At 40.2% G+C, this 72089-nt stretch overlaps 2 protein-coding genes across 2 annotated transcripts in view; both read left to right on the top strand.

Annotated features, from left to right (window-relative positions):
• Positions 1 to 5325, top strand: part of LOC139700720 (nose resistant to fluoxetine protein 6-like) — an 8726-nt gene extending 3401 nt beyond the window's left edge. Inside the window, exons 2-4 of the mRNA XM_071599169.1 lie at positions 1109 to 1278; positions 2831 to 3072; positions 5095 to 5325. Of these exons, the coding sequence (XP_071455270.1) occupies positions 1109 to 1278; positions 2831 to 3072; positions 5095 to 5325 (643 nt within the window). The remainder of the gene's footprint in view (positions 1 to 1108; positions 1279 to 2830; positions 3073 to 5094) is intronic.
• A 20728-nt stretch (positions 5326 to 26053) lies between these two features.
• On the top strand, positions 26054 to 66644 carry LOC139700710 (nose resistant to fluoxetine protein 6-like). Its single transcript, XM_071599144.1, has 8 exons — positions 26054 to 26139; positions 28671 to 28839; positions 37032 to 37225; positions 41546 to 41687; positions 51788 to 51977; positions 59226 to 59368; positions 60589 to 60698; positions 64074 to 66644. The coding sequence occupies exons 1-8, from the start codon at positions 26075 to 26077 to the stop codon at positions 64153 to 64155; spliced, it is 1095 nt and encodes a 364-aa protein (XP_071455245.1). The 5' UTR covers positions 26054 to 26074; the 3' UTR covers positions 64156 to 66644.
• The last annotated feature ends 5445 nt before the right edge of the window (positions 66645 to 72089 follow it).

Here is a 72089-nt window from a genome sequence, read left to right as displayed (position 1 = left end):
TATTAACCCCTGTATAATTCTATAGTGAATGCATACATTTCATTATTTAGAAAAAATTAAATAATTCAAGTAATTAAAAGCTTTGATTTAATTATTATTTCTCGTCATCACTACCCAAGGTATTATCCTTTGATATTTTGTGGTAATTTTCACATTCGTACATTTTGGTGGGCTGAAAGTTGCACATGGCAAAAAATTGACACTTAAGCAATTAACTGAATAGGGACAATTGAAGAAGATAGATAAGAAAAGTGGGAATAAGAATAATACTGGAAAAGAGAATAATTTAGCATGAGAATTTATTCTGTAAATATGGAGGTTGGTCATTAATACATTTTAACTAATAATTGAGAACAAACTTTCAAAAACAATTTAGGCGAAATTATGCGTGTGGAAAACGATATGGCAATTAAAATCTATTGATGATTTTTATCAAATAATCTAGGTTTACTTCTGTAACTCAAATAAAAACTATTTCGTATTTATCACACTGAAAAAACTTCCTAGTGTACGGTCGTCACGGCTGTAGTCAATGTGACCGAATCTTCCTAAAATTACTCGGCTGGATTTGCTTGGGCCTTGCTTGCACAAGACTTCGTACCCCCCACCTCCCTCACCCTAAATTGCACTTATTCCTTTGTTTTCCTTTCTGTCCACTTCACCTTCTCCATCCTTCTCCTCACCCACATTTCAAGAGCTTCCAATCTACGTCTATCATTCTGCTTCAGTGATCATGTTACCGCACCGTACATAAATACGCTCCATATCAAAGTTCTCTCTCGTATTTGTTACCACATTGCTCAACATTTCAATTATTGATACACTGGTTCTTGTGATGGCTTCCTTGAGTAATGCAATTATTTTTCTAATTTATTATAAATTTTAAAATTAATTAAATTACGAATTTGGCCATCTAGTTTTCTAGTTTTTTTCCTGCAGATTTAAGTTTTAGCGTAGCCTTCCACTTTCTCAAAAACCACAAGGCCTTTCTTTGCATGCATAGATTTTTATCCCATAAATATTGCAATAGATTTCTAATGCTCACAGAAATGCTTGCAACCCCTAACTGACTTTATAAACTCTTAATCGACTTTCATTCCTGTCACAGGTTTAGCCAGTTCTCTTTAGCCATTACCTCCGCACATTTGTTGAAAATTGCGAAAGATAAAGGACACCACTTTCTAACACCTTCTCCTGGCAGTGCCCATCCTGACCCTCCATCCAACATTCGCACCTCAGCAGTGTTTGGAAGTAAAATGCCTTCAACAAGCCGACATTGTAAGACTGATTTTAGATACCAGTATAGTAACTGTCGACACAGTCTTCAGCTGTAATAACTTGTACAAAAGATACGAGGGTCATCCGGAAAGTAGTACCCGTTCGTGCCGCATGAAGTGCTGACGACGCGAGTAGCCGCTGGACGAGGTCAGATAGCTTCAGTGGCTTGTCTGCCTTCTCTGAGCCAAGTTGCGTGACGCTAGCATTGCCTGTGTTGTTTCTGTGATTGTTTACAATGTTTAAAAAAATTGAGAACGCCGCCAGTTGTGAAGTGAGGGTAGTGATTAAATTCCTCAATGCAAGAAACGTTCGCCCATGTGATATTCATCGCCAATTAAAGGAGGTGTATGGAGACAATGTAATGGACGAGTCGTCTGTTCGGCGGTGGTGTCGCAACTTCAACATGGGGAGGGGGAACACACACGACGATGAGCGTTCGGAGAGACCGTCTGTCATTACAGACCAACTGGTGAGCTCAGTTGACGAATTCGTGAGGAACGATCGGCGCGTCACAATTGATGACATCTGTGAGCATTTTCCCAATGTTTCTCGAACAATTGTTCATGAAATTGTTAAACACCATCTGCATTATGCAAAAATTTGTGCAAGATGGGTCCCTCGCGTATCTCAATGAGCTGGCGGCGAAGGACTATGCAGCAGGAATACAGAAACTTGTCACACGTTATGACAAATGCCTTAATTTGCTTGGAGATTATGTTGAGAAGTAGTTTAAAGTATACTCTTTCAAATAAAATTTTTTATGTTTGTTAATATTTACTTTTGTGTCTTTATTTCACGAACGGGTACTACTTTCCGGATGACCCTCGTACATTTTTTTTCGTTCGAAAAAAATCCTTAAATTTTAGAATATTTGTAATTAAATCGAGACGGTGTTTTTAATGTTGGAGTTCAAATGTTTTTCTTTCGGCTAAATATAAAGGTATCACGAAGAGGATTGCTAATGATTTAGGTCGAGATTAGAAATATAGATTTTAGAGTACGTTTTCATTTATGTCGAAAAAATCTAAAAATTAAAACGCAATTTCCAGTAATTGAGATAAATGTAAATAGTCTCGGCATTTTTTAAATATGCTTGTAAGTTCGTTTTTCCTAAATAACCTTTTTTTTAATTAAAATTTGCTCTATTTTTTTAAATGCTGGTGAATGGGAATTATTTTACATCCCTTTTGGTATGCATACGCAGTTTACATTCCACTAGACCTAGAGAGGTAACAATATCTGCATTATAGAATAATTGTATTAATTTTTCTGGTTAAATTTTAAACAAAAAACCATAATGAAATATGGAGTAGATTTTAGAAAGATGAGGAATCAAACTGATTTGAGCCAAATCATATGAGTCATGGCTCAACTTACAAGATGAAATGAGTATAATCGAGTAATTCACGTGCTTTTACTCTCTAGGTCACCTCATTCGTACTGTGATATATACTATGAAGAGTAAAGTGCCTTTCGATTGGCTGACGGTCAAACCCGTAGAGTAAGCGAGAGAAGTGGATTGCTCATTGAAGTACTCGTGTTTATATTCTAGTGTTCGACGCGACGGCCAAGTTTCCCAGGGGCATCGTCTCGGGCAACGTGTACAACATGGGGGACTTCGACGAGTGCCTGGCGGTGGCGGGGCCGATGGGCATCCGGGGGCAGTACTGTCTCGCCAGGGTGGACCTGGAGGAGTTTGGGAGCCTCAAGGAGGAGCGGCAGAGTGTGCACGGGACCGTCAACCCCTTCACCCTGCACTACAGTCCCATGACCTCTGCGTGGGAGAAGATTGAGGTGAGGGCCCGCGGTCGGGCGAGAACAAGCACGCCCCTGGTCCCGCAGCAAGGGATCTCCATGGACAGAAAAAAAAACAAAAATTGTGACACGCTCGCTACAAAATCCTTTAACAGTTTTTAAAATCAGAGTTAACAATTTCAAATCAGATTTTTTAAATTTTTCTCGTGGATTTACCTTAGGAAAAAAACTTCAAATCGATATTTCAGTGATCTGTTAAAATCTTTGAGTATAATGAGCCTTGGTCAATTTTCTGACTCAAATCCTCAGTTTATCATATTCCGATCTGGGCCAAATATTTCGTCCCGCTTCGCCCTTTCTTTCTCTACTGTGCTAATTGGCATTGCCTTGATATGCCGTTTAATGCTCCCATAGTTCCACGATAAAGAAGCTTTTCTAGATTCAAAATTAGCATCAGAATTTGGGAAATTCGGCACTAAACCGCTAACCTTTAATTTCTTTCGATTCCTTCATTCCAGAATTTTATTAGAAATTCGTGAAGGAAATCGATGCTTCTCGCCCCCCTGGTTTGCCCGTTTTCCTGCTTCTTCCGCCTTCCCTGTTTCCTCGTCACAAATGCCGTGAATCGTTGTTGGTAATTTTGTCACCAGGGTTCGTGCGAGGGCTGACAACATAAGTATGGACGTTTCGCCTTAGCTTGGCGGTGGAGAGAGAGGCAGCAGAAAGGATAGGTTTACGATGCATGTTTTTTCCGAAAACAATTGGAGACAGTAACTACTGCTAATCAAATCAACTAGTGAGTAAATAGAACAGTAATTACGTATATACGATGCCTGACCATAAAGTAACTTACGTTTCGGCCTAGCGTGGCGGTGGCCTGAACTAGAGTCACCATCTTTGTGTCTAAGCGTCCTTAAAATCAGTACGCATCATGCTGTGGTAGTGTGTAGACTGTGGTTCTTCTTCTTTGCTCACTCTGCGAACTGTTAAAACGGGCACTGCCACAGAAAATTCCACAATTCGTGAAGTGCTATGAAAAGATTTTTACAGGCAAAAAACCACAATCCAATTGAAATTCATGCGCAACTTTGTGAATTGTGCGGAGACGAAGTAATTAATGAGGCAGTGATGAATTTAGTTTGGCCGTACCAATGTTCGCGACGAGGACCTCAGTGATCGGCCTAGCCTAGTGATAGATGAACAGACCGTGAAAATCAACGAAAAAATTCGTGAAAATCGCCTATTTACTATTGCAAATCATTAGCTAGACGTGGATTGCCAAAAAGCGCTTTTCCAGTGACGTAGACTTGCATGTTAGTGTAAAACAAGTGGTTAAAATGTAAGGTGGCAGATTTCTCCAGAGACGGATTTGAAAATCATCGAGTATCGTGATAATAAATGCCTCTATTCGAATGGAGACTATGTAGAAAATTTGTTTAAGAACATGCTTTTTAAATGTATAATACAACCTTGTGTTTTTACTTGGTTTATATTTTTTTACTTCAAAATGAAATTTACTTTCTGAACAGCGTACGTATCGGAACAATTTTACACGTCTTCGCTGGAGCGCGACAACAGAGACTATAGAAACAAAAGTTTGCTAACTTTTCCATTACCAAGCTGTTTCGCCTGAAGTTAGTCATCAAATGATTGTTTTCTATCGGAGTTACAGTTTGGGATTCTTATCCAGCGTGTCGATTGCAGCAATTTAGTGCATTCATTTTTCTCTCAAATTTGGCAAAAGGTTTTATTATTCCTCTCCTGCATGAACTCCGTTGCCAATGGCTGTGATTTTGATGACCATTTTCCACCGCCTATCGACAATTAAACCAACCCAACGCCCGAACCAATTTAACCCTTTCGCCCAGTGACTTCTCCCCCATTTGTGCCTGAGACCCATCTTTCTAGTGCTCTGTGTTGCCATGCGTGTTTGTGCACAGAGATAAGTGCCAGTGGTTTGTTCAGCCGAAGTAATCCGACGCCAGCGTACACAGTTACAACAACCCCCACCCTACCACATTCCTTCCATGCGCCAATAATATTTTTCTCTTCATTTCGCAGCACAAGGGCGACCGGTCCAAGCACCGTAGGGATCAGATCTTCTGGGCCATTTGCAGCCCCTCGTCCTGCTCCACGGAGGACGTGAGGGCCGCGCTGGGGGCCGTCGTGGGTCCTTTGGCCAACGCTACGGGGGCCACCGCGCGGATCACCGTGGACGAGAAGATGTGCGAGGGGCCGCAGCTGCCCCAGGGCCTTCGAGAGTGGACGGCCGGTGACTATGTCTTCATGTGAGCTTCATGCATGCGTGGTCGCGATAAATACCATGACGCCCTACGCGTTTCTGCCCGCGTCGATGAAAAACAATGAGATTCCCGAGTGGAAGTGCAGTCAATTGCAATACTTGGTGCATGCATCAACACGTGAATTCCTACTAATGCTAGCCGAAGGGCACAGTCACATCGAGGGAGAAAAATTATTTTTCCCTGAATGAAAGCAACGCAATAGTTTAAAAACATTCAATTGCAAGGGATGCGAAAAATCCGAAGGAAAACTATCACAACAAGTATGTTGGGCTTCATTTACCGTTTTTCTCGCCAGTGAAATTGACCAACGTATTTTTTTCTGCATCGAATGAATACTCTGGTTGCGAAACTTCGCAAAAGCCTCGGGAGCATATTCAGCGCACATATTTCTTCATTCTTTTATAGTGTAATTGGAATTATGGGTGTTGAGTGAAATGGAAAATAGTGGGGGTCACCGTGTGGTAACTGTTTTTATGTCGAGGGCATGTCCAAGCATCGCATATTGAGGGTAGAACGCTGAGAATTATTTCTCATATGGTCTCGCAAATCGTCGAGTCGTCCGAAAGGAGAAAAGGCGGGACAAAGGCGAGCCCTCCGCTCCGCTCTAGGGAAACCAAAACCCGCAGCCCTTCAGGAATCCACCTCCGTCCCGTTGATCATTCCTCCCTTTCGAGAGGCAACGACTGAGTAGGGTGTTTCATTCCTTCCCCAGCGATTTCTCACCTTCCCCCCCAACCCTGCAGGGCACTGTGATGCAGGGTCAGCCAATGATTGCCGACTAATATATAGCACCAATATGAACCAACACTGCTTCGAGCAGTGTTGGTCCATTTCGAGAATAGGCAGTTAGGCTTCAAAAAGCCCAACTGCCTAGGATTAAAGATCAAGGGTGCTTTAAATAGTGGAGAGGAAGATGGAATAAGTGCATAGTAACGAATGAAGAGTACTTTGAAGGGGACAGAATTGAGGCGGACTAAATTTTACAAATAAAGTTTTTATGGACTTAGTTCGCGTATTTATTGAACGGACCTCGTACACTCACCAAAATTTTCTGGAAGCGTGCCCTTAGCAATGAGATGAACTCCTCCGTTTAGTCTTTACAGTTATTTATCGGCAACTCATTTGACCCAGTCGACTTTTCTCTAAGTCAGACTTTTCTCCGGCTGCAAGGCCGAGAGGAGGGTCGGGAAGGGAAGGGAAGGCAGAGGGTCGACCGAACCCTCGCACGCCTCCCCCAAGGATTCTCACCCGCGCGTTTCCGCCCCACCACCTCCAGGCCCTCCTCCACGCCCACGGTGCCAGCCGCCCCTCTGAAGGCCATCCTGCGCAAGGCTAATCCTTGCTAAATGCTTCTGCGCGAATCAATTCGCGAACTATATTTAGTGATGACCCAATAGGTTCTCTGTTATTGTGGATGATTTCAGCGATCGAGGGATTATTACACGATGAATGATTGTAACGATTTTCTCCGCTGAAAGATTGCCCAATGGCATGAATTTGCAATAGGTGCCGCTGTAAAACATCTACAGCCAGACAATACCCCACAAGCCGCCGCAATGGCGTGTGGCGGGGGGTATTAGGACACCACTCGCACACAGTAGTATCAACTTAATTGCACATTCATTCATTCGACATTTACAGCGCAGCTGTTTTACACAAAAGGGAGGTTGTGCTTAATATCGCCACCATTCCCTTTCCGATTAAAACAGTCCCAAAGTGTTCCTTTTAAAATATTTTAGGTAACTTGTTCCCTTTTATTAATTGCCTCCAATGCTCACTCTCCTGCCCTCGCACATTTATTGCGTGACCATAAGTTCACGCACGATCCTCTATTTTTGTGACCCCTTCGAGGGAGAGTCAAGCGGAATCCGCGAGAGTGCGCTGAAATTTCAAAATGGTGCCTCACTGTCTTGTAGTAGTGGTAGTATTTAGGGGAGGCGACCGACAGCTGAGGTCATCTGCGTTCTTAGGGGATGGACAGGAAAGGATGAAGGGTGGAGAGAGACCTGGCGTCGGCATTAGCCTGCTCTTTACGAAAGGCGCCAAGCCGTCTTGTTTGTCGGCAATAGTTATAGCAATGGTTGGAAGAGTGTCCCACAGGTAGCAGCACGATGTCAGAGATCTACCATATGGTGTAACAATACTGTAAATATGGCAGCTGCAATTGCAACATGTACCAGAGGAGAACATTCATTTGTTTAGCAATTAAGAGGAGAAACATTAAAATTGATAAATGAATAAAAGTTTATGATTTATCTCTGTCACTGCAACAATTTTACATGTAAATAAGCATTTCCTAAACAGCATTATGACTTCTCTAATAGATTCCCCTTGACCAGGTCAGGCACACCGAGTATTGACACACTGGCCTTAATAACAGTTTCTAGCGTTTTTCTAGCGTTATCGTGAACTTTTAAATTTCTGGAATATTTTTGTTGCGCACCATTGAGAGTATTTACGGAAATGATTTCACTGAGAATTTTTTTGAATTCCAGGAATGACGAGATTAAATTTATATGAATTTCAAAATTTCATTTGACTCTCCCTATTGCAATATTCCCTTTTTTGATCTTATAACATCCTTTAACCGAATTGATCTCTGTTTTTCATTTTTCACTATACCTATTCGATTGGTGATTCTGCTCGCACAAATTCTCTCTCGACATGACGAAGCCTTTGAATGAGCACTGTTATTTCAAATTCATTCGTCCTTGCACCGGTCTCTTACAATCCTCATTCTTGTTCATGAGACACCATAGGTCCTCATCCAATGACAGCTCGACACTAGCATATCTCTTCTTTTATCTCTAGCACTTGACCAAACTCAAATGCCCACTCTACCTTAAAGGCATTTAGGCGACACTTATACTCATCCCGACAAACCCCGATTTAAAAAAATATGTGAATATTTCCGAGCTCATGCGCGCTGGCTTCCGATTAATAGGCTCTCTCTCAGAGAAACCAAGTATTCAGATCTGATTCAAGTTCATACCGTTGACATAAAACTTTAAACAGAACATGAATACTTGTTTCCAAAGGGTAAATATAGCTGGATTCCAAGAGAAGCACACTGCATTATCTTAACCAGTGTTTCCCAATCCTTTTGGAGCCACCGCACCCTTAGCCTATCCATTAACCTATACTACACGCCCCCCAATCGGTAGCTTTATATTTATAATAAAACAAAATAACCAAACGAGGGACATTGAAAAAATTAATTAAAAACAATGACTGATCAAAGGTTTTTTAGAATCAAATAGCTTTACAGTTTTGGTAACACAGTTTTGCAATAAACTTAATACACAATAAAAGGAACTAATGTGAGAATATATTTTTACATAAAAATAAATTATCAAAACAAACAATTTAATAAAGCTTTTTTTTTAGAAGTTTGCTTATCATTTTTTTACTTATATTTAGCAATTATATAACATGAACATTTTCAGATTGTGAAAGTAAAATAACCAATCATGTTTGGTTAAAATTAGTTAAACAATTAAATGACTATTGATTATAGTTTTTCATGGTCTAGAAGTCATTTTAGAAGATTCTATTGCATAATTTAATAACATATTTCATTCAAATAAAATATTAATTGGATGAATGAGCTTAATGAACTGATACTAGTTTTCCAACGTTCGGTTTAATGTCACTCAGCAGGAGTCTAAAATCACAGCATTCACAAACCTGAAGTTTGTTTCTCTGCTTGAGAATAAGCTTAATGGCTGCACTAAAATCATGTTCCACCAAATATGAAGTGGGGAATGCAGAAAGGAGTTTTTAACCACCATCTATAATGCGGGATAACGATCGGAAACCTCCTTCTGTAACCAACACTCTTGATAATTTAACTTAAACTTTGTTAAAATAAAATTTAATATATATTAGCTAAGTAGAATATACGTATGAGTTAATGATAAGTCTTGGATTCAATATTTAAGTTCCTGCTTTTTAAAATAAAAATACTTATAACCATTTGAAAAAATTTAAACAAAATATATATTTGCTTGCAGCAAAGTTTCACTCATGCATAAGCAAAGCGAAGTAAACTATATGTAGTTGTTCTGCATACCTGGTAAAAAACAGGATTTATATACACGCTATATTGCTCTGGAATGGTAGTAATTTCACTTCTTGTAAAGTGAAAATATTAATACTGCTTATTTATGTTATATAAATATTGTACATTTCATATACAAATGCAATATATTTGTCTTGCGAGCGCGGATCCGAAAGTGGTGCGTAGGGAGTTTGTACCAGAGGTCTGCACATGCACCTTAGCCGTCTTTCATAGAGAAACCAAACACTTGGCCGCAAAGTAAGCTCCTCTCGAATTCGATTTATAATACTGGTTTAGTCTGTTGAGGGTGAAATAATATTTCTTTGGCTCCTATTCTGTCCTTATGATCATATTAGTCCATGCAAATCCATAAATTGGACTCATAAGAAAGGCAGTTCAAGGGATTGTTGCGGTGAAATTGTCTTTGCATCAATTTTTGGATACTTGTTTGTGCGATGGTTCAACTAACGTTTATTGCGTAGCAAGACCACCTTTTCATTTGATGGTATATTAATTAAAAGAATTTTGTGAAGAAGTACAAATACTTGTATGTGTACTACTCTATTTACGTGAATGCAAAACATTTCCTAAGTTTTCCTTTCATTCAAAATATTAGTGTGAATATAACCCATTGTTTGTTAATAAAATCTGTGCTTCAAGTGAATTCATAAATAGCAGCGAAACCGTGACTAACATTAGTTCACCGAGAATTCATTTAATTGATATACAGCCGGCAAAGGGAAATTTCAATCATATAAATACGAAGTATGAGAGAAAAGGCCCTATTTTTGAAATGTACCATTTCATAAAAACATAAATACTGGCCGTTTATTTTCGTAATTTACTTCGCCATCATAAAATAATAGTAGTAGTAGTAGTTTTGAGGGGAGGCGACCTACAGCTGAGGTCATTTGCACCATAGGGGATGGAGAGGAAAGGATGAAGGGTGGAGGGAAACCCGGCGTCGGCATTAGCCTACTGCTTTGTGCCCTCCACAAAGCACCTCAAGTAGGGATCGAGATACCACTGAAAAATATTCAACACCGCCGGGATTTTAACCCGGCCCTCTGGGTGGGAAAGCCAGTACGATTGTCACCGCAGCATCTCGATTTACCACCGCACCCTCATTTATCCAACCAGAGTTTTGGCCAATGTGAATTCCATCATTGAGAATAGGCGATTGTAAATCACAAACGTTTTGCACTAATTTTACAAAGAAATGGGGCATTTTGGTCATTAACTGGCATAAATTAGTTTTCAGTGATTCCATTGCTCTTATAAGCGATTATTATGATTTAAAATTTTTCCTGCGTTATTTACTGTTAAGGAGCGCGCTAAGTATTTGCTGGACCTATGAGCGAGACCAGATCCATTTGTGTGAAGATTAAACAGCAAGTCTTTCCTCGTAGAACATTTTAATTATGACATTATCACTTAAATCACTGACCTTATTTAAAAAATGTTAAACATGACGGTTGAAATGTGATAAATAATTCGCACATGGGCACATAATATATTAATTCCCACCAATAGTTCTTTTTGCATGCATAATACTATGAAGTGACAACTCTCTCCCGGGTATCTATTACAGAATTATCGATTAATTGCTGGTGAAATGGAGCCAAGTTTTGTCGCATTTTCACAGCTAACATTTAGTCTACTCTTCGATCCAAGGGTTACATCAGCATTGGTCGTTCAATCTAAAGATTGGTTGACTGCAGCCCTCCATCCTACCCTATCTAATACTAATTGTCTTACTTCCTGGTGTTTTTTCGCTATGTACTTTCTTCTTTAGTTGTCCCATGTATTCATCCCTTGGCCTTCCCCTTGGGACTTTTTCCCTCTATTTTTCCTTCTATTATATTCTTCACGAATCCATTGTGCCTCAGGGTGTGGTGCCAATCCATCTGGTTCTTCTTTTCTCAATGGTGTTCTATAAGGTCCGTTCTTCGTCTATTCTTCCGTATACTTCTTCGTTTCTTATTTTATCCGTCCATTTGATCTTAAGCATCCTCCTCCAAGCTCCAGGTTTCGAAGGCTTCTAGTCTTCCGAGGGTTAAACGTTGCCTAATTTGGTATCAACAGGTGCGTCTGGCTGAGAATACGCAATGACGACGGACTGCTCTCTAATTACAGACTTACGAATTTTCCATCTTCAGTTCCTCTCGAGGCTCCTTTCCCCCCCCTCCCCTTGCCACACCCTCGGTGGCCTGGCTCCCCACTTTTTTGATATCGCTCCCATCTCTCTCCTCCCAGATTGCCAGGTATGCCGCCCGAGGTGATCGAGTTTGCCGAAAGTGCTCAAAGGCGAAATCGACGTCACGGGTCCTTCAATCGTGAGATCGCAAATTGCGGCCTTCCGAGGTTGTAACACTTGCGCAACATCTGATATACCTTGGCTGTAAGATCACTTCTCGCATTTTGACATGCCCTTTCCTTTTCCGGGAATCTCCGGTGACGCGACGGGGCGAAAGTGAAGCCTGTGCTGGCCCAGGGTCGCTCTGTGGTCCCCCGGGGGCAGGAAGTATTCCCGCCACCCCCACCGCTCCGTATGTATCGGGGACGAAAAGTGCCCGAATTAAATTACGCAAAAGGAAGGTGGGACACGCTCGCTCCTTTCTTGACCTTGACTTATCCGACCGCACTTTGACCATTTCCTGCCCTTTTCATGAGGCCTGTTTTGGGCAATTTATGCAAGTTTTTTTTACTATTTATGCAGGGTTTTTGCTAATTATGCTGGTTTTCTTCTAATTATGCAGGGTTTTTTGCTAATCATGCAGGTTTTTTGCTGATTATGCAAGGTATTTTTGCTAATTATGCAGGTTTTCTTCTAATTATGCAGGTTTTTTGCTAATCATGCAGGTTTTTTGCTAATTAGGCAGGGTTTATTGCTAATTATGTGCTTCGACGAAGGGGGGGGGGAGTTTTGAAGGTCACCGTGAACAAAGAGTACTCTCATTAAATTCATTTTCCACGGCGGAGGCGATAACCAATTGGAGTGATGTGCCGATTATGTCTTCAAACGGATCGTTCATATAATATATAGCATTCAGTCGAGTGCATCAAGCAGCATGCCCATTCCTTTGACATCGACAGCCATTTTGATCGCTTTGTGATTCCAGGTTGTTTTAATCACAGACATGAACTTTCTTTTAAAAAGTTAAAAGCAAATGATACTGACCTATATTATCATAGTTAACCATTGTAAAGACAGAAATATGGTCTCGAATATGGTTAATGATAGATTTTTGGCAGTGCAAGTTTAATGCCAAGCATATGTACCAAGTATTAAAGACGACATCAATTGAGGTAATGTCCATACGCTAATTAATACAGGAAATTGTGCTCTTGCATTTATTCACATCCGATCTGACTCTCGACCCTCGAGTCCCAGGAGGTGAGATCAACCTATCGGTTTGATCGATGTCGACTTTAATTTCAATTGAATAAAAGCTGAGTACAACGGCTACGGTAGGAATATTTTGAGAATAGTAAGCACTGCTTTAATAAATTCCTCGAAAGGAATCAAGATTAAGGACCCTCTTAATCTGAGGACTAAAATAATTTAAGATGGTACTCAGTAGATATTTAATTCTCATGCATCAATCCATATCGGCCATCGAGAAAAAATAATATCCTCGAGTGAGTTTATCTTTTATGTGAGATACATGTTTTTTATTTACTTATGTAGCTTAAGCCTTTTTCTTCATATATATAAAACGGGCATAGATAGATCTACTTGTGTGTACGTGTATACTTTTAAATATATGTATATACTCAAATGTCATCTTTGAATCACGAGTTCGCTTTTCCAACCTCTCCCTTAAATGATTATTTTTTAATTTTCAGATCCATCGCAGCCCTCTCGGTTCTATGGTCTGTGTCGGCGACGGCATTCGACTTAAAGCGGAGTCTTGCAAAGGAGCAGAAGCCAGGTGAGAATCCGATCGGTGCAATTCGACGCCCGATTCCCTCTTACAATCGAGCAACAAACAGGCTGCGCCGCAGGGAAACCTCGGTCACATCAAAATTTATTTTTTATGAGGAGTTACAAAGTTTTACTTTTACATTATTCATCATGGAGTTATGTCACAAATTTACGCCGGAAACGATTAACTATAGAAAGTTAAAATTGATCATTCTATTACAAAATGATACCACCATCATCAAGTCTTTTCAAGATAGTATTACCCGTCTATAAAAATGCTATGAGATGACACTAAACTACTTCCGCGCGCTAATTAAAGCTTGTATCAAAAAAGTGATAGCAGAGCACATTTCATTCCCATCCGTCACTCAAACTATCAGGAACGATCAGCGATTATCAATTCATTTATTGGCGTAAAATCCGAATGTTCATCTACATAATCCGATTTCAATCATAAACTATTCCAAGGGATACATTAAACTAATTATTGTCCTTCTAACAGACCACAAAAGAAAATATTCAATTCATTTATCTTAATCTCTTGCATAAATTGGAAGAATATCTCTTTAGCAAGGATGTTGAATACGAATCCCCATCGTATCCCCTTGGTAGGAGAGATCACAGAAATAAAATTAGAGGGATTAAGTGTAGAACAGATGCCATTTTTCCCACAAATTATAGGGGATCATAATAACATTGATCGACCGCGGTAGGGTCATGTTGGGGTAAAATTATTCTAGTATGCATTTACCCCCTGCCACACACCCTAGTGGTGGCTTGTTTGGTGCCATGTGTGTATATGTAAAATGTTTCAACGTCTCCGTCTCAGGTCTTCGATAATTTGATCTTCCCCATACAGACGATTTTCATATATTGATTATAACAGAGACGATTATAACAGAGTCGCACGCCAATGGGCAGGGTGCCCGGTAACTGGCCCCATGCCATGGTTGTTTATTTGGGTCTGTGAATTCTAATTCCCGGAAAATGTACGGAATGTGTCATGACGATGTAATGTGGACGGAATGAAAGAAAGAAGGAAATGAGTCATTCTCAAATCCTCCGCGGTGCGGCGTCCTCCACCACTGCCCTCGGGATGACAGCCGCCCCTCGCCAAGGCAAACGACTGACCACAATTTGTGACTGCTCTGTATTGGCAAAAGTCGGAAAAAATGATAATCTGCTTATAGGCTTAGCTTGGAAGAATAATCCTACCATAAATATGCGTAGATATCATCATCATAAGTATTTAAATCTCATGATTGGTTTAAAATATTGAAATAACTATGTATGGTGTAATCGTTAATCCTTTGATGCCACATATATATATATATAGAAAATAGCCACCGAGTTGCGAATTTATGTAGTAGTTTTTTGCTTTAAGATGTAAATTATTTAAAAAACGCTAGTGGTCCGTCATTGATAATGATGATTCTTCAAGGTAAAATTTCCCTGCGACTTCAAAATCCAATTATATATATTTAGTGGGGCATGGTAGTCAAAGGGTTGAGAGTTAAACCACTGACCGGAAGGCCCGGGTTAGATTCGCGGGCGCGCCTCTCAAGGCACTCTCAGGTTCGCAAAAGCTGTGCAATTTTTCAGGCAACATAACACCCTGGGAACCATAGACGACCCGGGGAAAGACGCTGGCCCTCCCACCCCATCCTGATGTGTGAATTTCACACGCCGTTGGGCATAATACTGGGTGAGCTCGACCGACGCTTGGATTATCAAAGCAACCTTTGGGTTAACAACTGTGTTTATGGTTTATATATTGGGTACAAGTGCGTCACTAAGGCGTGGGCGATGACATAATATTGGGGGCCTAGTTTTTGAGTATTTTTGAAAGCAGGGCATGTCCCGTCGTGGCTTGCTCTCGAGAGCCAGGGTGCTCTCGCCGCCTTTATCAATCACCACCCTTTCCATCTCCGCAGCTAAAGACGCCTTCCCCACATCCCTCTTCCTATGCTTCTCCATGAGACGGACATTCATCAAGCTGCCGCACCTCACATCGAACGCGGACGGACTCAAAGTCATCTTCGGCCTCAAAGTGCTCTCCATGTTCGCGGTCATCCTGGGACACAAGTACGGAGTGACCATCGGGGGACCCACCACCAACGTTGGCACCATCGAGGAGGTGAGTGCCTCCCAAATGCGTGACATGACCAGGCACACAACAGCGCTTGCGATGTGACTGAAAGAGGTGAAATCATACTTCCGACCCAGGGTCATCCAAGATGTTGCGGTTGTCGTGTGCAAAAAAGCGATATTCATCTGACTACGCATTGCAGAAGTTCCAATTTTCAATTCACCGTTTTAAATTGCATTTACTGATTTTAAAATCAAATTACATCTCATTCATGACCAGCTCTAAGTCATGCTTCTGGGGTGTTAGGATACCAGCATTTCAGATTTAATTGCCGTTAAATATGTTTTTTTCAAACAGTGTTACAGATGATAAAATGTATTCCTTTTCAATCGTTACATTGTTTAACCATGGTTTTTTCCAGTCAAATTCTGCGTGAGAGATGTAAGTTTATTCATATATATCAGGGTCTGACGTATCGTTTTTACCTGTGGTCTAATAGATAATGTCATTGTAAAGAAGTAGGAACGCTAAGAAAAACGTTAAATTTGTTGGGAATTATATAAAGCAGATATAACAGGTTCACTATTTATGAATTTTTTAGAAGGTGGCCAAAGTAGCAACCAGGGGCAGCGCATGAAAAGCTTCTTCCTATTAAGAAGCTTTTACAAAAAGGAGGGAGTTGACGAAATGATCAATCAGTATATAGTATATGGAGAGAATCATGGAGTATAGTGTTACACGGCTCAGGTAGTCGTTCAGGACGGAGGAGCGCGGACGTATATGCGCGGCTTTTTAAGGATGAGTGTACAGGAGGGTGGATTACGAGAAATAGATAAGTCGAAAAAAATAAAGAGGTTCCAGCCAAATCATTGGAGTAGACAAAGTGATTAGTGGAAATTCAAGGTAAATTGGAAAAAACTGATGCAGTGTATAATGAAGTAGGTATGGTTAACTTAGAATGCTTCTAGCTCGTTTACAATTAAGTCTCCCTCCAGTTTACGTTATTTCATTGTAAATTACGAATATATTTCCTTATCTTCTCCTATAACCTCCCTTATCACTCACCTTTCCCACCTTGTGCTTGCACCCCCTGGTTGCAAATACCCCGCGATCCACCGAGAAGGTGGATCGCGGGGCATTTTTGTTGAGGTTGATATTTATTGCAATGCAGGGATTTAAAGAGTGCATTTTGTGCTTCAGTGTTTAAAAGCACTCGCACTCGACTATATATATATGAATATATATATATATATATATATATATATAAAATATCTTCGAAATGGAACGCTCTTCGGCGACACACAAATATATAAAAACATAGATGTAGATTTTTAGAATATAGAGACACAAAGAAAGGACACTCACAATTTGTTATTTTACGTTTCGACAGCACGGCTGTCGTCTTCAGAATGATTCTGTGTCTGTGTTTATATATATATATATACATATATATATATATATATATATATATATATATATATATATATATATATATATATATATATATCCCTCCCCGGACTACAACCTTGACGTGGTGGAAGGGCTTGTGCGTTCCGATGACCCCTAGAGCTGTGCTGGCGGGAGTAATAAAAATTGCTCCTGGTAGGGTCACCCATGCCAGATAGGTCGAAGGTTAGGAGCGAGACGAAAGGTAGTCCACGCAGCGTCTGTTCCTCAGTGAGGCGGCTGCAATGGCGTCTGACCCCAGTGGGGCGGCCAGTAAGTGATGGTGTCACGTTAAAAACACTATTGAGGAAGGCAACGGGAAACCACCTCAATTATCATTCCCTAGAAAAATATGATGGACAATAGAGATATTTTGAGTCCTGGCAACCACGGGGCTCGGCCCAATCGGCCGTGTGTCGTGCCCGGCAGCGGGGGAGGCAAGGCTTCCGCGGTCGTCATCCCACGAAACCCTTGCAAGGGAAAACCAGCAGCAGCAGGACAGAAGACGCAGGAGAAGAAGACAAAATTAGTTAGAATAGGAACGTGGAATGTTAGGACAATGATGAGGACAAGGAAATTGGAGAATGTTAAGCGAGAAATGGAATGGGGAAATATAGTATAGATATTTTAGGTCTATGCGAGGTGAGATGGAAGGATAGCGGGGATTACTGGAGTGATAAGTATAGAATAATATACAGCGGTGGGGACGAGAGCCAACGAGGGGTTGCCATAGTATTAAATGAAGAGGTAGGAAGAAGCGTAGTCAACATAGAGCAGGTAACGGATAGAATACTATTAGTGGAGATAAAAGCAGAACCGACGAACTTAGTTATTATTCAGGTATACATGCCACCGAGCAACCATAAGGAAGAAGAGTTCGATAGGATATACGATCAGTTAGAGGACATGATCGCGTGTGTTCCTGCAGGGAAACATTTGATAGTGATGGGGGATTGGAATGCGACGGTAGGTGAAGGAAGAGATGGTGATGAGGTGGGGGACTACGGTTTAGGCACGAGGAATGACCGTGGGGAGAAAGCAGTTGAGTTCTGCAGGAGACAGGGGTTAGTCATCACCAACACTTGGTTTAGACACCACAAAAGACGCAGGTTTACATGGAAAATGCCAGGTGACTCAGGAAGATATCAGCTAGATTATATCCTGGTTAGACACAGGTTTAGGAATAGTGTGATAAATTCCCACAGCTTCCCGGGAGCGGATGCGGACTCAGACCACAATTTAGTTGTTATGAAATGTAGCGTACGTTTCAAAAAGATAAGGCAGGGGCGGCGAGTTAAAAAATGGAATGTAGAAGCATTAAATGGGTTGAAAAGGAAGGAATACAAACAGGCGGTAGAGGAAATCATGGAGGATGGTAAAGAGCTTAGTACTATCGAAGAAAAATGGGAAAGTTTCAAGAAAGGGTTGTCTAAAGCCGCAAAAGACACTATTGGAACCGTTAACGCTAAAAGGACTAGGAAACCATGGATCACGGATGAGATGATTACAAAGATGGATGAGCGGCGAAAATGGAAGAATGTAAATACAGAATTAGGCAAAATGAAGTACAAAGAATTGAACAATAAATTTAGGCGGGCAACAAATAAAGCAAAAGAAGCATGGTGGAAGACGCAGTGCGAGGATATGGAAAGTCTGCAGAGGAAGGGTGAAATTGGTGCGCAGTACAGCAAAGTTAAATCGTTATCGGGAAGTAAGAAAGGAAGATCCATGCTAACCATTAGAGATAAGGCGGGTAAGATAATAGTTGAAGCAGGGAAGATCCAAGAGAGATGGAAGGAATATGTAGAAGAACTTGATAGTAAAGAGCTTGGACCAACAAAGTTAGACATAGAAAAGGAACATGACGTAGATGAAGATAGCTTAGGTCCAGGCATACTAGACAATGAGATAGAAAGGGCAATTCTAGAGATGAAACTAAATAAGGCCGTGGGGGTGAATAAAATTCCTGCAGAACTACAGAAATGTGTAGGAAAATGTGGGAGGAAGAGGCTATATGGGCTGATTTGTAGTATCTATGAGGAAGGAATCTGGCCGGAAGACTGTGAAATCAGTGTTAGTTCCTATTCTGAAAAAGGTAAAGGCCACGTCATGTGAGGACTATAGGACAATTAGTTTGATATCCCACGCAGCTAAAGTTGTTCTCAGGATCATAAACAAAAGGATAGAGAGTAGGGCAAATGATTACTTAGGGGAAGATCAGTTTGGGTTTAGGAAGGGGAGAGGTACGCGTGATGCCATTGCAGTAATGAGATTATTAATCGAGAGGAATATAGAACACAACCAGGAGGTATTTGCCTGTTTCGTAGATTTCGAAAAAGCGTTTGATAGAGTGAATTGGGAAAAACTATAATGAGTATTCTGCAGAAAATAGGAATAGATTGGAGGGAAAGGAGGCTAATCCGCAACCTGTGCATGTCTCAGACTGCTCAGGTGCGAGTGGGAAACGGGGAGTCCGGTTGGGCAGTGTTAGGAAGGGGTGTAAGGCAGGGTTGCCCATTATCACCATTGCTGTTCAACCTGTATGTAGAGAAAATGATCAAAGAGGCATGGGAAGGACTCGAGGTAGGAATGAAAGTGGGCGGGGAATCCGTAAAATCAGTTAGGTTTGCTGATGACCAAGCTTTAGTTTGTCAGTCAGCCAAGGGGCTGCAAGCATTGCTGAGTAAATTGGAAATTCAGTGCGACAGGAATGGGATGAGAATCAATATTAATAAAACAAATGTTATGCGATTTTCTAGAAAGAAAAAGGCCAAGCTTAACATTAAAATAGGAGGGCAAAATCTAGAGCAGGTAGAACAGTTTACGTATCTCGGTAGTGTTTTGGACCAACACGGTCAAAGTAGTAGGGACGTAAGGAGAAGAATTGCGCTAGGCAAAGAGGCTTCACAAGGAGGAGGGAGTTGATGACGGGGACTTTGAGTAAGGATGTTAAGAAAAGACTCGTAAAAACTTTGATATGGAGCGTAGCTATGTACGGCGCGGAAACGTGGTCATTGAAGCAGGAGGATAGACGTAGATTGGAGGCTTTTGAAATGTGGGTGTGGAGAAGATTGGATAAGGTGAAATGGACAGAGAAGAAAACAAATGAGGAAGTACTTGGTATGGTGGGCGAAGAGAGGGGTTTGTTGGGAGCAATCCTATGGAGGCAGAAAAAGTGGATGAAGGGGGTTTTGACCGGCAGTAAGATGTTGAAGACGGTGATAGAGGGTAGAATGTTGGGCAAAAGAGGAAAGGGAAGGAACAGGATAGGGATGTTGGACGGGATGAAGGGAGGAAGAAAGTACACAGAGATGAAGAGGGACCTGATATAGAGTAGGATGATGGATTTTTTTGTTTTGTTAGGAATAATAAAATGCCTGTTTGGTAGTTGTGTCCATCCAAAAACCTACCTTAACCGGTAGATTACCTTAAAAAAAATATATATATATATATATATATGTGGGTCGCAGTTAGGGGGTAGAGCTTTGGATTACTAACCGGAGGGCCCAGGATCGATTCCCGGGCAAGTGGCACCTGCAACTCCACCCCAGCTATGTAATTTTTCGGGTACCAGGTCTTCCTGGGGAACCATAACCGGCACAGGGAAGATATTGGCCCCCTACCCTGATGTGTGAATTTCACACACCTTCGGGCTTAGTACTGAGTGAACTCCACCATCACCTACCAAACCGACCTTCGGTTGATTACTGTGTTTATGGTTTTTTATGGTTATATATGTATGAGTATAGAACCATTATTTAATGGTAACGCCACCTTTTTCAAGAAAGAGGACAAAACTAGGGAAAAGAAAGGGCTGGAAACGGTGGGAGGAAGTGGAAGGTGGGGAAAGGTTTATGAGGGCAGGACTTTGGAGGGGGAATTTCAGAAGTGCGGGGATAATATGAAAGGTGTTGAGAGCGGAGGGGGGATGAAAATATTTGAGGAACAGGGTAAGTAATTTATAATATTAATATCAGGGCAATTCCAGGAATCTAGGAGTCAGATGAACCCCTGCTCCATTGATCTGAGTTTCAATGGTGGTTCAGAGCCTGGGGGGGATGCTAGGATGGATACACTATAGCATTTATCGAAGGGAGTGTGGTGTTCGGTGGCGTGTTTGAGGACGGGCAGCATACCAATCAAGGAAGAATTCCTGCATGAGGCCCGGTGGTTATTAATTCTAATATTGAGGGGTGAGGTACACTGTCCAATATAAAAGGCACGGTAATGTTGGCTCTTCAGAAGGTAAACTCCATTGCTGGAGGTGCATGAGGGGTAGGGAATTGGTGAGAAAGCGTTAAAAAGCGGGTGGAAGAGGGATGGTAATATATTGGACTACTGTCGGCCCGGATTACATTCCCTGGCAATCGTCTAAAGGCACCTAGAGCTCCACCGTCACTGTGTGAATTATCGGGTACCAGATCTTCCTGGGAAATCATAAGCGGTACAGGGAAAGGAAATGACCCCGCCACCCTGATGTGTGAATTTCACAAGTCTTATAGGGCTTAGTGCTGAGTGAACTCTACCGTCACCAACCATACCGACCATCGCTTTGATTACCGTTTTTAATTAGAATTAGCAGTTTAGCCCAATTTTCGATAGCATCGAGGCTGTATGTTTTCCTTTTATAGTATGACAACAGCATAGTCATAAACATGCAGATGATTACCAACATTGTCACTGCGACCATTTAATTTAGAAACGGGTTTCATGTTATGTAAAGAAGAAATGGCGTAATTAGGTGTTTGAAGACTAATGCGACACGCCGCAATGAGCTTCGACAGCTTTTATCATGGCGATTCTAAGTGGGTTACGAGGTCCCGGTTATGTGTGATAAAAGGATATGATGCAAAAGCGAGAACATTTTTAAAGAAGTCATAATAAACAGTGACCATTGATGCTAAGCCACTCCTACACTGCCGGCTATGGAAGGAGTGATAAGTCGGAAATGAAGTTGACAAAATTTACTCCTCACCGAGAATTCTGAAATATCTCTTCGAACCTTGGTATGAGGGAGAAGAGGATAAGTTTCCCATAGTACCGCATCTATATCCACGCCGTATCCAGGGGTCAACAAGGAGGCGAGTGAGTTATTGAAGGGGGGGGTGCATGTGTGCGTCCTATTCTGCAAGATATTAGGTCAGGCGTTACACATTCCGTCGTCAACTAACAGGTCTTAGTTATTTCTCAAAATTTTATCATGTCGGTAAACAAGTAGCCCGAGGTTTTGCATTCAAGGAATATATTCGCAAATTTAAATTACGAAAAATGTTTACAATTTGAATTCACTTTTGATGCAACGTTTTTATTTCAATCTAAAAAAGTGTTGCCGCGTGAATTAGGAGCAATATCTATTTTGAGGGCTTCATGCTCGCCTCGTCTTTAGTTTGAATCGAGTTTGTCCAAATTATTATCCTTGGATGAAAAGTTGTCAATGGATGGATAGTTTTGGGAATATTTGTATTTAAATCTCTCTCAATAGATAGGGCATACATATTTTGTTGATTTAACCAATATTTTCAATAACGTTTAGTTTAATGTGCTAAAATATGTCGTTTTTAGGATTCTTGAGGTATAATTAATTTCCCTTGAAGATCGTAAACTCAAAGAAAACAAACAGTGAAGCCTTTGGACGACGAATGATTTTGGCTCGTGTCCAAACTACTCTTTGTTTTCACTAGTGCTCTTTCGTTTTCAAAACCCATAAAGATAGAATAACTACAATAAAAAATATACCGTACATTGCAATAAATTTCCGTTATGAAAAAAATAATATTGTTTGATATAAAAGGAATTACTTTTCTGAAATAAAACTCTTATGTTTACACTTCACGTCACATGCTTAAGAGGTCGAGAGCGACGCCAAGTGTTAAAACCGGCTTTATCCTGAATAAAGGTTTTCCCTCTGAGCACTATAATTAAAATACTAAAATTTTTTTTAGCAATGGAAGTCTGGAAACTTGTCACAGGACATCTTTTCTGTAACCCAAAAATAAATGGCCAATAATCGCGTCTAATCCGAAATCTCGTGATCTAGTGGGACGACTTCCTCGCAGTATGGGACGCTCGACTGACTTCTGGCCGATGCAGCTGAGGAGAATCAGCATTCCAGCAGAAGGCCTTCGCCGACGGGTTTGGAGGGGAATAAAACTGGAAATCAAGGGAGAGGTCTTGTTTCTCAATCTGGCGAATAAATTTCAAGAATGGGTTTCTTTTCTGAGTAATGCCTTCGAGGAGGAAGGAAGTGCCGCATGTTAATTGGGAGACGAAGATGGGAACACTTTGGATGAGGGACACGGCACTCGAGTTCACTCCTGAATAGATCGTAGTTTATTGAAGCTCTCATTGTGCCGATCGAAGTACTCTACATCATTATCATTACCACCTATGCCGATTACTGGGAGGGTTTGGACCCACCCGGACAGCCATTATTGCAGATCTTCGTGGATATCTGATTATTGTTTTGCAGGCTTAAACCTTCTTTGACCAATAATGTCCTGCTACACTTCTTCTACATCTACATCAAATCAATCCCCGAAAGCCGCCGCAAGGGTGTGTGGCGGGGGGTTTTAGGACGCCACCCGTAAAGCAAAATGCAACCGCATGCAAAACAAGGAAGAGGCGAATATGTACATGCAAAACTCATTTTATCTAAAACACATGCAAATACATATACTAGCGACTAACAGACTCAAGCGTATATACCTACGATTGTACTAGATGTCTACGCAGTGTTTCGTGTCCTCGATTGTAATTCGGGTGCCTTTACTATATATATTACGATTTTGGTTCATACTATTATAATTCCTGATTTTCCGAGGAAAGAACAAATATTTACATCTTTCTGTAATGGAGTCTATCTCCCTTATCATGTCATTGTGGCCTAACCTACCCATATAGTGTGACATAATATTTCCCTTTGTGTATTAGTTAAAATTGTGTGTTATGAGCCTTACTAAAAGTCCTAAGTCTCGCTTTTTCTCTTCGCATATCAAGCAGATCCCAGCCTCTTTCCACTAAAAGGCCTGTCACACTCGTCATCTTATGGAAAAAATGTTTGGCGAATCTGGTGTATTTTCTTTGTACTTTATCTAATTCTTTTATCAACGCTGTCACCCAAGGATCCCAAACACTTGAGAAGTATTTCAAATGTGGCCTAAAACGAAATAACACTTCGCCTTAACTTTAGTATTGCATTTCCCCATAACACGTTTAATGAAACCGAGTTGCCGTATGGCGCATCCACATATTCTTCAGATTTGAGTACTCCATGAAAGGCGTTGCCTTTCAGGACGACCCCCGAATATATTACTTGATCTAACGTAGTTGGAACTATTAGTCCGCAATCTGTAGAAACCCTTAGTAGTCACATCTCAAAAGCCACTTACGCTAATATAGTTGCCTCTGAGACCCAAGTTTCGGAATCATATAATCTGAAACACATGGCTTATATGTAATTCTGCACTAGATTTTCTCTTTACACCTTTACCCAGTTTCCTGTCATTAATTTCCTTCTTCTTATTTAATTTTCTCTCACCAAAGAGATTTCGTTCCTAATTTCGTACAATTTCTATTGCTTTCGTGCAAACACTGCCCAAATATGTAATCTGTTCCATCTGCTCAGACGTATTCCCTCCTATTCTAACGCTTTCCTAACCCTCTGGCTTCGCTAATATCTTATTATTTTCATTTTCCGGTTTTTTATCTTTTAACTCAAATGTTAGTCATATTATTCCCAATGATTTAGCTGATGTCGCCCAGATTAACTAAGATAAACAGACTCGAGCGCCAACGGATTTAAATATTTTTCCGACCCTAACACAATTCAGTCCACAAAAAACAAAGGTCAAGTGAACTAATAACCTTATTTAAAGGTCCGGTTTTCCTCCGCCATATCTTCTGTGGACACTTCGTTATTATCCACAGTCAATTCACTACATTCACTAAATCACGTGATGACTCGTGGCCACGATGTAGACGCGCAGTAAGGGAAAGAAAAATGATATAATTAGAATGAAACGTACAGATGAAGATGGAAAATGAGACAATATAGCATTCCCCTGAAAGAATCCATTTCCGTGATAAAACCGAGTTTTTTTTCTTAGTGATATCCCTTCCCTTGTGCAAAACTTTTCCAATCAGGTGTAATGCCCTGTCTCATCCCACATTCGCATTCTCTCCCGGCGGTCCTCTGGCATATCCACTCAGGGGTGCAATTTCCGTCGGGCTGAGCGGATGACCTTGGTTTCCACACCTTTCACGGCACCGATTCCCTCCCCACGCTCCTCATCTGGCCCCTAGAGGCAATCCAAGTCTGGGTCTTGGTTCACTGAATGCTACTAATTTACTCCGTTCAGACCAGAAGAAAAATTATTTACTCAATACTAGAAAGTCAATCATCATCATATTTCTACGCATGCTGAAAAGACGTGAGCGTTACGACTAACTTTGCCGCATTATGGATTCATGAAAGCGCCTTTTCCTCATCGTCCTTTATCAGTGCGAATTGTAAGACTTACCGTTATTTACACTCAATTATTAACTAAAATATTTAACTAGTTGTTCGCAGAGTTTTGGTTTTGGATTATCTTTTCAAGAATAAGAAAGCTTTAAAAAATCAAGATATTTGATGAAGTTTTCTCGGGTCTTCCACCGGGTCAGGGGTTCCATGTTGGGCATCGAAACGTCGGGAATACAAAAAAACTCTTGGAAGAGAGAGAAGCTGAAGGCGGATGTCACAGTTTGAGGAGTGAACCTTAAGCTGTGGGATTCTTCATTTATCTGGGATTTTCTGACCAAAGCGATCTGCTTAACTTCTCTCTCATATGTACGCTTCAATATCCTTGCAGCCTCTTGAACTCTGAAATTTCGGGGGCTTTAAATGAACATCGAGTCCAGGTCAAGGCGAATGATTTTTACACCCTGTTAAATTGTTGCATTGGAATGCACATTAGCGGATGATTCCGTTAAAATTTACTGTTGCGGCATCTCCCGCAGTTTCTTTGGATCCTTGCGGCCGTTTATTTTCCAAACTCCCAGGTGTTTCTTAACTCCCAGTTTTTTCCCATCCGACTTCTCATGTCCTCTCTCTCTATCTATCGATCTGATCCTGACCAAAGGCCAACCGCGTGGTGCTGCACATGCTGACGATGCACGCGGACCTCGTGGTGGACACCTTCTTCTGCCTCGGAGCCTTCCTGCTCGCATACGCCACCATGCGGCACAGCGAGCAGTACGGGAACCCTCCAGTGTCCATCATGGTGTTCTTCCGATACATCAGGTAAGGCCCCAGTTCTTAAGGCACATCTCCATCAACTGTTAGATACTGAGTATCGAGGTGATCGCTGCTGTCCTCTCGTCATTGCGAGCATGAGAGGGAAGGGAACCGGTAGCACGTTAGGAAGAGGGCTGGGGTACTCACAAGGGAGAGTTCATTCTAGGTGACACCTCTGGGCACCCTGGCCTTCGCCCGAACTGTGCGGTTTTTCACGAACTTGTTCTTCCCGGTAGCCACTCTTGGCATATGGAAAGGAACTGGCCTGAATGGTGGATTTCACAATCGCCGTTCGTCTACATATTCGATGAGACTTCTCCCCTCACCAATCAAACCAACCTCCATGTACATTATTATCCACATTAACATTAATACCCCACGATCCACCAAGATAATGTGTGGCAGGGGGCACCAGGTGGGAAGGGTGAGTAATAAGGGAAGATATGGGCGAGGAAGGGAAAAAATATTCAGTGAAAAATTATCAAATAACGTGCAAATGTGTATGCATGCTGGAGGAAGACTTGATTCAAACCAAGGGTTAATTCAAAACATAATAAATTAGTTATTAGATGTGCAAATAAAGGGAATACAATTGAAACAAAGCCATTTATACGAAGGGCCTCCACCATTACAAGACAGGCCATGCAGAACTGAATATTAAAAGGGGGAAATCCACCATTACATGGACATGCAACTCATGGCATCGCCCGTAAAAGACAGAAGTAGTACTATCAGCTATTGTTTACTGATACCTATGGGGTATTTTTATGTGGCGCCGCTGCGAAATCAGGACCGCCATTATTTTGAATCTAGATCTCGAGTGCGTGCGTATTGTTTCAACCCCGGTTTGTTTGTTGAGTTGCTGAATAAGGCAGAGGGAATTCCCCTTTACGAATCAGTCAGAATCTTGTTCTCAATATACTAGACTAAGGAAACACGTGCGATATCTATATTTCTAAAATAGTTATTGTGATTGATCCTCGGAACAAACCGAGGGCGCATGAAGAGCCGAGCGAGCGAGTCCACTGTACTCTCCCACCGACAGGCTACGTATAATCACTTCGGGTAAAAAATAACTTTTTAGAAATCAAAAAATGAATCAAATGAAAAAACCGCGTGTCGCTATGAAAAAAATTTTTCTAGTGTTACCAACTACTAAACTAAACTACGTAAAAATATTTGTTTAAATAGAAGTACCGATCAGCATTGGACTTTGAAAAATATTTTGTAATGCCTTTGTCCTTTAAAAATTATTGTTTAATATTTAGAAGGAAATTTATCACATATTTAGATACACACTGAATACCTCATGAACCCCAAGTACAAGTAATACTTGTAATTTCCCTCTTCCTTATCCTGTCCTACCCTGCATGTAGTTTATCCTACTTCCTCGTTTGTTCCCTTCCTATCCAATTGCATTTTTTAATCCACCTGGACTCCTACGCGTCAAACGCACCAATCTACACTTATCCTCCAGCGTCAGCTACGGAGTTTCGGAACAACGTAATACCACCCTCCGCTTAAGTCTACTCTAACCTATCCTCCTTTCACTTTCATAAGAAGTTCAATGCTTTAAATCCTATAACCTATCAATTTATCTAGCACATCTGTGAGTGACTCAAAGAGTAATTTTCGTCGCGCACTTTACATTGATAGCCACTGGGATTGTTATTGCTCGTTCAAAATAAAGTTGTTCCGCCGTCCTTGAGAACATTTAAAGCTTACAGTGGCTATAAACATGGGTTGTATTCAAATTATCGGGAAAATTTCTGGGAAAATATTTCTATTCCAAATATTACTTCCATACCTCAAAATTCTTCATAGCACATCCCTTGAACGTCGACATACTCTTGCTAGAGACTTTTCCTCGACTCAAAGGCTCCCTGGTAGGTGGATTCCGGAAGATCCTAAAGGGTGCGCGTGCAAGCTTCTTTGATGGAACTTGGGGCCCATGGTGGTGTCTTTAGAGGAAGGATTTCACCTTTGGGAAAAGGGAATAGTCTACTGGTGCCAAGTCGGGACTGTAAGGGAGTTGGGGAATCGTTGCGACGCCATTGCAGGTCTTCGCAAGCAGTCACTCAACTCTACTTTTGGTCGTCCTTTAAGACCTTCGGGACGAGCTTAGCACAGATCTTTCGCATTCCCAAATTTTCATTGATAATGGTGTCCACCGTCATCTTATCAATGCCCATTTGATTTGCGAGCATGCGCACACTTAATCTACGGTCTGAATTCAGCGATTCACGCACACCTCAGGAAAAAATTCTGACGGATACTTTTTATACAAACCTTGCACTCGCATAGATATTCCATCTACAGGAGCAAACACTTATGGCACAGCGGAGCGATCAACGAACTTCGTCCGCCCACAAAGAACTCTTCGATGTCAATGTTTAACATATTATTCATACGGGTGCGTAATTTAAAATAAATTTTGCTTGAAAGCTACTTTTGGTAATCATCGCGATGCCTAAGATATGTTTAAGCTTTGCGATATTTCCCTGAGGAGACTATTAATAGTTTGCTCACCCTTCTAGGTTGACGCCGGCATACACTCTAGTGATCTTTTTCTACGCGTGCATCCTGAACAAAATGGGAACGGGACCCCTGTGGAACTCCACCGTCGCCCTGGACACCGAAGCGTGCATCAACAACTGGTGGACCAACATCCTCTACGTCAGCAACTATGTTAATACGAATGCAATGGTAGGACTTCTTTTACTTTTTTTCATTTTGGTCAAGATTATCTGATGCACACGCAAACTAATCATATCAAACAAGTCATAAAGTTGCATTATTATGGAAGTATTAAAGTAAGTATTTTCCAGTCAGATTGTATCGCAAAGTTTTCAAAATATATTTTTTGAAGTTGACGCTCTCTGATACATATTTTTTCAGCATATACGATGGGTAATATCAATCCACAAAAGTTACCTAAGGCAATAGATCACATCTTCGATTTCTTGTACGGCTACTTTGGCTAACACGATTGGTTGATGGGCAACAGTTTTCCTCCTACCAAGCATCTTCAGGTCATAGATACCTTCTAACACATTGTCTTGGCCAGGAGAAGTCTTTGGGTCATATAAGATGTAATCATATATGACAGGTAATTCCAATCTTAAGACACCTCCTGGGACAGAGTAGTAACTACTGTTTGTCTAAGCTGACCAAAACAGATGCACCCAAATAGAAGATGTTACTTTCTGGTCTATACATTTAAGATTGGAAGTAATTCACCGTTAAAGACAGCAGTCAGTACCTTGCAATACAGGATGTTCTCATATTACAAAATGCTTTTTGTATTATTAACATGATTGCACATTTCCTTTTTTAGACAATTACAGACAATCTTTATGATATATAATAGTGATATGATCTTCATAATGTACCATAGTAGTATACATTAAAACTTTATAAATGGAATACTCATTCTGCTCCTGGTAGGCCAATCTAGGCTAATCTGCTAGGCCATGCTTGACAGCAGGTGCTACATAAACAAAAATGAGAGCTTAAAGTGTTGCAATTATAAAGCTACATATATTGTGTCACATTTTGTTCCAAGCCCAAATCCATGCTGTATAATAGCCAGGCTTTATTCTCCCTTTCACAGCATTTACTGGCTGTAATATTCTTAAATCTTTAGGCATTTCATTAAAAATTTGAGGTACAGTAACCCCAAATTTATTTCTACCTTGACTAGTTTGAAATTTTTTCGTTATATACTTAATCTTGTTTCTTAATGGTAACTTCATTTTACTTAAATTTGGTATTTTTTATTTGTCTTAAAAATAGCTTTCAGTTATGATGACTTCTCTATAAAGCCTGTCTACAGGCAGAATTCCTAATTTTTGAAAGATTTCCTTTCATCTAGAATGTTTGTATTTTTTTATCTAGCCTCAGACATTTTTTCAAGGATTTTTTCTGTTTATTTTTTAATATATTAATTTTTGTAGAACCAGTGGATCCCCAATAAACCACTGCGAAATACACTTTCTTCATGACATTCAAACTTACAAAACTAGTAATGCAGTGAACTTGTCAGAGGATGTGCTTTTATTTGTTATTTATTTTTGAAATATGTTCGCCAAAGTTAATATTTTATTCAATGATTACCCTCAAGTAATGACATTTATTCACTTGTTCCAGCATGGGGTGATTACAGTTATTGGCGGGGTTATGTAGGCTGTAATACAAATTAATCTGTACTTGAATATCTAGAATGTCAGAGGTTTTGTGTTTCACAAACAGTACTTTGGATTTTTTTCTCATTCATAGCAAGATTATTATTATGTGCTGATTTACTGATAGTATTTAAGTCAAGTGGCATGCCCTGAATAGCTGCTTTTAGTCCCCATGCTTTGATATGAGTACTGCATGATAAGCATTCAATATCAACTCGCAGAAATGACAGCACTTGAATATATAATTTACGTATGCTATAAATATAAAAGGTCCAAAAGTAGATCCTTGTGACACATCAGATTCTATCTCATATTCTTCACTACATACATCATTTACTTTGGTGACCAATTTTCGATCTCATGATTAATTAGAAAACCAAAGGTGGCTGTATCCACAAACTCCAATACTACAGTATATTTTTTGACGATATATTGTGATCTACTGTCTCAAAAACGTTTCTAAGATCTATAAATGTTATTACCGTGTTAACCCGTCTATCAATCCCATCTCTGGTACTTTTCACGGCTAGTTCAATGACTTATGTGGTTCCTTTATTTCTTTGGAAGCCAAATTGAAATTTTGGTATCATTTCATTCTTATCCAGGAAATTCAGCAATAAGTCTGCCATAAACCTTTCTATTGTATTTTAATGGCTTGTAGTATTGACATAAAGCAACAATTATTCAAGTCTTTATGAGCCCCTCCTTTGTAAATAGGTCTTTTGACAAGTTTTTTTAAACCATTAGGGATTGTTGCACTGCATATTGAATAATTTATAATATCCTTTAATCTTGGTATTATATTAGGGAACCTGTTCAGGCCCATTATTCTAATGCCATCATGACCCATTGGTTTCATATCCATTTTGCGAATAATCTTATGAATGTCATTCTCTGTTGCTAAATATATACAATGCTATTTACTAGGTTCTTTGTATTTACCAAAATCAGTGGAATTTTACAATTATCTTTCAGGAAAATTATTTTTTGGTGAAATGTTTAGAGAATCTGGAAGTGATCTTTTTAACAGAATTTATCTGACCAAAATATCTAATTAGGTCTTTATCTGTATTGGGCTTGATTTTTCTCCAGCTAAACTGTTTATAGTACTCCATATTTTCCTCATACTGCCCTTATTTTCATTAATTTGATCTGTATAAAATTTATTTTTAGCTTTCCTTATTTCATTGTTGACCTAGTACCTATATTTCTGGTAGTTCATTCCATGTATATTTTATTGGAACGTGAGTTTTTTAATTTTTTAAACAATTTATCCCTAAAGAAGAAAGGGGAAGAAAACTCCAATGGCCGTAAGGATTAGTTGCCAATCTCTCGTCAGACCAAATGTTGTGTTGGTGTGACGGGAATCACGTCAGGGACCAACCACAACCTCTCGACCAGAATACCCTCTGTGGTGGTTTACGGGAGATTAATCCGCGTCAGGGACCAACACACAGCCACACGCACACTATCCTGCCTGAAATCCTTCACGAGGCTGTGAGACCCTGTTAAAGAATTTCAGATGGAGATGGAATCCTTCACGAGGCTTCACAGCCAAAAAATAGTCCCTTGGAGGATTTAATAGCCCACATAGAAAGATCTCTGTATCCATTTGACTTTCCCACAAAAGATTTTTTACGGAAAGCCTGCGAAAATCAGATTAAAAATAACCTCAACCACCCAGTCTTCCAACGCAAGCTTGAATCACAGAATTTAAATTAAATTGTTACCTCTTTAAAAAGGAAAAATTGTTTCTATATGAAAGCAGACAAAGGTAACATCTGTGTCATTTTGAATAAATTAGACTACTTCGATAAAGTGAGCAACCTAATATCATCTGGGCCATATATTGAAGTGAAAAAGAATCCCCTTAATAAACTTATAACTCAAGTTAAAAACGTGCTAAACGACTGCCCATCCCTCATTGATAAAAAAACTAAATTCAGACTTTCAGTGTCAAATCCAATTTTACCTAGATTATACTGCTTACCTAAAGTCCACAAAGTTGGTCTCCCCATGAGACCCATTGTTTCAGGAATAGATTCTCCCACATATCTTATATCCAAGTGGTTGGTTTGTGAGTTTAATAAATTGGTTTTCCCGAGCCCCCATTCTCTTAAAAATTCCTTAGATTTCGTATCCAAAACCAAAAGTCATAATTTCAGTCAAGGAGAAGTCATGGTATCGTTTGATGTTTCAAACCTTTTTCCAAGCGTACCAGTAGAAATTGCAATCAACGCACTAAAAGTTTGGTTAACATCATTACATCTAGATCCCAATTTAATTGATGAATACATCAGACTAACTAACCTAGTCATGAATCAAAATTTCTTTCAATTCCAAGGAAAGTTTTATAAACAAGAATTTGGAACGGCGATGGGAAACCCTCTATCCCCATTCATAGCTAATGTATTTATGACTCACTTTGAGAAGGAGTTCAAAAAGAAATTCAGTTATTTCCCTTCTCTTTTTGTTAGATATGTGGACGATATCTTTGCTATTTTTGACACAACTACATATAACATAGATCAGTTTATTAACGACTTAAACAGTTTATTCCCCTCGGTTAAATTCACATACGAATTAGAAAAGAATAACCAACTTCCATTCCTTGATCTACTATTAACAAGAAATACTAAAATATCATACGACGTGTATCGCAAACCAACACACACCAACAATTACATACATCATGATTCCTTCACACACAACAGTCACAAACTGGGCACCTTCCATGCCCTTGTACACAGACTAATAAATATTCCATTAAATAGAAACAACTATTACAAAGAATTAAAAAACATCAAACTTATAGCTTTTAAAAATGGCTTCAAAGAGTCAATAATTGACAATCTAGTGAAAAAGCACAAACATAAAAAACTAGTTCAAAACACGACCACCCTCACACAACATAAAACCCCGCGGTATATCAAACTGCCGTTCCACCCACATTTAACAAAAGGGCTAGGAAAGATTTTTAAAACCGTTGACACTAATATATCATTTAGCAGCACCAACAAACTAAAACATCTATTAGGCAACACTAAGGACAAAATCGACGCCTCAAACAAGTCCGGCATTTACAAAATAAACTGCTCCTCCTGCGATTCAACTTACATCGGCCAGACGCGGAGGAATATTAAAACTAGATTCAAAGAACATATGGCCCATTACAGATACAACAGATCAGATAAATCGAGCATTGCCCTACACTTACTCAAGGAAGACCATAAAACATCAGAAAAGGAATTGAAGTTGATCAAACAGACCCCCAACCACCTTTTAGACGCATACGAAAGCATTTTCATACACAAATTTAGAAATGTGGTTGTCAACAACGATAAAGGGCCGATTCCATTCTCCCCACTTTATTCCCTTTTGAAATGACTTCTCTAGTTTTGAAACATATTTCCGTTGGACTATGGTCCAACGGAAATATGTTTAAACCCCCCCCCCCCAATTCCCCTTCATAATCCGTTACTCGGATACCTTTCACTTTTACCCAACCCCCCCCCCCCTCTTCCCCCCCCCTTCTCCTTCAATAATTACTCCTTCCCGTTCCACTCAGACCCTTGGTATCTGTTTTTCCTCCTCCCCCCCCCCTCCTTCCTCTTCACCAATACGTTTAAAGTACCCCTCCCCTTTCCATCTTCCACCTATTTCGATTGGTCCCCCCAACTCCCACAGTCTCTATATAAATATGACGTTTGTCTACGGTTGTTTACTTTCAACCTTGTGTTGGAGGTGTTTTCCCTTCGGTTCGCTGAAGAGGGCCACTTTGTGGCCGAAACACGCGTGTTCGACGCACTTCCTAGTTGCTTTTTACCTGTGTCCAGATTCTCCCAGAAGTTGGGCCCTTTTGAGTGTGTGTGCGTTTCTCGAGTGCTTGTGTGTGTGTTTGGTCTGTGCCATCCACAGAGTGTGTGCTTGAGAATATCCTGGAATCTTTAACGGGGTCTACTCTACAGCCTCGTGAAGGATTCCATCTCCATCTGAAATTCTTTAACAGGGTCTCACAGCCTCGTGAAGGATTTCAGACAGGATAGTGTGCGTGTGGCTGTGTGTTGGTCCCTGACGCGGATTAATCTCCCGTAAACCGCCACAGAGTGTGTGCTTGAGAATATCCTGGAATCTTTAACGGGGTCTACTCTACAGCCTCGTGAAGGATTCCATCTCCATCTGAAATTCTTTAACAGGGTCTCACAGCCTCGTGAAGGATTTCAGGCAGGATAGTGTGCGTGTGGCTGTGTGTTGGTCCCTGACGCGGATTAATCTCCCGTAAACCACCACAGAGGGTATTCTGGTCGAGAGGTTGTGGTTGGTCCCTGACGTGATTCCCGTCACACCAACACAACATTTGGTCTGACGAGAGATTGGCAACTAATCCTTACGGCCATTGGAGTTTTCTTCCCCTTTCTTCTTTATTGAGAGGCCGTAGAGCTCATTATTTCTTGCTAATTTATCCCTATGCGTTATAATTGCTAGCAGATTATTTGTCATCAACTCCCTCTGCATATGCATACTTCTCATTTTAGTATTTTATTTAAATTTAATATATACATGTATCCTGCATTACCTTATCAATAGTCTCATAGAGTGAGTCAGGCTCTGAGTTCAATATCAATTCACCCCAATTATACTGAGATAGTAACCTAGTAACAGATTTAACACTTATTACTTCTTTGATCCCGTTATCATGTTTTGCATTACAGTATTTAGTTTTGCAAGCTTTAAATCCTCCAGCTACTATAAAGTGATCCGAAATATTTGTCTTAAAAATCATACCTTTCAGTACCTCAATAATAAATTTGATCTAGGATGCTTTGGCAAAGATAATCTTCCCCAAACGATCCCCAGTTTATCCAGTTATGACCTCGTAGAACCCTTTAGTGGTCATCTCTAAAACTAATCGCATAATTATTATTTTTATTCATAAGATTGATATTTAAGTCTCCCATGAAAAATTCCTTCAGACCTTCATTATCAACAAAGGAGTTTACAAATTCTATGAAATCTTTTATGCTTAAATACGGTGGTCTATATATACTCATTAAAGAAAAAAAAATATTGCCCAATACCAGGTTACCATACAATAGCTCAAATGCCGGAGAAGGTAATTTTTTTTTCATTGAGAGTAACTTTGTTGTTTACAAATAATATAATACCAATACCTCTTGTTTTGGTTCTCAATTTTTGTTATTTTTTATATTCTCTCAGTAGATAAAAGTAATTTTCTGTTTCGCTTATATTCACCTCAGTAAGAATCACTGTATCAAACTAGAGATATACTTGCAAATGGTTAGGAATTATATTTAATTTGCACCAATTTTTTTCTTAGGTGAATTAAAGAAAATTAAAATTTTGAGTGTAAGAAGAATGTCATATGAAGCACAATGAATATTTGGATTTTTAACTGTTCAAAACCAATCCATTAATAGTTAAGATTTCACAAAATAATGTCTTAGAACCGTCCAAGATCCTCCTCTGACTTTTCATGACCTTTCTGATTTTCAACATTAATAAATACAATATTTGTTATATTTTCAATAAATACATGCCGCTAGTATCACTATTTTTCTAATTTTGAACATTCTGAGAATGAAATTAATTCATAGCTAAAATATTAGTTAATTGATGGTTTTATCCGAAAGTTCTTAAAAAGCCACAAGATTATGTACTCAGTAAATAAGACATACTTCCACTGAATTCTTTTACAGAAACGTGGGTAAGGTTGTGTCATCTTTATAAGAAGTCACAAGCGCGAGGTGATTACGAGCGCAGTATAAAGAATAGAAACACACATACAAGAATATTAACTCATTTCTTCAAATTTTTTTACGCACCACTTAAAAGCAGAAGAACCTTTCAGAAGCAATACCACCTCTGAAGAAGATGGTATTGCTTCTGAAAATTTCCAATTAATAGTGTTGCCTTTCCTTTCTTTTTGTTAATGTTTCACGCAAATTTTTAAGGAATAAAGCTGTATGTGCGTCTTTGTATAAATAAAAAAGGAACGTACATTTTGAACCCTAGCCCAAAGGGTCCGCAACAACACCGATGAAGAATTAATTTTCAACTCGCTCGGCAAGAGTAAAATAAATTACTGGTGAAAATTTTAATAATAATTCATAATACCACATATGGTTCAAAGTGAAATCAGTTAAGAGCCTCTTAATTTTTATGTGTTAAATAAATAACACAGTATCAGGTGTAACATGGTGGAAATCCTTCATGATGGAAGAAGATACTTAGCTTTTTTTCCACATAGAGTATTTTTATTACAACCTAGATTTCGTTACATCGTAACATCTTCATCTCCCGAAAATGTTACGCTGTAACGAAACCTAGGTCGTAATAAAAATACTCTATGTGGAAAAAAGCAGTGTCTTCTTCCACCATTTTAAGTGCCATTATGCACCTGGAGTTATAATTTTCGTTATGGCCTCTGAGAAGAAGGCACACTTTGAAACCCTATTCATGCATTATTAATCATTTTGATGGTGGACGCGTTTTTAGTTTAATTTGGATTTACTGGTCGTTTTGCGGAGTGGCAGGTCCTGATATTCGTTTCAGAACGATTACGTGGACTATCGGATTCGCACAATGCATTCAGTGCCTTCGGCTAATTTTCGCCTAGCGCGGTGGTGACGTAATTAACCCATGGTAGCTAATGACGACTTTTTCTTCCTTCTCCCTCGCACGCGGCCTCCGCAGTGCATGGTGCAGTCGTGGTACCTGCCGTGCGACACTCACTTCTTCATCATCGGGGCCCTGCTGATGACCCTGCTGCACCGGCGGCCGCGAGTGGGTCAGGTGGCCCTCGCCCTCACCACCCTCGCCTCCATCGCGGTGCCCTTCGCCGTCACGCTGGCCAAGCACCACGACGCCACAGTGCTCTTCTACAGGGAGTGAGTGGCCCAAACTGTATAACCTGTGCATCGCAATGCTCATTCTGCCAACCAATTCCTCTCCGCACCAACCATGCGCATCCTCGTATAACTCCCCAACTTCACGTCTTCATCTTTCGACTCACATGCTTTCCTCCAATCCCCCCATTCAAGTTTCCAATCAAGTTAAGGAGATCAATACAGGGACGCAGTGAAGGTCAGAGAGATCAGGTCATCACGATATTTATGGAGTAAGGAATTAGTACACAATGTATGCGAGAAATACAGAAATATTTTCGAATTCTTCGAAGAGATACAGTTTTAATGATGATCGACAGTAATGACAGCGTAATAACATATCTTGGTCTCTTTAGAACCGGGTCGTGTGAACAATAACGCGATATGCGATTTATTTTCCTTGATTAATTTTGATTCAAACGCTTCTTCTGCCCATCTCGTTTTTGACACCATCCAAAACCGAAAAAAATCACTTTCTTTATTTGGTATTGGTTTTGATTGGAGGCGACCGACAGCTGCGGTCATTTCCGCCATTGAGGATGGATGGAAAGGTAAAGAGAAACCCGGCGTCGGCATTAGCCTACTCTTAAGTCGAAAAGCGCCAAGGGGTTCGTAGTTTAACGTCCCACCCGACGGACGTCGTACTCACTCCAAGTGCTCTCGAAAAAGCACCTCAAGTATGAATCGGGATACCACTGAAAAATATCTGCAGGATTCGAACCCGGGTCCTCTCAGTGGGATTCCAGTACGTTAGCCATCCCGATTCCCACAATCCTTACCTTCAGGAAAAAATGCCCACCCCGAATTTTTAAATAATTAACATAGCTAAAGGAATAACATTCGCCATGGTTATTTTCACGGATCTGACATGTACCTGCGAGGAATATTTGTATAATACTGTTGTATTTTATTACATTTGCTACGAAAAAAGAAACTTTGGGCGTGATTTTACACACTCTTCAAGCAATATTAAGGTCGTTCAAAATTACGGTCGTTAAATTTGATTAAGTTCGTATGTCATAAATTTTTATTGAATTGGGACATTTTATTTTCAGGACGACTGCTTATTCATTCCTATTTCAAAACAACATTACCATTGACGTTTCTAGTTTCACTGTGAGTTGTTGTTAAACTAAACCCGTCGGAGATCACATTCATTTGGTTCTCTTATGTAATTCTACGGTAAATTATGTGAAATGTTAAATGAGCAACATAGGCGTCCATTGCAAAGTGCCTCCATTAGCAGTGCACCCCTCGTTCTGTCTCACGTGTGACGCAACAGCCTCCTCGTGACCCAAACAATGGCGGACATTAATTGTTCGAAAGTAAGCATTCTAGCGACTTTGAGAAGAGGAGATTGCTTACGGAAGGGAGCACTTAAGAGAAAAAGGAAATAATGCCCGGTTGACCCTTGCCACTTCGTGAAGATGGAAATACCACACTTTCCTATTTTATAAGCAACTAACACATGTTCCAATAAAGAATGAAAACACACGAGTAAGAAATAACAGCATGGGAGGTAAGATTATGGCTCTGAAATTTCTAATCAGTCCTTAATTCTCACCTAGAATGAAGAGAAAAGTAACTAATTACGATTCTGATTTGTATTTTGTAAGGAAAATTAAAAAATAACTGTGGCCAGAGGTGAGACAAATTAAAGGACAATGAGCCTTAAGCTAGATCCAGTGTTTTTCAAGAGAAAATTACATATATAAAAAAATATATATATATAAATATATATATATATATGTTATATATAACACACACACACATATATATATATATATATATATATATAGTAATTCTTGACTGACTAGCCTGAGTCGTACATTTGTTTTCATCAGTAAGTGCGATCTTTTCTCAAGATTTATTGTGATGTTTTCTAACTTAACTTGAGACCTAATGGTCACTTAAAAACTCATCACACCACAGTCGACTAGTATATCAAAATCGATTCTTTGTCATTTTTTTTGCCAATGTTACAGTCTCACCTAAATTATCCATAGTAGTTCTCTCCTTGCTCACTCTGTACTCCTGGATTCATGTACATCGTCCTACCTGTTCCTTTCATCTATATTTTATTCTACATCTATTGTAGCTCCGTTGTTAATTTCACCATTTAGTGAAATAACTACAACAAGGGATGATATGAACTTGATAAAATACACAAATCATTAGATTCACAGTTAATTATTTATTTTCTGCTCCATCCATCAACCTTTTCTTCAATTATTCTTTTAGCCTATAGTCTTTTCTTTAATGTGTCCAATCGGATTCGCCCTCTTATTTCCTTTAGCTCCCACGATACATACTCAGACATACTATTATCATATCGCTTCTTCATGTTTTAATTTTTCCATCCATTAACTTTGCCCACATCTTTTATTCAGAAATTACAATACTTCAAATGAAACATTGTTAAATATTTTCCTTAGTTTTTGAATGGTTCTTTTGCTTAGTAATAGTTTTTTATTCGCCAACTCGTATCTTCCTTGTTCCATTCTACTCCTTTCATTCTCTCCGAAATTACCATGTCATTCGTCACGATTCCAAGATATTTCAATTAAGGTACTTATTCCATTGCTTCTCTGTCTATGAATAACCTACCTCATCGTTCCTTCTTCCGTAAGTACCTTCATTACTTTTGACATCGTAACGTTAATTTTGTTTCCATAATCTTTTCTCATTCTCACTATCCATCATTTTCACTGAAACCTTTTGTTAATTCTGTTTTTTCTTCAAATATCTTGGTTGCCATTCTTCCATTTTTTTCTGTCTTCAATATTCAATACCTGGTATTCCGTTGTATTTTGATTTTTCTTGAATGTCTCCTTACTGCAGCTATGTGATTTTAATGTCCTTTCCCACTCGAGACTGTTCTATTTACTCCACTAAAAATCCTTGTTCAGTGTTTTTATTGAAATGACTATTTTTTCATTTAATTCATTTGCACCCAATTTCTTGAATAGTGTCTACAGCTTATTTCTTTTTACCTATCTTAATTATGGAGGGCCTTTATTTTGCATGTAATTCTTAACTCTTTGGTTAGTTGAGATTAATTGGATACAAGAAATGAATTAGATCCTAGTAATCAGTGAACTGTCTCTCCAACCTCCAAATCCCCTTTCTCCGAGGCCGCATCATTGGCGCATAAAAAATTAAATTTCCGATATTATATTTTCCTAAGCGATAACCAATTTTTTTCATTAAAAACTTCATTAACATATCCCCTATCACGATGAAAAATTACATAAAACACGAAATTCAATATCAATGCTGTACTAAATTCAGGAGTAAGTAATAAATGTATGTATAAGCGAACTTCTTCAATTTTAACGAAGAATGATCAAACACTCCGCGTCAAATTAATTGATTAGCTGCTAAAATATGTAATAAATGGCAAGTTTATAATAATCATGATCATTTATAATAATCATCGTCATCAATAATCATTAAACATTTTCTTTCTGAAACTGAAAATTTGTTAATTTTAAATTAATCAGGTTAGACGCTCAAGTTCACTCCCCAATCCAAATCTTGATACGAGGACTCGAGGTCTACATTTGTACTCTGACTTAAACAATTTCTCGCTTTTCTTAAGGAAGCTTTGCCCGATTGCGGCTTCTCATTTGCATCAAGGATCTCGAATTCCCGTTTTCTAAACAAAGAGAAATAAAAAATTGAAATCTGAAATTCCGAAATTGTTGCATTGAAATGCACATTAGCGGATGACTCCGTTAAAAGTTACTGTTGCGGCATCTCCCGCAGTTTCTTTGGAAAGAGAAATAAAACCATTCGAAGAATTATTATGAAACGTTAAATGCTATTTTAATTCAAAATCAAAACAAATTTTAGCAGAAATATCCAATGGATGAAGTAAATATCTGTATGTTGGACAAAATATCACATTTTAATTCATTTGAGTGCTTTTTAAAAACGTTTGTGGCGAGAGAATTGCTTTGAATCCATTGTTCAGCTTATGACCATGTAATGATGCTCATGAAGCACTGATTTTACATAAAACATTACATTCTTTTAAATGTCTGTATATTTTCGAATATAATGTATTTTTCTTGCATGATATTACCTCAACTGAAATCAGAATTGCTTTGAGAATTGTCCCCTTTTTAGTGCATGTGAGTCATATAAATTAAGACGCATTGGAGGTCGTTAAATATTATTGTTAGCACCACACTACCCTTGAATATTTGCATCTGGAAATTTCATTGACGCGAGTAGACGACGCTAAATGACCACTCGGTATTGATGAATGAACAATGTGGAGGTGCTAATCACTAATCCTCCTTTTTCATTCCCAAACAGTTTCCTGTTCGACCCACGGAGCGACGTCTACTTCAACGACGTGTACATCAAGAGCCACATGCGGGCGGGGCCGTACTTCGCCGGGCTCATTGGCGGTTACCTCTTCTTCAGATTCAGGCTCTACGAAGTGAAGATCCCGAAGGTAGGCGTCTTTTAGCACTCCGCTAGCCCCGCTCCTCTCCCTCGAATTGCGATACTCTCTGGAATTAAGTGGCTGGGAAAGGGGAAATGGGGGATTCGCCTCTTTAGAAGTCACTCTGCATAAACCCCCCCTAAATGTGAACAATCGAATCCACATTTAAATGCCAGATTTAAGATTCAACTACTCGTTCTTCTTCGTAAGATATAAATTCATCATGAAATAAAATCGAAACAACATTAAATTTTTAATTTTTATAGCTTCTATCGAACTTAACCATTATTTCCTCATATATGTGTGCAGGCATGTGTGTGTGTAAGTATTTGTATGTAAGTGGTGTTTGTGTGCTTATGCAGATCTACAATTATTTATTCGAATTTTTGCAGAGGATGATGTTTATTTGTATGTGGCTGGTACTTCGGTAGATCTTTCGAGCTGTTAGAATATTCCCGCACCTTCAACAGATTACGGAATATTCTGCAGACTTATATTAAGAGTTATCGAGAATTATTTCCCAGTGGGGAGCCTCTTACCTTTCAGGTATTCTTCTGACGCTATCGATGGTACGAGAATACTTTTTTACATCTACGTATATTTTGCACCTGTCATGAATTTCATGTTATAACAGTGTGTGATAAGAGGTGTTAGAGTATTAGACCAATAGTAATTTCAGTAAAAAGGTATTATTGACATTTCGTAACTTGAAGAGACCAGGGAGTTCGAGTTGTCGCAAGTGATGAGTATTTTATTCCCAATATATGTTTACTTGTGTGTAATTGGTATGATTATAATAATTATTTTTTATTGTCTTAAGTGAAGCTAAAACGGGATATTTCAATGTTTGGAGATTAATGAGGAAGAAAAACATCTATGAATATATAAGAATATTTTGGAAATAGTAATGAACACCTAAATGATGCCGTTTCCCAGGTTAATTTGACTGCGATATAATTAATTGCCACTGTGACTATGAAATACACCGAAGTATTAACGTTAATGTTTTAATGAATTTGAGTCCAGGGTACAATAAAACAATGTCATTCATTCCTCCTTAAGATCTGATTCCGACTCATAAACCTTTTGAATATTCTTGATTTATTCGAATTTTAGACACATCGACAAATATAAGGCGAACGTTAGAATATCATGACAGCTACAAACACCTCTAATGACCTTTTTACGCAAACAATCGGATACCCGAATTAAATTAGTTGCTAGTAATAATTGAACCGTCAGCGAAAATACAGCGAAAACGATTTTGATAACTTGGTGTATAATTTTCCAACCATTTGCAAAAAGAAAACGATATTGTTTTCCAATATGGATTCAATAAACACTCGAATTCTCCTCGGGATAAATTAAAGTAACAAAACCTTGCGCAATAAATAATCATCAAGTTTAAAACGTTTGAAGTTGAGTTCAGATATCAATAACAAGTATCCAGTAAATATATTCGCATTATAGCTATAAGGATTGAGCTGGTTCATATGCACGACAGAAATAAATCGTGAGTGAAGTCCACCGAGCAAATGTGACGCAGCGGACAGAGCACGGGCGTATTATCGTCAAACATACCGGATGGCGTAAATCATTCAACGTGGAAACGACATGAGGTTGGAGAATGTCACATTCCTTGTCGACTCCATCAAGTGCTTTTGAGAGTGAGCACTTCGAAGGAGAGGTCCGGCGGCGAGTCCTCGGTGTGCGCACCGCTTGCGAGTAAAAGCTATGAATCAATCCCCCCCTCCTCACTGATCGGCACGTCCTTCTCCCCTTTCCGCCCATCCCCCCTATACGCGCATGACGAGCGCCCCTGCGTGCCCAACCCAGCCAACTGTCTCGGGTTTGCCCCGGAGATTGTTTTGATTGGAATCACGGCGACAATTCCTGTGACTGAGACGGGCTAGCAAGGAAAGAAACAATCTTCCCTGGTCCCCAAAGCTCCTGGTCAAAATCTGCACCCACATCTGCGTAATGACCCGCAAGTGACCATAAATATCCGCACTGAAATATTAGGGCTCCACACAGAAGAGAATGAAGTCTGTGAATGGAGAATGTTAAAGATTTTCGCTCTTTCCCTCAGCTTGTAGTTTACCCTTGGAATGCGCGAAGGAGAAGGATATCCTTGAATGCAGTCTTCCTTCTAATTTAGTGAATAGCCCACCGGTGCTTTTTTTTCGGGCTGGATTATCGTCATTTCCCCGGCATTCCCCATTAGCTCTCACGATAGATGGAATAGAAATGTCGAGTCTTCGGGAGGTTCTCGAAGTGCCCCCATCGCATATTAGGCTGAAGCTGTTGTGCAAGGATGTTCGCTCTTTCGCGGCGAATTCTCGCGGTCTCCCCTGCAATTATTTTTCAAAACTTGGTTGTTTTTATAATGACTTCCAAATTTAAACCATTAAAAACTGTTTTTCTGCCTTTTCATCTCTTTGTTTTGGCTTTACCGTCTCTTATAACTTTCGTTATTTCGTAGATTATTATATACCGTACAGATAAAGAAACTAAGCATAGAGATAGCAATTGAATTAAAATAGAAATGAGACGCAGAACGAAATGGTTAACATGGAAAAAGCGCAGTGAGAAATACTATGCGAAATGGAACCTAGAAAGCACGCTAAGCATCGATACGTGGATTGTTGGGGCACTTTACCAAGAGAGTCAATGAATTCTTATTGGCATGAAATTGAATGACATTAGACAAATGGGCATTTGACCTCTTGGAGAAAATTCGTAATGCACAGCACCTTCAAAATTAAAAAGAATAATTAAAAACGCAGGTCGGATACGTCTCGAACACACCTCTTTCGGAAATATGAATAAAAATGTTATCAGCCTGTTAATGTGTCATGAGTTGTTCTAGCTTACACTGGAGTATTAAGCCCAAAGGGTTAATGAAAGTGTAACAATACTGATTAGTGCATGCATCGCGGAAAAAAATTGATTATGACAGGTCGTGAGAACATTGGCAAATTGGCTGTACATGTACCAGAATATTCCCAAAATATGAAAAAAGACAAATATATTATTACATCATCTGTGAAAGATTATATCTACGTAATAACAGAAAATGACTTCCGTGTTAGGTTTATTGATTACAATGCCCGGGAATGACACTATAATATTCGGAAGAAACAAGGTTTTATTTGAATCATAATTTAAATGATAAAGAAGCTTGTAGTGCCATTTTGCTTCCCTGAAAAAATACAAAATTGTCTTTTACACAGAAGTAATAATATTATAAAATAATGAATTAAATAAAAGGCAAGGAAACCAAGGATTAAAGACGATATGACTAGGAGGAGAGAAGGAAATGGGGAAATGTAAAGAAAGAGTTAGGTAGAATAAAGTACGAAGAGTTAAATAATAAGTTGAATAGGAAAACTAATTACCAGAGCGAAGAGTGGTGGCGGCGGCAGTGGGAGGTCACGGTATGTCTACAAGGGAATTGTGAAATCCTTGCGCTGTACAGGAAGATGGAAGCACTGTCAGGAAGTAAGTAGAAAAAATTCGTGCAAAATATCAGATGATTCAGGAAAATTACCGACTGAGCCAGGAAAGATTTGAGAGTAATAGAAAGAATATAAAGAGTATCTATGCCGTTAAATACATACGGCCAGCGAGCTTATACACAGGAAGAGGATTTGACGTAGATGGGGATAGCTTAGGACCAAGCACACTTGATAATGGGATAGAGGACTTATTAGGGGAAATTAAATCAAATAAGGACGTGATAGTTGATTAAATTCCTGCTGAAATACTTAAAAGTTTAGGGAGAGGTAGGGTTTTCGTGGGTTAATTTGTAGTATTTGCAGGGCATGATTTCGTCCAGAAGGTTTCGTCAGAACAGTGGCATTTTCCATCACAAAAAATAGAAAAGGCAGCATCTGTATCAAAGGAGAATAGTTTCATGCACTGTATAAGCAATTAAGGTGGTACCTAGGATCATGAATAAGGGAATAAGGAGGAGGAAGAATGATAACTTGGGGATGATCAGTTATTTATTTACAAAGGGGATAAGTACACGTGGTGCAAAAGCAGTATTGATATAACTGATAGAAAGGAATATAAAAGTGTCGCCAGGGTTATTTGTGCGTTTCATAGATCTTGAGAAGGCGCTCGATAGAGTTGATTGGGTGGTTTTAATAATGCTTTTACGGAAGATGGCGGTAGATTGAAGGGATAGGCGACTGTAACCTGCTCATGCCTCAAAGTGCTCAGGTGAGTGTAGCGGATGGACGATGGACAGTGTTAGGAAGAACATTAAAATAAACATTAATGTTCATAATTACCAGTACTTCTCACCTTAAATATAAAGAAACTGGCACACAATTCCATGGCAGAAACTGGAGTTTAAACTAATGGTCGATGAGAAATTCACAAAATCAGTTTTTTTCCGATGGTAGCACTTTAGTTAGCCATTGCTGAGAGCAGTAAGATACCCAGTACCATTGGTATAAAATGAAATAAATGCAAGCAAACCAAAGGATATGAGGTTTTCAGTAAAGGAGAAGGCTACATTTAAAGATAAATCTGCAGAGCAAACACTATATGAGGTTGAATCAGGTAGGAATGAAAGAAAAGAATTACGTTGGGCAAAGAAACCTTCACACAAAGGAAGGACTTGATGACACAGGCGTTTATTAAGAAGAAAAAGACTAGTGCGAATAGTGTGGGGCGTAGTATTGTACGGTTGAAAAACTTAGTCGCTGAATTAAGGATCTACGCGTGGAGTGGAGGCTGTTGAAATGTGGGTGTGGAGAAGGATGGAAAAGATGACCTGAACTGAAAGGAAAACTAAGAGGAATGCTTGGTTTGGTGGAGGAGGAGAGGGGATTTGGGGAATTTTGGGAGTATTTTGATCGGAAATGGGATGTTGAAGAATGTGATAAAGGGGAGGCCGTTATGCAAGCAAGGAGGGGGTAGGCAATAGATAGGCCATTTGCACTGGAGGGAAGAAATGTGTGCGCATTTGAAGAAGTCTTTGTTGTAGCTTTGGATGTCAGATTGCCTGCTAAACTTTCTAAGGAGAGGAGAAGAAATTTATCTTTGTTTAGTCTTTTTCCATCTAAACCCTATCTTAAACGGTAGAACACTAATAATAAATATATCAGGCATGAGTATATTTTTCAAAACACATAGGATCACACAGTTCTTTAACCGAAAACGCCATTAAAATTGAAAATCCACCCAATTAAATTGATGAACCTGATATTTTTTAAGTCAGCAAATTGAGGTGATCATATTTAAATTTGATTAATCTTTGGATATCTATAAATAGAGCAAAAATGGAGGAATTAACTTCCCACAAAAGATTTAATTATGATGAGTGCTTTACGATATACACCATTGCATTAATGAATGGCTTGCTAAAAAATAAATAGCCATAGAATGGACGAAGAAGTAAAAGGGAAACATAAGAGATGCCAACAAGAGACATGTACGTGAAATGCTGCAGCTTGGGCACTTGACAAGCATGAGGTAACAAATTATAAATTAAATTAAAAACATATAATATTTTAGTGCTGAAATTTAAGGCCATTTCGCCATTTTCCCATAATGTGAAAAATTACAAAAGATAATTCCGCCGACAAAGCCACATTCTCCGTGTTTAAAGTCTGCATTTTCATTGCTCACCCTAAGCACAGTGATGACAAGCGACCTTTCGGCGGTTCTTCGAGAAGCAGGTGAGTGAAGTTCCTTCTTCGCCCACCGATGCTTCTTCAGCCTTGACTCCGAGAGCTTCGGCCCTACCTGGTGGACATATAGGCAACTGTCTTTAAGACGGCGTCCAATTGGAAAGCGCGGGAATTCGATCCGACCTATGGCTACGCATTCATTCAAACCATGCGAGAAGAACTACGTACTCAGGTCATTGCACACCCAAAAATATAGTGGGAGGTCCTCCCCTTCGCCTGAAGGTCACCGCAGGAATATAACGGACGGATGAACAGTAACCTGGGCCGTATTGCAATAGATAATTTTGCATAAATGACACAACTGTAACTCAAAAAAATTCCAAAACCAAAGTTATAAAGACGCAGCTTCCGAAATTTGGTTTCCATCCAAAGGTTTGTCCTGAGTGGGGACCCGAAATGTTCCAATTGCAGATATTTAGCAAGTAGCAGGGCAAATAGTCTTTCATGCTACTACCGACAAACAGCATTTTTTGGCTGTCTCCAGGATGTTACACTAAGATTTCTGTTTACGTCACCATCCAAATAAATTAACCCAAAGTTTCCTTTTTAGAAATCAGGATGAAACCTTTCGGCAATTCAATCCAATAAAATAGTTTTTTATTTGAAATGAAATGAAATAATTTTCAAATTCTACAGTGCAATTATGCAAATTTCATAAACTCACGCCTGAGACAACAGATTTTAGTTTTTATTGTACGAAACTCTTCCACGGACTACATCCTAGACGGTGTGGAAGTGCTTGTGCGTTCCCTCGACCCCTAGAGCTGGTGAGAGTAATAATAATTGCACCTGGTAAGGTCACCCATGCCAGATAGGTCGAAGGTTAGGAGCCTAACGAAAGGTAGTCCTCGCAGCGTCTGTTCCTCAGTGAGGCGGCTGAAATGGCGTCTGACCCCAGTGGCCATTGAGTTATGGTGTCACGTTAAAAACACTATTGGGGAAGGCAGCGGGAAACCACCTCAATTATCATTACCAAGTCTGTTAAGATGGAGAGTACAGAGAATATCAGTCCTGGGAAGTACAGGACTCGGCCCAATAGGTCGTGTCTCGCGCCCGGCAGCGTAGGAGGCAAAGCTTCCGTAGTCGTCGTCTCACGGATTCCCTGCACAGAAAACACAACTCCAGCAGGAGAGAAGATGCAGAAGAAGAAGACTTTATTAGTTAGAATATCAACTTGGAATGTTAGGACAATGTAGAGGGCCTTAAAGTTGAAGAATATATAGCGAGAGATGGAAAGAGAAAATATAGATTTTTTTAGGGTTGTGTGAAGTTATATGGAAGGATAACAAGAATTTCTGGGCTGATAGTTATTGAGTAGCATACAATGCAGGGAGAGAGAGTGAGTGAGGGGTTTCAATGATATTGAATAAAAAGGTAGGAAGAAGCGTAGTCGACATAGAGCAAGTACCGGATAGAGTATTTCTAGTAGATGTAAACACAGAACCGTCGACTTTGGTCATTGTTCAAGTCTACATACCACCAAGCAATCATAAAGAGGAAGAAGTCGATAGGATATACGATCAGTTAGAGGACATAATCGCGTGTGTTACTGCAGGGAAATTGTGATTGGGGATTGATTGATATGCGACGGAATGAAAAGGAAGGTGATGGGTTGGGGGATAATGGTTTACGAGTAGATACGAGGAATGACCGCGGGGAGAAAATAATTCAGTTCTGCAGGGGAAAGGGGTTAGTCAACACTACACTTGGTTAAGACACTACAAAAGACGTACATGGAAAGTTTGCAGAGGAAGGGTGAAATTGGTGCGCTATAGAAGAAGTTTAAAACACTATCAGGAAGCAAGAAGGGAAGAACTGTGATAACGCTTACGTAGAGAAAGCTTAGCAACGAAGAGAAAAAGTTAGCAACATAGAGAAAATGAAAATAAAATGAACCACTAAAATGGAACAAGGAAAATTAGCCACTCTCATTTGAAGTGAGTGAGTTCACGTCTCGTAGGCATAAGTCGGGAAAAATATTAGTGGAACAAGAAAAGACTCAAGAGATATTGAAGGAATTTATAAAAGAACTTTACGGTTAAAACCTTATGTCAAAAAATTATAGATGGTTAAAATCAAATAAGGATATTGTGCTAGACAACATTCCCGCGGAGCTACATCCAGGTTTAGGGAAATGTGGGATGTGTGTTTTCATGGACGTAATACGTGGCATTAATGAGAGTGGAATTTGGTCCGGAGTATTCGTCAAATGCATGTCAGTTCCAATTTCAAACAAGGTAAAGGCTGCATCATGTAAGGACTACAGAACAATAAGTTTGATTTCTCTAGCGGCTAAAGTGGTTCTCAGGTTCATCAACAAGAGGATGGAGAGCAGAGCAAATGATCACTTAGGAAATGATCATTCTGGATTCAGGAAGTGGAGAGGAATGCGTAATGCCATTGTGGTAATGAGATCACTTATAGAGAGGAACATAGAATGCAATCAGGCGTATTCACCTGTTTAGTACGTTTGAAAAAGCCTTTGATACAGTTGATTGGGAAAAACTAATGAATATAATGCAGAAAATAGGGGTAGATTGGAGAAATAGGAGGCTTATCCGCAACTTGTACATGTCTCAGACTGCTCAGGTGCGTGTGGGGGACGGAGAGTCATATATAGTATGTATGAGGAAATGATGAAAGAGGCATGGGAAGAACTGGAGATATGAATGAAAGTCGGTGGGGAATTCATGACATCAGTTATGTTTTCAGATGATCAATCTTTAGTTTGTCAGTCAGCAAATAAGTTGCAAGCATTGGTGAGTGAATTGGAAATATACTGCGATAGATATGATATAAGAATAAATGTAAATAAAACAAGGGTTATACGGTTTTTCAGAAATGGAAAGGCTGAGTTAAATGTTAAAATATGAAGCAAAAACTAGAGCAGGTGGAAAAGTTTACGTATTTGAGTAGTGTTTTGGACCAAAATGGTCTAAGTAGTAAGGATGTAAGGAGAGAAATTGCACTAGGCAAAGAGGCTTTCACAAGGAGGAGGGAGTTGATGACGGGGATGTAGAGTAAGGGTATCAAGAAAAGACCCGTGAAAACTTTGACTTTGAACGTAGTTATGTATGTCGCCGAAAAGTGATTATACAGGGGTTGTTTATATGAGATTTAAAGAAGATTTTCTTGTAGAGTAGGATGTTGGGTTGTGTTTTTTTAGAGAGGCAGGGGCATTATACATAGCCTTTGTCCATCCAAAACCTACATTAATCGGTTAAACAAAAATGAACATAATAAAAATGAACCGCTAAACCAAGACATGTTATTCATAACTGGAAATTAAGAAGGGGGATGTTCTATTTATTCGTGACCATACAACTCATGATTCCCACACTTAATGTAACAGGCTAAAAATGAGACACCCCACTGATGGCAGTGGACGGCTCGAGGCATCAACCCCACAGAGGGGGACGATTAGTTACGAAATAAGGACTCCATTACGCAGTTAACAAGCCACAGCTGGTGTACCCTTTTACTCTGGTCTAAAGAGATCAAAATTTTGAGAGGCAAAAGCGGTTTAATGGCATTGGCTCGTGGCTTTCGCCATTTCTCTGGGCATTTGCAGGATTTACCGACATTATCAGTGAATGTACTTTAGTCTATTCGGGAGATTGCCATCTGTTTGAATTACCTCAATTGCATTTTGGAGCATTAATCCGGCATATAATTACCGTAGTGAGCACAAATTCAGAATGCGTGGTGACCAGCCTCTAGGTGTGGAGAATATGCCTTTAAAAATCACCTTTGAACGCTTTTTTTTTTCATTTTTCGGTGAATATATGAGGAGAGATGATAACAATAAAGTTCTGAATGCTCGAAGAATGTTTGGTAGTGCTAGTGTCACATCTGTAACTCTCCTGACTTTTCTCCTAGTTATTCCTCAATTCTGCATCACCTGTCTTGCTATGGTGGAGGCCTGTAGTATAAATGGTTGCGGTTCATTTTTATTCAATTTTTTTGCAAAAGAGATAACTAATTTACTAGGTGAATTAACCCTTGTTTTGAATTAAGTCTTCCTTCAGCATTTGAACAAATTTTCACCATATTTGAATGATTTTTACTGAAATTTTTCCTTTTTCCTTCCTCTCCCATATTCTCCCTTATCGCTTACCCTTCCCACCTGGTGCTTACACCCTCTGCCACACACCTTTTGAGTGGATCGCGGGGCATTCATGTCGATGCAGGACACAAGTCTTTGACATATATAAGTGTGTAAATTTCATATCAGAAATTGAGAATTCTATCACTTTCTGTGTTTTCATAAAGAATATGTCAGGTGTCTCAACTCGAGACATTTTCTTGAGAACTTCAATTATTTTGTTTCGGTGCAATCGGTTAACCACGGTTGATACTCATTCCGTGCATTCCGCGGCTCACTTGTTTCCTTCTTCCTTTCAGCCGTGGGCTTGGGGTATGTTCATCTTGGGGAACATTCTCTTGCAAGTGGTGATGTTCTCGGGAGCCATCTTCTACATGCCCGGCCGGCCCTACGACCCCCTCGAGTCCGCCTTCTACGCCGCTCTGCAGAGGTTCGCCTGGGGCGTCGGGATCTGCCTCCTGCTCATCGCTCTCTCCTCCGGAAGGATCGGTGAGTGCCGCAGCGTACCCTAGGGCGCGTTGGTGTCGTCTCGTAGGCCTGCACACTATGGAGGCGAAGTGGGGTCGAGTGAGCATTCGTTATGTCCGACAGAGAAACGAACGACGCATTTCGTCCAAAAGGGAACTGACGATCGAGGCGAATTAGGAGTAATCAATTCGTAGATTGAGTTGCAGCAATTCTCCGAGGTATCATGTTCCGGTTTGACAACTCTCTACGACTTCCTACTTCCTTTACCCGACATAGTTCAACCTTGGCCTTCCTCTAATTCTCCTCTGCTCCCTTCAGTTATGGCCTTATGTAATCTACCATCTCTCAAGCTGTGCCCCAAGTGTCCTTGTTATTTTTGTAATACCCTCCATACTCTTCTACTTTGATTTCCTCCTCGAAATAGTTCTGCATTTCAAAGAAACTGTGAGAGATGCCGCAACAGTAATTTTTAACGGAGTCCAGCAGTGATCTAACGCGTTGTACTAAATGTGCTTTACAATGCAACAATTTCTCAATGTAAATTCATTCGCCTTGACTGGGATCCGAACCCGGGTCCCTCGATGTCCGGCCGAGGGCTTTAGCAAGTTAAGCTATGATATAAATTGTTTAATTCGGTTCAGAATATTACAAAGTTTGTTTGGATCATGCATAATATCAGGTCACAGATTACGGGTCCATCATGTTTTCCTTTAATATAAGTGTATACATGGATACATACATAATACATATCCCACATACATGTACACTTGCACATACATACGCACATATGCACATGCACATGCACACGCACACAGAGACATATAAACATATGCATACAGACGCATACACATACATTTGTCCATTAACATCTAGAAAGAGAACAGAAAAGAAGACAAGGTCCACAGATATTAGAAGGAAGATTTTAGCTAGCAATGGAAAATTGATTATTATAAAAAGAAATTATCAAATTGGCAGGGTTGAAATTATCGATGCAATCAGTCATTCAGCAAAAAAAAACTCTTCAACGATGGACGAAGCGTGCCCGGCACCGGGTGGCTACCGGACATCAGTTCCCAGAGTTCTGATCGTGGCTCGCGTCGCTCCGGTCGCGACTCGACCCCGGGCGACGAGTGCTTCGCCGTTTCCCGGGACGCCTCGTCCAACGGGTCGACGAGCGAGGACGCGGCATTTAGCCGCATCCCTCCCCCCCGGCCTCGTCCGAAGAAGAAGAGCCAGCCGTGGTCTCCACGTAGAGCGGGTAATTTGGCAGCATTCCACAGGGGGCCTTCTTCGAAGGAGCACCGCTGGGGGGAGGGTCGGAGTGGTGGACTGGGGCTCATCTGCCGAAGGGTTGTGGTCGGGAAAAATCATGGGAGATAGTTGCTTGTGGTCCATATCTAGAGAAGCGCTGGGAAGATCGTCGACACCTTGGCTGTCCTTAATGGGGGAAGGACGATGGGGTGTATGGGATTTTTGACTCTGTGAAACTTGTATGTGTGTCGACTTCCGGGGGTCGGTGACGCTTCCTTTGTAGTCAATGATAAAGGGGTCGAGGGATGAGCTGTTGGGGGCGGGAAAACATCGCAATCAGATGCATCCTCCTCACCTGTCACCAGAGGTTCTCGGGGTGTTTGAAACCCGTGATGCATGGATTGCGAAGCGGGGGCGTCGATGGCGTGAGCGGGGGGAGGGGGGCGAAAGAGCATCCCTCCTTATTTGACGAGTTCACGGAGACGGGGGCTGGAGGTCGTGTGATATTACGCGAGGAGGTAGGTACGTGAGCCATTTGTAGATCGGTATTCGAGACCAGGAGCTTGGGGTCATCTGTCCTCTTCTTTTTCGGATCCCTTTCTTCTGTTGACGATTTTCGCTCCCACTGACATTTCCCCACAATTGGAGGGAGATGCGGGGGACCGACGGGAGCAGCCGGGACCGCACCCTCGATGAGTAGAAGCGACCGCGCTCTCTCCTCCACAGCCACTTCGGGCTCGTCCATCTCCACGGCGGCGTTCGGGTTGGAGGGCATCGTCATTGCCTCCACATAGCTCTTACCACCCTGGTTCCGAGGGCAGGTCTTGCGCTCGTGGCCTTCTTGGTTACAGCGGGCGCAAGTGCGGCGCTGACCCTCATAGATGATGATGGCCCGGTTGCCGCCGATGTGGAGGTACGAGGGGATATTTCTCTCGACCGTCATCCGCACAACCCTGGTGCCAGTAAGCACCCGCGCCATCTTGTCTCCCTCCCACCTGTTCTCCCACGAGCGATGGATTTTACCAAAGCGTTGGAGCTCGCCTGTTATGTCTTCCAACGGGGTCTCCACGGGGAGACAAAGAACCCTGACATTAAACGGGCTGCCGGAAGTCTCGTCAATTGTTATTGTCGTCCTCTGGTCACTTAAAGACGGAAACGGTAGTTTCCGCGGAGTATTGTCTAAAATCCTAGTCATTGTAGCTTTGGTTGCCAACTTTAGGAATATCAAATGGCGATTGTACCCACATTGGATCGCCACTATCTCTTCGGGTGTGAGGCCCAGCGACTCTAGCGTGAAGAGGTGGACCTCCAACGGGGTAGGGGGCTTCGCCTTCTCGTCAACTTGCAAGGCGAGCGTGTTTAAACGGCGCACAGCCATTTGAAGAAATCAAATTCAGCACACTAGCATGAAGAAGGAAAGCGCAACAAAAAAAAACGAGCACTTTAAAGGGAAATAAAACACTCACGAACGCTCCCTCCCCGCCACACGCACCCGGCGGTAGCAAACAAAAGGAGCCTAAGGTCTACACCAGGAGTCAGGGTCAGTCTTGAACCAGTAAACAAAACGAAAGCACAGCCTTCCCGGCGGAAAAAGACGAGCGTCAAACCCCACGCTTCTTGAAGAACTAGGCGGTCAAACGCCACTCGGAGCGAAACACGATCGGAACCTCGATTTCCGAGGGAGTGCGGCACTGCCGCTCTCCAAAACCCGGCGACCGACGCCTCGGACGCCGGCGTAATCAGACACTCGGTATGCACAAGCACGTTCTACTATGGAGGAGTCCTCTTGCATTCCGAGATTTCGGGGGCTAGTAAAAGGAACAGCATGGGGAGAGGAAATACTGTGCATGTAATGTCATAAGCACTCCTTCATTTGTTCTTTCTGACTATCCATTTTATTGTTTACATTCTCTCTTTGGAACTGAATTTCCATCGCCTCCAATTTCTTTTTCATGCTATAGTATGCGTCTCAAATCTGTAAAGAAGGACACTCCATTTATAAGATAACGAATCGCCCTTTTGTCTACGATAGTATTATTTCCCCTGGTGGTTGCTCCTTCTAAGAGCAAATCTTCTTCCCCGCTCCTTTTTTGAGGAGGCTAACTGCAAATGTTCAAGAGTATTCTTGACAAAGGCATCTTATGTTGCATATAATCTGTGAGTCACCGCCAAAGAAAGGTGGCTTTGGGCACAAAATAACCTTCATATCACTTATTCTTGTGGTCACTACTCGCAACCAGCCACAGCGATACAAGGTCGGTCCCAAAAGTAGTAGTACTGATTTTATTACAAAAATGCATTACCAGAATTGATGCATTCTCTCAAAAGTCTTCCAAGTAGCACTCTTGTACGTCCGCACACCGCTGGCACCGGGTTTCCTATGCTTAGGTTGTCTTCTTGAAGGCGGTGCCCGGAATGCTGCTAAGCTCCCACGACACGGCCGGTTGTCGCGCTTCCACGGAGAAGTGGTGACGTCCTTTCAGCACGAATTTGAGTTGGGGAAGAGGAAATGGTCAGGTGGGGTACTGTCTAAAAAATTTGGACCTCACTCACATGGTACTGCCGATAGGTTGGGAGTATTTTACGGAGCGAAGGTTAAATTAAATATTAAATTTCTTGCATTAATTGGAAGGATGTCTCTTTAGCAATGATATTGAAAATGTGTCATACCCTGATCGCACTACGGCAGGAGAAATCATGTCACAAATTTTTAGAGATTAAGTGTAGAACAGATTTATTAAAATGTCATTTTTTCCCCAACAATGAAGGATTAGAATAACATTTTCCGGCCACGGAAGGGTCACATTCGGGTCTAAATTAGTCTGGTGAGTATTGATCCCCTGCCACACACCCTAGCGGCGGCTTACTTGTTACTAAAATATCAAAATTGAAAAAATAACCGTACCTTTCCTGCTCCTGATCCAGACACGGCCCAGCGCCGAACCGGTAAGTTATTCTTGGCCGTTCGGTGGCGGCCAAAAAAGGTGACGGTAATAATTATGCATTGTAGCCAAAAAAAATTGCCACATCGACGTTTTTAATTAATCTATGCAATCATTCACCTGCGCAGAGTACTTAATGAATAAGTACGTAGCAGTGCATTATGGGGGCAGTGAATCATAATCAAATTTAGTTCAAAACAGTAACTTTTTAGAATATATAAGAGTCGCACGCAATCTTACTATTTTCGAGTGGAATCTGGGTTTAATCTCCCGCCTCTGGTCTTAGCGATTCGTGGATAGCGGCGGAGGGATGGGAAAAGTGAAAGGGAAAGGGGGAAGTGATGCTGGCCATGACGTGGGGTTGGGGAGGGAGAGAGCTTCCAGGAAACCGGTTCCCCGGCGGGCGGAAGGGACGAGAGGTCAGTGCCAAACCAGCCAACCCACCTCCTCCACCCCCTTCCCGCACTTTCTCCCACCCCTCCCCATTTCCTCCAAAACCTCTCGAAATCAGTCCCTGCCGCATTCGTTTTTTTCTTATTTTATTATCCCCTCCCACTCCGTGATGGCATAATTTGTTTTTCTCCACGGAGGAAGTGACGTGCGATGTCCTGAGGTGACCTCATTCCGAGTTCTGCTCCATATCGTTGCCGAAATATGCGCGTTGGCGTAATTGGAGTGACGTAATGCAGATGGCGTCACTAGTCTCATCTCGCGTCGTTGCACTTGATGAAGCGGAACACCGAAGGTGAGGACGGCAAAAACAGAGAGTGACAGTTGAACTCTGACTGGAATATGCGCACGGAAGATTTGGGCGACCAAGGTGAGCATACCCACCAGACGATAGGAATGCTTTGGTGGACAAATTAGCGAAACCCACAGCAATCAAGAAATTAAAAAGAGTTATATGTATTATAAGTACTGCTCGCGCGTAGGCCTTTTATGAGGAGCTTGAAGGCAAAAAAGAAGAGCACTTGCGGTCGATCGGCGGCTTAAAACCTGTCTCCTGGGAAAGGCACAAACGCCCAAGAGCAGCAACGGGACGGGACGACGACCAACCACCATTGAAAAGGAAAAGGAGTTGATTGGACCTTCCTTCATCGACGGGCTAAGAAGCCGCAAACACAGCAGCTGAATGATTAAATCATCGGGCAGCTGCGAGCCAAGCGTCAAGAGGGAACGTTTTGGCAAAAAGAAGACGAGGATTTTAAAAGTGGCATTAAGGTTAACATTTGTCATGTACTGGTATTAGTATATATTTCTATAAAGGCATGCACCATCTAAAATATATACTTCAATCGATAAATAAATAAATATACATATATATATATATATGTCTATATATATATACTACCTTGATCAAAAAGTTCCCGGAATAACCACCGTGTGGCGCTCCCATCGTTCCGATTTGAGTTCTGTTTTTTTTGTTAAATTGGTACATCTGTTGTTGATATTCCCTTTAAATCTTAGTGTCATAACTTGACATTTGCAAAAGTTACGTAGCCAAGAGTACATCTATCTCTGTGTGTGTTGGCGATTTTTTACAATTGCAGAAATGGATTTAAATTTGCAACAACGAACTTGTATTAAATTTTGCGTAAAAAACGGATTTAGTGGCGCACGGACGTTGGAAATGTTGGAAAAGTGTTTCGGCAACGATTCTCTAAAAAAAACGGTCGTTTACCAGTGGCACGAGCGGTTCAGAAGTGGTCGTGAGTCAATCGAAGATGATGAACGCAGTGGCAGACCATCGACATCGAAAGTCGGTGAAAAAATTGATAAAGTAAAAGAAATGTTGGTCAATAACCGCAAATTAACCATCAGAGAAATAGCGGAGGACTTGAACATTGCCTATGGATCCGCCCAAGACATTGTGGTTAATGATTTGGGTTTCCGTCGTGTAGCAGCAAAGTTGGTGCCAAAAGACCTCAATTTCATGCAAAAAAGAGACCGTGTTGACGTCGCAAAAGACATGATTTGCGAGGCTGAATCCGATCCCACATTCATCAAAAGGATCATTACTGGAGACGAGACGTGGGTTTATGAGTACGACACGCAATCCAGACATCAGGCAAGTGAATGGCGTTCACCAAATGAGCCGAGACCAAAAAAACCACGTCGTTTTCAGTCAAAAAAGAAGGCAATGCTGACGGTTTTCATGGATTACAACGGTGTAGTGCATCATGAATTTTTGCCAGAAGGCCAGACAGTAGACAAAGAGTATTATTTGGGCGTTATGAGACGTTTGCGTGAAGCAATTCGCCGAAAGAGACCAGAAATGTGGGCAGAAAACTCGTGGATTTTGCACCATGATAACGCACCGTCGCACAGTGCTATCATTATTCGTAATTTTTTGACGAAAAATGCAACAAATACCATCCAACAGCCACCGAATTCACCAGATTTGGCTCCCTGTGACTTCTTTCTGTTCAATCGAGTTAAAAAACCATTACGGGGAACGCGTTTTAGCAGCCGAGAGGAAGTAATGGAAAAATCGCAGGAAGCACTGATGGACATACCGAAAACCGAATATAAAAAATGTTTCGAGGATTGGATCAAGCGCTGGCATAAGTGTGTTGCAGTCGATGGGGATTACTTTGAAGGGGACAATATAGATTTAGATGAATAAACTTGTATTTTTAATTTTCTGAATAAATTCCGGGAAATTTTTGCTCAAGGTAGTATGTCTTTATATGTCTATATATATATGTCTATATATATATATATATATATATATATATATATATATATATATATATATATATATATTAACAATTCCGTAACAAGTGTACCCTAATTCTGAGTTTTAAATGAAATATCAAACTTGTGTATCTAAATTAAGAATATTTTAAACTGTTCTTTTTAATAATAGACTTCATCGCTGCATCATCTTATGTGCTCATAATTATTATTGGAATTCTGAGCAAAAATCATACCTATCGCAGTGCAATTCTCATTCAATGATCCTTCTCCACTTTCCACAGTATGGAAATTCCTCTCTCCCTGCGTGTAAGAGTGTGGAAATATTTTCGCCTACGTGTGAATTTTTTAATTATCATTTGGTTTGTTTCTCTTGCAGCTTTCATCTCGAAAGTACTCGAGTGGACTCCATTTGTCGTCCTTGGAAAGTTAACCTACTGCGCGTATCTTGTCCACTTCATCTTTCAACTCTTCAGTCTGGGAGGCGACCGATCGCCTAAATATGTAACCAATTACCTCATGGTAAGTTTTGCATTGAAGATGACGGAAGGAAACCGGGAAATGTGAATGTGCTAACTTTCAAATGATGCAAATTGTGCATGGACACAAAATAAATAACTGTCACCTCAACTTTAAATAAACTTTGCATCCGAAAGCATTAACCCTTTGAAACCATAGTCCTTGTCTATATTATAATGAATGACGGATGTGGATCCAAACTATTTTTCCTAAAACTTGAACTATTTCCACATAAACCGTATTCCGATCACAGTGGATAGGATAATTTTAGATAAAAAAATATTTAAAATACGTCAAATAATAATTATCATTATAGAATCAGTTATTCCTAATTTTAACAGATATTATTGATAAGTTTTTGACACCTTTTCAAAATCTAATGTGGATGTACCATTAAAATACAATGATTTTCATTGCATCTTATTACCAACTACCAGAAAATTTAAGAATTTGGATACATTTTATGTATTTGTTCTTTTTTTACAAATATACTTGAAAAATATGAATTTATCAAAATAATGCCAAGAGCACGCTATCATTATGAGCACTAATAATTAATCATCGCATCAGTTGACAAAAAATAACAATAAATCGGAATCAAAACAAAACTCATCTAATTTCGAGATCGAGAACAGGAATATTGTGCATCGCAGCATTCTGTTCTTCAATTTCGAGTGACCTTACGCCGAAAAGAATGCGTCACTCACGCCAACGACGCAGAGCACGTTGATAATTGTAATCACACCATTTGAATCAGTCAATCAAGCAAGCGGCAGCTGTTATTTATATTTAATATTTATCTATTATTAGCGATTAATCTTCCTTAACATACGCGTACGCCACTCTATAAAAACATACGAAAAGATTGAAATAATCACATTAAAAATGAAAAACCGATTATCTAACTTATACATCATTGACCTTATATATTATTTGAAATTTACAGTATGTAGACATTCGTATTAATGATGGATAATTCAATTATTTCTAATATGAAATTAGAATTAGACTACACTGATTCATGAAATTCAAATAAGATCCTAAATTGCACTCAACATTTCTTTATTTAAAGCACGAAGGCTCTTCTTATTTTAATTTCCAGATTGGGAGATTCCCTCCGTAGTCAAGCCTTACTCCTAGTGAGGCTAAATAAAATCGGAACATCGGTATTGTTGGTGTAAGATAATATTTAATTGCGACTTATCCCCATCCTTTCACCGCAGTTCCTGCTGACAGCCGGGGACATTTCATTCGTGTTTTTCTTCGCCCTGCTGCTCTACTTGATGGTCGAGGCCCCGTTCAGGAATATCGCCAAGCTGATCATCTTCAAAGGGTGAGTCTTTTTGGGTCTCGGCCGAAAATTATTTTTTATGCACGAAAAAAAAATGTATTAACCTGCGCTGCTGTTATTTATATTTTAATACCTTTTGGTGCACTTACTACTCGCAGTTTTTAATAGCTTGAAAGCATTTCGTGTGCTGTATCGGGGAGTTCTCTCTCTTAAAATGAAATCCCATAGCGTACGAAAATTCTATATTTCCTCTTGCACGTTTTATTTTACTTATTTTAATAATTTTTGGCCAATTTTGACTATAATTGGCCAAATTAGATATATATGTATATATATATATATATATATATATATATATATATATATATATATATATATATATATATATATATTTATATATATAATTTATATTTATATAATTTATATATATATATATTTTATATATATATATATATTAATTATCTTGCAGCACCACAGTTATTGACAACGCATCCGTAAATCCGGCATAAACCTCTCTTCATTACATTCATCTACACCTTAGCAAATATTTCATATATCTTGCCATTTCCTTGGAGAAGGATCCCACGGGTGGGTAGGGACATTCTTGCCTCTCTCTGTTATCATTGATAACCAATGACTATTTATCCTTAAAACTAATCATTTCTCCGTCTTGCATTCCTTCTTTCAAACCTTCCCCTTGACATCTTTCTTACCATTTCCATTGCGTATTCCTGGAGAGCAGTGGCGATAGTGGGTTATTTTGTCTACCGTCTATCACTTCCCATTCTGGTTCTCCATCCGATACTCTTACCTGAGGAATCTGAATACTATCAGCAACAGCCCACAAATTAACATATTATTTTTCCTGTCTGGTTCTATATCGAGAAATACTTTCACTAGCGCTGCCTACTAACCTACGTAATGTTTACTAAAAAATGCATGAAGCACACAAAAATAGTTTGCTTATCTTTTATGTTACTTTCTAATTGTATTATCATTAAGGAAATTACGTTAAGTTTTCTCCTCTTCTTTATAAACCGACATGGGGCTTCCCTAAAATAATTGCTTGAATTCCTAAAATGTTCAGCTAAAATCTTAGTTCTACCTTTTTCCGTTTGTGCAATTCAACGTCTTTATTCATGAAATTCGTCTTTCATCTTCTTCTTAAAGACTTATGTCCAGTCCTCAAATATCTCCTCCATGCTTTTTTTGTATTTCTTCCCCGGAGCCCAACTTTTTAAAAATTCACTGCATTTACTTTTCAATAAATTAAATTTAACCTAAATTAATCTTTTCGCTTATAGTCGTTTGCCCTTTCCTCTCTACCTTTGACTCATCGTTTTTTGCACTTTTGGATCCATAAGTGGTTCCACAATCCTCACATACTCGTTCTTTAATATTTTCTTGAGTGCGGATGACATAGGTCCAGTGAGTGCTCGACATTATGATGTTTATTCTTTTTTGGAGGGACTTCCATGTTTACTAATAACGAGCGAATCGCCAATGTAACCCCTCCATCAATTTAATATTCATATTGGCCAAAATCAGAGGTCCTTTTAAAAACTTGGATTTTTGTCATAATATTTTCCCTCGTACCTCCCTTCTTTTATTCTTCCATTCAATTTTCCTTATCGACTATGTTAAAGTGGGCCCGATAAGGTTTTATTTATAGTTGAAAGTAGTCTACTGGCCTAAGTAGATTTTTTTAGATCCAGGAATTTATCATTGCTACATTTCTAAACTCCCCTAATTGGTACATCAAATTAATACTCAAACCCAACTTAACTATTTTCCTCTTCCTTCATTTCGATCCAAAAAAGACCTCCAACTCACTTATTCAGTACTGGTCTACAGATCACAATCTTCAACATTCCATGGCACTATCATTCCCGCCGAGTGATACTTTTAATTTCGCTCATTTTTCTTTCCGACTATTTCAATTTTTCCATGCTCCACCTTCCACGCCTTATTGCAGTGTTTTCTTTTATATTATTCAATTTTTTCCTTGAAATGAGTAAGAGAGCAGTGGATGAGACTGATTACACTCGGTTCTTCTCTTCTTTATTCCCCTCTGCTGCTTAATAATGCACTCGTTTCATTTTCGCTCTACACTTCTCCCATTCATTCATTCCATCTACCCTCAACACCTATTGATTCGTTCGAGTCGGTTGGATCGATATTGAACTTCAATCTCCATTAATTATTACGATGAAACCTTTTACCAATATTGATAAAAAAAACTCTACAGTTTTAATTTAAAATGGGACCCTTGGAGCTCTGAGAAATGTAATAAATGTATGGTAAAAACATTAAGCAAGCAAGGTTGAAGTTCGATCACCATTAGAGATGAACATACAGGAATACAATCATGACGTATTTGCCTGTTTCGTAGATTTCAAACAGACGCTTGGCAGAGTGGATTGGGACAAACTAATAAATGCATTGCAGCAAATAGGATTAGATTGGAGACTTTTCCGCAGACTGCTCAGTGCGAGTGGGTGGCGGAGAGTTCCAAGAGAGAGAATGAGAAATCTGGTGACAGAGTGATTTTTTTATCGTAGTCCTAATTTCAGACTTTACTCGACTGTTCTTATCCCGAAAGAGATTAAAAAAGATCTCAATATATGAATGTAGGTACTAATAAAATTTACAGTAGATTTACTGCTACAGGTTAATCATATTACGCATTGTTAGTATAAAAAGTATTGGAAAAAGTTTCGGAATAATAGATTTCTTTTAAATATTACTACAGTACCTCAAATTTCTTCAAAGTACATAACTTGAGCGTCGGAAACCTTTTTTCAGCGGCTTTTACAAGGTTCGAAGGTTCCCTGGTAGGGAGATCCTGGGAGGTCCTTAAGGGTACGCGTGCAGGCTTCTTTGGCGGCACTAAGGGTCCCATGGTGGCATCCTTTGAGGAAGGATTTCACTTTTTGAATTAGGAAATAGTCTGCTGGTACCAAGGCGGGACAGTAAGGGGGTTGGGGTTTCGTCGCGATGTCGTTACAGAAGGTCTTCGCAAGCAGACACTCGTCTCTGCTCTTGGTCGTCCATCAGGACCTTCGGGAAGACGAGTTTAGCGCAGATCTTTCGAATTGCAAACTTTTCAGTGAAAATGGTGTGTGCACTGTCATCTCATCAATGCCAATGCGATCTGCAACCATGCGCACACTTAACTTACGGTATGGATTAAGCACTTAACGTAAACTCCAGGAAAAAATTGTTAGCAATACTTTTTACACCACTCTTGTAATTCATCAGGTTTTAATCTTTGAAAGTATTTTAAACTAAAATGTCCATGGAATAATGGATTGAATGTGTGGGTATTTATGTATCTAAGTTAATAATTTTAAATATTATTTTTATTCGGAATGTATTCATAATGGTTTTTCTTTCCTTGCATTCTTGGCTGAACAGCGGAGATTATCCGACGAAAGAGAATTCAGCGGAGAGCAGTGGCGCAGGGGCGACGCAAACGTCGATGTTCAACGGAGTGTGACCGCCGCAGGAACGGCGGGGGGTGTGAACGGAAGCAAACACGGAGACGACTACCACCGAGACGTCCGGGATCAACACTGGATTACTACGAGGCTGGCGGGGCGCGTGCTGCTCGCCGAACGGGACGCGGAAACATCTTCATGTGGCGCCTCTTACCTCTTGAAGATATACGCACCACCTGGTTGAATGGCGACGACGAAGTCCCTGCTATCCTCTAGCAGAGATCAGAATGAAACGATCCGATGCGGATGCCTCAGAAGTAATTGCTTTAATTGAAGAACCAAAACGGAATCCGATTATGGTGAAACGCTGACACTTGGCTTCGGTCCAGAGGAGTGGGAGGGGAAGAATCAAGAGTGGTGACTGAGACCCTGGGATGAAAATGGAGCCGGATGGACGGAAGACCCTTTGCACGCACGTCACCCTTTGCGGAGGCCGTGTGAAGCCAAATTTCGATCCTATGACTTTGCACTAGGATCGATTCGCGAAAAGTATTTGCATCGTCTATTTCCTTTTATCCCATATATCGAGATGTCTCAAATACGAAGACTACCGGACTGCAACTCGACAGCAATAGTATTTGCATTTTTCCCGCAAAACAAATTCATCTTCCTTGGAAGAATTGATGACTGCTCAAGATTGTGGAAAAGCGTGTGAATCACGGGTATGAATATGACGGGATGCTGAAGGGAAAATACCCATGGCCAGTTTTCAAACCTTAGGTAAACGGTCATCAACACTTATGGCAGAGAGAACGTGAGATTATTCCACTTTAGGAGGCGAAAATAAGGGCAGAAGGAGCTTCTTCATTGATATCATTTCGTTAAATACCTTGCAAACCCGAGGCTTTAATTTCTTCTTTATCTTCGCGTATCAAAACCTAACGGCAAATTATTCAAAACAGAGATACATGAACTCATCATTAACCAAAAGGAATATTTAACAGGTTTCAAACATGATCGTAACCAATGTGTCTTCAGTTCTGTCTGCTTGCTTAGCAAAGGGATCGTCTCCAAAGGATGTCAAGTGAACTAAATTAATGCTAATTAGAATTTTATTTTTTAATTACTCTTGTTCGACAAGGAGACAAATCGTTCGCCAAAAATATAACGCCTTAATTGGAAAAGTTTGGGATGAATAAATCACGGAACGCTGTCAGTTGCGGTCACCACGTGAAGTAAGTGTATATTTTCTCCGTGTTTCCACCGTGTCATTGGCTACTTTAAATATCCCATTGGCAGGGCAGCTCTCACCAGAGTTGCGATCATTCTGACGATTTGCTTCCGACAATTGGCTCAGTGATACTGGAATAACCTCTGTTAATTCAAATGCACATAAATGTGTGGTTGCAATGGAGAAACAGTTATTAAATGATTTGACAGCGTCGTCAAATAAGCTCTCTTAAATGCCGGAGGAAACGTACGGAAAACTGTGGTCGCCATTCCTCGTTTTTCCAAATTGATAACGGTGAAACTTGGCTGACTAAAAAAGTGTGCTTCCCATCATAGTGACACGGCAGGACTGACCAAACATGGCCAAAAGTTTCTCTCAGACGTTTCCCGCACAGAGAAATGGTCCTGGGTCACTGAATAGCTGCCTTCACCTTTGAAAATTCTCTGGATTGCATCGCTTGGCTTTGGCGCCAATTTCGAAACTCTTGAATGCAATAGAATTTGTGAATGGCGGGTGTGTGTCGGCATCCGAAGTGGAATTTTGAGCATCGAGGTAATCGTGGTGATCGTGTTTGCAAAGAAATTGTTGGACAGGAGTGGATGCAATTCCACACCACATCACAACGCGATGGTAAACTCCACGAAGGCGCCCTGATTTACTTGCCGACGATAGCATTCGTGATGTCCTTCATTCTCGGTGAATGAGGCCGTGCTACATTCTACGCTTTTCCCATTGCGCTCAAGAGGCTAGAAGGTACCCATGAGTCCTCCACAAACGGTATCCTAAAAATTAGAGCGGTTGAATAAAAATGAATCCACAAAGCAACAAGTATCATGCGTGCCGATACCAAAATCATAATTAATAATTCCGCTTTCTTCGAAATCAATTTTTCATTGAATTGTTGCGTCAATGGAAACAAATGAAGAGCTTTTTTTTCATTTTCAAATCGGCGAATTGTCAATTTATGAAAGTGAAGGGCAACGATAGATACATTCACCGAAACACGCTGTCTCATTCCCCGGCCCAACATAATCGGTATCACTTTTCTTCGCAGAACAATTTGATCACTTTGGCATTCCAAGATGTAATTTACGTGTTTTTGTTTACTTCTGTGTATCTCCTTTATCTGTTCCTACATATTTCGAAAGACAATGAGGGGAACTAATCAAATATGCAGAAATCCAAAGAAAACCTTTTTTTTGTTAGATGTATTATAATTTTAGTATAAAATACTCAATGAAATGCAACCGAACTCCTGGAAATGTTAAAGCTGCCTTTATTAATTTTGTATGTTGTTACATGTCAATCGGTTGCCAATTGTGGCATTTTCATGAAAAAAATAAAATTCATAAAAGCATTCAGTTGAATTTATTATAAAAAATTTTAAAAGCGATCTCATAATTATTTAAGCCAAATCCATGAGCAATTGCGCACCCTATGATACCAAAGGTAAGTTCTCAGAATAATGTTGCCGTAAATTTATGAAATAAAGCTCTCACAGTATTTTTAAGAAATACAGCCCTTGTATCCAATTCTAGGGCAAAAACATTTAATGGACACCGTTGAGGCCCAATGATCACGGAAGATCCTTCGTCTATTTTATATACCCATTTAAATCCATCTCATGAATCCTTGACTTCATGGGAAACTAGATACCAAAGGAAAATTAGTTTGTGATGCATTGAATCGAAAAGATGCAATTTATATGAGAAATAGCATCACATTGTTATTTTTCTCTGCCTCAGTTTGAAAATAATTAAGTCCTCCATTTAACTGCGGGAATTGTAAATCCCCCCTAACATCAATGCACTACGTATATACTCTGTCGTCATCACGAAGTTGTTCTAAGAGGAAATTTTAAAGAATGACATTTGCATGGGACCCTCAAGTATAATAATTTAAGCACGAGTGTGCATTTTTTCCACAACTGATATTTGGGACAACTAATTTCGATTGCGTGATTGTTAGCCTCTTCTTGCATTCAAAATGGATTTCCTCGTAGTCATCCCTAATACAAGTGCGTATATTACAAAAGCTCACAACCCAAAAAGCCGATTCACGTCTCCATTCTGGCCTCACGGGGCGTGGCGCAGCGACTGCAGTGCCAGGATCGCGACACGCCCCGCGGTGAGCTCAGGAGAGAGTGTCAGGTACGGCACCAAAGAACTGTAGGAGATGGACAACAGCGAGCCCTCCTCACTGGGTCACTCCCACTCAGCGTCTTTTCATTATTAGGCTGAAAATATAAATAGCAACCCTCGTATTCACCAACTTCATCGCGGCATTTTCTTTTCCGTCGCCTGGGCCAATGACTAACTTCACTTACCTCGATTTTCATTCATTTTGAATTTAGTGACCATTGCCCAATAGCATAAAATTATTTGTTTAAACCCAAGCCATATCAAAATTGCACGCCATATTGGCACATATTCATAGCACAATATGCAGTATGAGAGAATGACATGGGATATTTATAGTTAGCATGCACCCGGTTTCACATGGTTTGTATAAAAAATATCGGGAAATGTTTTGAAAAAAAACCATTATTTGAGATGTTACTACATTGCCTCAAATTTCTTCAAAGTACATTCCTCATGCGTCCGCACACTTTTGCCAGCTGCTTTCTTAAGACTCGAAGGTTCCCAGGTAGGTGGATCCTGGAAGGTCCTTAAGGGTTTGCGTGAAAGCTTCTTTGAAGGCACTTAGGGTCCCATCTTTTGAATGATGATATCACTTTTAAGAATATAAAATAGTCTGCTGGTGCAAATTCATGACTCTAAGGGGGTTGGGGAATCGTCGCGATGCCTTTTCAGAAGGTCTTCTCAAGCGGACACTCGACTCTGCTCTTGGTCCTCCGTCAAGACCTTGGAGACGAGTTTAGCGCAGATCGTTCGCATCGTCAATTTTCAGTGATAATGGTGTGCACTGTCATCTTATCAATGTTGATACGATCTGCGATAATGCACACACTTAACTATCGATAGTCTGAATTCAGCACTTCCCGCACTCGTTAGGAAAAAATTGTTATTGATACTTTTTATGCAAACCTTGTATTAGGTATCTGTGTGTAGTAATCTCCCCCTCCTACTCCTTCTCATAAATCCACCAATAAGACGAAATATTTTCGCTTCTGCCGCCACACCTCCTTAAAGAAGAGCCTTGGGTTCTTCAATGGGTGCCTTCCCTCCCTATTCGCCCGCGAAGTCGAAGACCCGCCGCGCGGCCCCAATGATGCCCGAGAGTCAAAGAGAATAGAATTAATTCATAAGCAATCCACCTTCTACGGTGAACTCAGGGAAAGAATCTTCCACTTTGTGTGCTCTATATGTTTTGTAAAAATGTCACCCGCTTGTCAGGCAGCGATTAAATATACATTCCCGAGCTCTTCCATTGCGCTCACTGACGCACACACCCTATTGTATACACGAATGATGAATGAAAGAAGGAAATGGGAGAACATCTGCATATGAATAGAGGGAAGTAAACACTGTTAATACAATTACTGGAGATGAGGAACTCATGAGACATAGGAAACACAACACAGTGAATAGAGAAGTCCAGGTATAATCAGAGTTTACAGAGACCGGGCGAAATAGGCACGCTCTCTAGAAAGATGAAGGAAAAGTCAGGAGGTAAGTAAGTCCGGTAAGTTCCGTTTACCCTATTTGAAGCCATTGCTAAAACATTAGTCGAAGGAGAAACCGTTACACGTGTTTTCACCAAAAATACTCGACTGCAAATTATAAAACGCATTTAAGGAAGTATAAATGAAGAAGGCTGTGAAAATAGGTTAAATTTCTGAATATTTCTGACGCTCAATAATTTGGGAAGACGAGAAAGGGAGAATTTTCACAGACCGCTTTGCATTATTTATGAGGGAAGAATATGACCGGAAGGTTTTGCAATGATACCCATCGTGAGTGCTGCATTGACACCCATCCGAAAAAAGTGAAAACCATCAGCGATATGTGAGGACTTTTGGCTTGTAATTATAAATGTAAACACGAAAAGGCATTACATAGGATCATCAACAAGAAAAAGGCGAAGAGATAAAATGAGTACTTCGAAAAAATGCAGTTAGTGCTAATGAAAAGGAAGAGTGCTATTGGTACTGTAGGAATGATGAGGTCACTAGTAGAACAGAGTGCGAGCAGGATGAATTTGCACGCCTCGTGCATTTTGAGAATGCGTTCGACAGAGTGAACTGGACACAACTAATGAACATTTTACTGAATAATTTAGTCGTATGGAGAGAGACGTAATCCTGGACCACATGTATTTCTCAAACTGCTCGGGTGCGAGTTAAGGAAGGAGATAGGGGATGGGCGATGATTGACAGAAAATTACACCAACTCGTAAATCCATAAAGTATCCTGCGAGCCGTCCCAAGGACGTGCAGCGAGATTAAAATACAAACATTACTTAGCGCATAGCATCAGATAGCATGTAAGTAAAGGAGTTGAGAGGTGGAGTGTAGTTTTGTAAGTACCGGAGTAGTAGCAGTAGTTTTGAGGGGAGGCGACCGACAGCTAAGGTCATTTGCGCCATTTGGTATGGATGGGAAAGGATGAAGGGTGGAGAGAAACCCGGCGTCGGTATTAGCCTACTCTGAATGAAAGGCGCCAAGGGCTCCGCAGCTTAACGTCCCATCCGACACCAGTGTACTCATCCAAAGCACCTCAAGCAGGGTTCGGAATACCACTGAAAAATATCTGCCGTATCCAGTTTTCGAACCTGGACCCTGTTGGTGAGAGGCTAGAACGTTAGCTACCGCACCTTCCCAGTGAGGATCGGTTATTCTATTAATGAGACGATAGGAAGCATAATTTGTTTGCTAATAAAATGTGTGGAGAAAAATGTAACAAAAATGAAATTTATAGAACGACATAAAGGAGAAGAAACGAGTAAGTGATGAAGAATACAAGGAGAAGAGAGATGGCTCTTGGGAGAAATTGGAAGAAGGTGGGGCAACAGTTTGGTGCAAGGGAGGGACTGAGAGCCCTCGATGGATGCTGACGACGAAGATAGGGGGTAGTTGCTTGGAAAGTAAGGCAAGGGTAAGGAAAGAATAGCTATTTTGGTTAATATTAAGGGAAGCATAAAGTTTATAGAATGGTTTACCGTAATATATAATATGGTAATAAATATTAATAAGATAAAATGAAAACTCCTTTAACCGTAATCAGCAAGCACCATTCGACCCGCAATGAGAACAAAATTTGTATTGTGACAGTTCGTGGGAAAAGAAATTCCAGGAGTGACCAACCACAACCTCTCAACTAAAACACCCTTCTGTAGTTATTTGCGGGAATGTATTTCCTCGCCAGTGACCAGCTACAGACCAAAACTCTATTGGGATCATTCATAGGGTTAAAGGGACTCCGTTAAGGATAGTTGGGTTTATGAACAGATATACTCTACCCGGGACTGTTTACGGGCATCTGTGAAAGGTTATGTGGTTTTCCAGAAAGGGAGACGGTAAGCCAAACGTCAAACTAGGAGGGCAAAAACTCGAGCAGGTGGAACAGTTTACGTATTTGAGTAGTGTTTTAAACCAAAATGGTGAAATCAGTAGGGACGTAAGGAGAAGAATTGTGTTAGACAAAGACGTTTTCACAAGGAAGAGGGAACTGATGACAAGGACGTTGAGTAAGGATGTTAAGAAAAGGCTGATTTAAACTTTGATATGGATCGTAGTTATGTACGACACGGAATCATGGTCACTGAAGCAGGATGATAGAAGTAGACTGGAGGCTTTTGAAATAGGGGCGCGGAGAAGATGAAGTGTATAGAAAGGAAAACAAACAACCCCCTCTCCTCCCCCACCAAAACCAATGAACATTGGTTATGGTGGGGGAGGAGAGGGGGTTGTTGGGAGAAATCATAAAGAGACAGAAAAATGGATTCGGAGTATATTGATTGGTAATGGGATGTTGAAGAATGTGATAGACGGTAAAATGTTGGAAAAATAAGGAAGGGACAGAAATATGAGAGGGGGTTGAACGGAAAGAAGGGAGGAAGGAAGTATATGAAGAGGGTCTTGTTCTACAATAGGATGTTGGGTTGTGTTTTGTTAGGAGAAATAAAATATTTATTTGGTCGTTGTGTGCATCCAAAACCTACCTTAACCGGCAGATTTGATAAATATAAATATATAATTTAATTAATTAATACTTTATTAAAAATAAATAATTTTCCCGATTGATATTTAGCGTCCACATCTAGGACCAGTTTTCGAAGCTCTCCGTTCTACCCTCTTCTGCCTTTCCAATGGCCTATGTCTCAGTTATGTCAAGTTCCAGGTGCCAGCACCTACCGCTCGTCATACTGCAGACTTCCCCGAGGCGATGGGATGAATGCATTCATGTAAGACCGACCTAGTTTTTCCATGGCTGAAGATCTGTATAATTTTTCATTGGTTCGTTCACCAAATTGTAAAATCCCCAAAGAAATGGTTCTTTGCGTTTATATTTTAGGTTTCGTTGCAGGAAAGCAGGAATCCATTTTTCCCTGGATGTAATTTTTAGACCATTGCAAAATCTTTGTGGAGCCATCGCTAACGTGGTGATTTTTCTAGGGTGTGAGTACCAAGAAGAAATTGAGAATTGGCTCTATTTGAATATAATTAAAATGATTGATTGCAAGAACATTGTTTGCATATTAAGTTTGGTCTGTTAAATTGACTAAAGTTGAAATTTAAATAAAATAGGAGTGGAAAAGTTTTGATAAAACCGCCGGTAGGAACTTGAAACGATATTTGTA

Source organism: Hetaerina americana, unplaced genomic scaffold (assembly GCF_022747635.1).
Source record: "Hetaerina americana unplaced genomic scaffold, ioHetAmer1.1.p SCAF_107, whole genome shotgun sequence".
NCBI classification, from domain to species: Eukaryota; Metazoa; Arthropoda; class Insecta; order Odonata; family Calopterygidae; genus Hetaerina; species Hetaerina americana.
Note: the sequence above shows the minus strand (reverse complement) of the source record. Positions and strands in the feature narration are given on the sequence as shown.

What these genes read in the sequence shown, in the direction of transcription:
- LOC139700710 (XM_071599144.1), top strand. Translation starts at nt 26,075, where the DNA reads ATGCGGCACAGCGAGCAGTACGGGAACCCTCCAGTGTCCATCATGGTG. An exon ending in ATGTTAATACGAATGCAATG is followed by an intron (nt 28,840 to 37,031) that starts GTAGGACTTCTT and finishes CGGCCTCCGCAG; the next exon opens with TGCATGGTGCAGTCGTGGTA. An exon ending in TCTCTCCTCCGGAAGGATCG is followed by an intron (nt 51,978 to 59,225) that starts GTGAGTGCCGCA and finishes TTTCTCTTGCAG; the next exon opens with CTTTCATCTCGAAAGTACTC.